Here is a 72,089-nt window from a genome sequence, read left to right on the forward strand (position 1 = left end):
CCTTGGACAAACTGTACCTCCCATGGCATGCAACCCCAAAGGCAGGTCAAGGTCCTTCGGCATTGCAAGAATCCAGCCTACAGAGGCAAACAAGAGCATAGGTGGTTCACGCTCTGCATGAAGCTTCTGCAGGGCAACACATCCCCCCCGCCTCCTTTTTTTTTTTTTTTTTTTTTTTTTTTTTTTTTTGTTTGACTGAATTACATTTTTATGGAGGAAAAAAAAGAACTTTTTTGAGCCTTCTATGTTATTTTTTCATTAGCTCTACTAATAACACTCTGTATCTTTGTAGTGTTCAAGACCTCATGAATTTAAAAAAAAAAAATCCAACCCAAAAACCTAAAGAAAACATGTTTCTAATCAGAAGGATCTTTTATGACTGTACTGTGAGATCCTTGTGGTCACAGCTTCTGCTGCAAAGCTGGAATACTTACCTCAGACATGCTTACAAATCTCTTGTACTCTCTTGTACTTATCCCTGGGCTTGGTTGTTTGCAGCTGTCACAGAAGTGTGAGCCCTCTGACTTCGACCTTGCTGATTTGAACACTTAACTGTGAAGCACTTGATACTTGACAGTAAAGCTGGGATTTGCTGGGGGGGCCACTGAGGCATCCCTCTGAGAGAGTCCCCAGACTGTCATCCATAAGCATCCACTTGAACCAGCCTGAAAGCACACTGCCTGCCAGCAGTGCCGTACGAAACGGGAGCAAGAAACACTTCTCCCCATCAGCAAATCTTTGTTCAAATACCTATTTTGGTGGTTTCCTACCGAAACTGGAGTTCAAAGAAGTTATGTATCTGTTCAAAAGGTCTTCATGTTATGTTAAAAAACCCAGTCAACAAAAAAACCCCCATAAACCCTGTGTCTGTGGCATCTGGAGATTCTCACAAGGCTCCCGGTAAAGCCAAGTCTTTTATCCTACCTGTACTGATGAGCGAAGAGGACAACCTCTGCCGTTGGGTACGTCTTCCTGGGGAGGGAGCAACCACGCTGCCCGTCTCCATCCCACGGCGCGAGGGCTGCCCTGAGGAGCTGAGCCAGAGACCCTTTGCCTCTTCAAGTGCTGGTTGCTGGAACACAGGACAAAAGGGGTTCTACAAGGTTGTACAGCTGCCAAGCAACTCCAAAGGCATTGCCCTTTAATAACCTCACCTTTTTTTATTTCCTGGATCAGTTCTCAGTATCTGTGCCTTACATTAACATTCTTCTGTGGAAAGCATTTTCTCTTTTCAGCAGTCTTTCTGATATTTCTTTCATTCCCTTCTGGTAGATTTTGTGGGAAAATTGAAGCACCTTCCAGGACGTGTTGTTTTGACAGAAGGGAAATAACCCTTTTTTATTTCCTGGTGGGAGCATCACTGTCCAAATTGGTGAGATTCTTCCATTCCCGGACATTTCCCCCCTCCTGGAAGAGAAGCCGGGTAGTCATTCTCTTGCCACATGGAAAATGAGTTTTGGTATTGGATTTTAAAGCTATAACAGGATGCATATGCCTACATGACACAAGAAAACAGTATTGCAAAATCGGCTACAGAACGTACATTCAGAAAAAATGCCCATGACAATGGGCTAGCACTTTTAATCTTGTTTTTACAATTTATAGAAGATCAGTTGTCTGCATTAATTGGCTTCTCAGAATACATAATCTTGTACAACAGTGATGGAGGGTGAAGGAAGGAGGAGGGGAACGAGCCTGTTGTGAGAGGTATGTTGAAATGAAACAGTTCACCTTCTGTTTGTGTCTCTGTCATTGGGCTCTTAATAAATGATTATCTTCTGAGAGAGGTTTCCTGAGGTGGAAGTCTTTTCCAGTTTTCCCTCCATCAGTAATTCTCTACAACAGTAAAATATTGCCCTGATTTTAGGTGGAGTGACTCTTTTTCTAAATATCTGCAAATCTTGAACCAGACACGGTGCAAATGTTGTACTTAGTAAAGCAGCAAGCCTTGCCTTTGTCTTGTGTATGTGAATGTATCTCACTTTGTACCTTTGCTTTGTCAATGAATCCACAGGTGTGAAACAATGCTTGTTCTGAATTTTTTGAATTAAGCAAGCGCTGTACAACTTGTTTCTCTTATTCAGTGACTGTGCACAGAATCTGGAGTCATATGCCAAGAGCGTAAACAAATAAAAAATGCAATTAAGATTGGAGAGTTCTCAGTTCTTAAGCAATTTAATCCTACAGGCTAGAAAACCCTTGGTATAGCAAAATTCAGGATAAAATATAGCTTTTATGGCCTTTAAATCAAAGATTCCTGACAATCTAATAATGGGCTACTGTGCTCTTGGTGACAACCATTCTGCAGTGGCAGGCGTTAGGTATTGCTTTCGTCGTTGCTCCTGGCTGGATGTGGACTGGCTTTATATACAGATCCTTCACAGGTGGTGCTGCAGAGCAGGAGAAGCAGGCATGCTGGTTAAATAAATTGAACTTCCATGCTTAGACTAAAGTTTGAAGATGTGGAGCCTTGAACGGGGTAATTGCAAGCAATAACGTTGCAAAAGTGTTGAGCTAACAGCTGATTACCACAAGGACTTTTTTCTTTGTAATATGATGTGACTTACTTAAGTTTTTGTTCTTGCTGGGACTAATTGTTGAATATTTTGATAAACATATTTACTCTTCAGAATGAAAAGGGTCCAGGTCTGCTCTTCAGGGAGATGTTTTATTAATAAGCAGCTTTTATAAACTTTCTTGTACTTTCAAGGTTTTGTAAGAAAAGGTGTAGGTATTTTAGCCTTGATCTTATAAGCTGCTTTAATACTGTTTACAGTGAAATTATTTGTGTGCTGAAAATTATACGTGTGCTTAAGTGCTCTGCTAGACTGAGGCTGCCATGACCTTGACAGGCATAAGTCTCCATTTTTCTAGCACTTTTTATGTTGTTTTTATCAGCTGCCAGAGTGAATCTTGGTGAAAATCTCTTGCTAGCACAGGTATATATTTATCCAGAGTTTCTGAGAATGTTTCTGGGTTGTTCATTTAAGAGCCTTATTTGAGGTGCTTTTCTCCATTCCAAAGGTGTAATGAGTTCCCAAGGAGTGGATTCTTAGTGTAAATTTCAGATTTGTTTTCCACATCCCCATTTCTGTGTATGTTGCTTACCTATGTATTTTCACGTGTGATTACATGCATGTGGTACCCGCGCAGTTCCTAGAACAAGCTCACCCTAATCACGCTTTGCTGTCCTCCTGCATTTGCTAAGTTTGTGCACAGTAGATGAGTCTGCGTAAGAGCAACTTTGGCAATGCAAACACCCGTGAGGCTGGTGAAAATCCAGCCTGAGTCCTCAATGATACTCTTCAAGTAGATGAAAGACCGTGCTCTTTCCAGAGCTGGTTGCTGAATTCCCTAGGAGTCTTTGAAATGTAACCATGGTCATACCCTGGTCTTTCCTGGTCCCCGTCCCCTACGGTGCTACACCATATGTGTTGTGTGGTTTCCAGGTGCAACCACCAGCGTTGAGCAACAGCTCACAAGTGGCAGGAGGTACATTGTGGTTTCTAACCTGTCCTCACGAGGGTTTTTGATTTATTAGGGCAGCACAGATGTCTACACACAAATTAAAGGTGATGTATCTCACCTAAAGATGTGACTTTGCATTTTGACAAAGTGAAGCCTCTGTCAATGGGAAGGGGCGCTTGTGGGTGGTGGAAGAGGTGATGACTGGGAATGGCAGTGTGTGCAGGTGGGGAGTAAGCAAGTCTTGCAACTGGTGTGTTTTACAGACCAACTTTGGAAAGTCTTCTAAAAATCATTTATCCCATCTACATTGTATTTCTACTTCAAACAGTTCATTTGAAGTGACGTCAGATATACATCAAGTAAATAGCTTAGTAGAACAAAACTGTCAGGCAACTATAAATTAAAGAGAGTTATGTTAGAGTTTATGGTTTCTGAAACTCTTAATACACCTTGCAGCTTTAGCATAGTGGTTGGGCTCACAGTAAGACAACACTTGACAGGATTATATTTTATTTTAAGAAGTATATATTTTAAAAAGCCCATTTGCTGCTTTCTTCCTCTTCCACTTAAGTTTTTGTCTTGGAAACAAATGATTATAGACCTTGGGCTTCCTTGTATCTGTCTGAAGTGCCCCCTCAGTTCATTTAGTTCATTTGTGGTTTTTTTTTTTTTTTTTTTTTTTTTTTTTTTCTTCCTTTCCTATCCATTTTATGTCCCATATCAGAGTGCTGGTCATCCTTTGCTACCTCACTTCATAACTGAATTCTTGAGGTCAGGTGTGAGAGGTCTGGTGGTACCACTAGGAATAGTGGGCCAGTTCCCTTTTGGTGTAGGAACAAATCAGTGCCAGTCACTTCATGGACAAAATAAAAATCGATGGTGAGTTACACCTCAGATTTATTGGCCATTGTTTAATACTACTTAATACCAAATGGGCAGTGGTGATAGTTGACATCAAACCCATGGAGCTGCTGTGGGATTTCTTGCAGGGTTGTTAGACCACACAGATGGGGCTGGGAGCTCTGGGCAGCCCGAGCTGCTCCGACATCGAGTGCACACGTCAAGTGTCACGTGCTGATTGCCATAAGAAGATGACAGCATTAATTGAGTATTCTGGCAGGTCAGACTCTTGCGAAGATGGCTACGATTCCACCTCTGCTAGAAGCTTTAGGCAGGAATAAAGATACAAACAGTACCTTGTCCTGAGTTGCAGCAGGCAACCTTACTCTGCAGGTGTCAACTGAACGTGAGCCTTCAGCAGACCTGGCAGCAGCATTAGGAGCATCTAGTCTAGAAAATGAAGCGTAGGCTTTTGTCGGTGTTCCGGGGTTGCAGCTTGCCTCCCCTGTGTAACTGCAGCGATCACAGGGACAGTGTGGTGCGGAAGGAAGGTATGGAACAACTCGGCCCTGATAATTAATTGTGCATCCTATGGTGTCTTCATAATATAAAAACATCTTCTCACACAGTCTTGGAGTCCTATGAGAAAATGCGCTTCAAGATATTTGGAATACTTCCACGCATTCATACTTCTGAATATAGATTTTTCTCCTGGTTTTATTTACTACTTTTTTCTTGTTCTTGAATCATGTTTGTGCTGGTCCTTCAATTACAAACTGTGGATGTCACTAGAACATGATTAAAAATGATAAATAAAACATATTGTAGAAAAAAATAATCAATAAAACACTGACTGGAAGTATAGTGAAGGAGAAATACTGTGCCCCTGTGCTTTGCAAGTTGTTATTGGCCAGCACTCTGGTAAAATATCTTTTCTGCTGTAATTGTCTCCTTGGGTGGTACCCATAATGGATTATCACTGGGTTCTCTGGATAATGTTTGAAATGACTTTCATTGAATTTCCCAAGGTTTAGAAATAAAAGGGCCTGAATTTCTGAGATTTTTTTGTGTCTCTTATGATGAGGTTCTGAACTGAGATGAATAATGTATGGTTTGCAATGTAGAAATCTGTCACCCTCAAGAATTTATGTAAACTTCTAATAGTGATTCCTATGCAAAATGTTTAAAGGTCAAAAATTTGTAAGAAAACATTCCTGGGCATGCAAGTGTCACTTTGCTAAAATCAAAATGGTTCCATTCACTTTTATGATTTTTTTTGTCAGGTTTTTTTTTTTTAAGTTTTACTGGTGTTAGGTGAATTGGGGTAGTTTTGTTTTGAAACAACTTTTTGTTTTGTAAATTTGGATTAATAACAAAAAAGCTATAGAAATAGACACAACAAGTTTAGATATAGATAAAACAAATATAGATACTCCAGAATTACTAAAATGAATTTTTTCTGAGCCCATCAGAAAGAAATGGGCTTAAATGGGAGAAAGGTATGTTCAGGACAGGGAGTTAAAGTGCTCCATCCTCTTCCCATCCTCCCTGGGAAGCAGGGGGAGAGAAGGGCAGAGTCTTCTTCCCGGCGATACCTTCTCTGATGATACCTCCAGGTGTGCTGGGGCTGCTGAAGCCTGAAGCAGGGGTGGCTTCCAGCCCATCGCTGTCTCCTGACAGGGAGAGATTTGGCAGTCTGTTCTCCATGGCAGGCTCCAGCTTAATTTTCCTGTGCTTTCAGCCAGTTCTGAGTTGCTGGAACATCCTGAACAGCAGCAAAACTGATTTTGGAGGGGGGCGGGGGGGAGAGAACAATGACTCTCTGTAGTTATTTCCCCCCTGATGGCAGCAGTCTGTTTCTGGGGCACTGAAGAACTTAAACTTTTCTTGCTTTCTTTCAGCCCAAGTCAACTCCCTTCCGCTGGCACGTGTGCTGGGCTGGGGTGAGAGCAGGCAGAACGGGCAAAGGTGGAGTGAAACCTGCACTGTGAGATGTGCCTGCCCTGAGCACTGTGGCGGACTCGTTTGGGTACACAATTAGCAGCTGCTGTTAGCAGTTCTGTAAATGATTACTGATAGATCTGCCAGAATAAGCCAAATCCTCTTTACCACTGCCTTTCTATTATATGTAACTCTGTTCCTCACTGCCAAGAAATGCAGACAATTTTTAGATAAATATTATTTAGATATAACAATATCCTCTACATAGAACAGCAGACATTTGGGGGTAGAGAGAAAACAGCATTTAAAAAAAAAATTGTATTCAAACAGAACAGTTTATAGCCTTCATATTCTTTTTTTAACAGGCAAAAAAAAAAAACCAAAAAAAAACCATTCACACTTCTGGGTATTTCAGCAAATCAGAATGCATTGTGGCTTGTTTACTTGCAATACTCCCCACATTTTTGCAGGGTAAATCAGCTTGGATGAAACAAGAACTATCCTTATTCTTGCCAACACCTAGAGGACATGACAGAAATTAAACTGAACTAGATCCTGCAATATGTGAAGAATTGAGAGGCATAACCTTATTTGCTTGATCCTGCTGTATAGCCCAGACCAAGGTAAGTGAAATTTTCACGCTCATGTGATTCAGGTCCAGTTTTGGAACAGACCCTGCTGTTCTCAGGCGAACAGCACTTGCCTTCTTTCCTGTGCTCCCTTCCCTGATGCGAGCACTGCTGTGAGATGCTGGTTACATGTAGCTGCGGCAGCTATTGCCTCTGCAGGAATTTGGGAGCGGAGGAGCTCTTGGTGTAGGCGAAGCTGCTGCTGCAGGGGTGGAGGTGGGTTGCTCTCCACTGAGAGACCTCCAGTGTGGTGCCAAAACCCAGATCCAGCCTCTGGGGCTGCTGAAGTTGAGCCACCCCATCCTGTGTTAGATAAAAGGTTGGGGTAATTGTGCCTTCGGGCCTGTCCCCTTCCAGCTCTGGCTGCTGGTTTCCAACATGGGCAGAGTGCAGGTCTGGCCGTTGGCTGCTGGCAGGAGGCTGACCCCAGCCATGGCATGCAGTCCCCTTATGGCCGTACTATGTGCTGTAAATTATATGTAACTAAGGTCTATTACCCAGAAAAACAGTTGCTTTCAATTTAAAAATGGGAGCGTAAGTAGGTCCCTGATCTCAGTTCAAGTTTCTAAGCAGTGCTATAATAAAAATAAGTAGACGTGCAAGAGCAGATAGTTCTTCATCTTTATTATTAGATCAGCTGGTAATGTTTGCCTATCAAGCCGGTGAGCGAGCAGTGTTGATAGTTCCCAAATACAGTAGTCCACAAGTGAATTTGTAGTCGGTAAGATAGGAATTAACAGCGTGTATGCTAGAGGCATGTCAGTGCCAACTGTATTGCTTCTACAGTCATCACATTCAATACCTTATAGAGAAAGTCCTGGGTAACATGTTAATTGTTGCATTTTTATCTTTGTGCAGCTAACGTCATTCAGAAAAATAAAATCCTGTAAGGGGAAAAAAGCCTGAGGAACAGTGCGTTAACCATAGAAATTTTACGTATGATACAGCGCATCAGATGTGAACATTCTTATTTTGTAGCTCAACATAACGATGATTATTACAGGGGTTGAAACAATCATACAGAACCTGCTCTTTTACCCCCACACATTTCCTGTGTGCCATCCAGCTGTTATTTGGAAGGAGTAGCTGAGCTCTTCTGAAGCGTTACTTTGCTGTTTGGTACAAATAAAAATGCTGCTGATGAATTAACAGTAAGGCCTTCCTCGACAGTTCATATTTGTGAGGATATGTCTTTTGAAACTCAACAGTAAATCACTATTTGTGCTTGGGGAAATGGGAGAGACAAGTTCATATACATTCCTTACGTACAGAGGGATTTATCCAGGTGCTCCTACGCTCTGCCATTACTGTAATACATGGTTTATTTCACCAGCTTGTGTATCTCACAGAGAAATGGACCTATCAATTTATGTAGGCATTTGTAGTCCTCCTTCCATTTCTGTAATAGCTACTGTATTTCAACCATTTATGTACTACACTAAAACCTTTTTTGTTCAGAAAATATTTTTGGTATAGCCTTAAAACGTAAATTGCAGCTGATATAGTTATAGAAGCATAACCTTCTCTGTAAACTTTCTCAGTCTGGAATAAAATGTTTTTTCAGTTTAGCTTAGATTTTTTGAAAAGCATCTTACGATAATTAAAAAAAAGGAAACTCTACAGTTATATCAAGTTCTGAATGCCCACCAATGAGGGTTATATTGCTTTTTAGCTATACCTAGTGTACTTCTGCGCTATAGGTATAATTGGTTGAATTTCTTACCTAGGCAGGGTCTGAACTGATGGGTCTGTGGCAGAGTAAAGCACCCCAGGCTCTTGGGGAGGTTCAGCCCTGGTGCCTGTTAGACTGGTGTGCTGGTGGGCACGTTTCTTTCCTTGAACTTTTGCATTCCAAATCTTTCCAGTACCATCCCAGCATCACTCTGAGACTTGTCTTGCTCCTGAGATGGGAACAGTTACAGAAAAGCTTCCAGAAGTAGAGCTGAAGATGTACAAAACTAAGGTCAAAGGGGTTTTGGTGGAAAAAGTAGGAGTTGAAAATGTTTGGATCCTTAAACACAGCCATGAGAGAAGAATGATCTGCCCAAACTTTGTTTGTTATCTGTCTGGACTTCACAGCCCTTAGGATGTTATCTTTTCTGCAGCTCTGAATTATGAATGGCCTTCACTTTTTCTACCTTACAATACCAAACAAAAGAACAAGAAGAATAAAGCATAAGAAAGAGTAATCCCAATGGAAATGGGTAGAATTTTAGCATGTAAAAAAAATGACAATACAGCAAGGACACTTCTGTTGTGTTCATTAAGTTATTTCTAATGAGACCAACTGCTGGTGCAGTGAGTAAATATAGGCTGGAAGGGTGTTTAAGGGACAGACTCACTGAGTGCCACCATATAGCAAACTCTCCCACGCTCACGTAGCTGCACACGCAAGTCCGCTGAAGAACTGTGGTCTATTATACTCTTTGGAGAGCTGCACTGGGAAGGATTCACCGCAGAAAAGTCAGCGTAAGCTGCTTATCCTCAAAAAAGGAGTTCTTGATGGGAATGAAATCACTGTTAGCCAGCCGCCTTTTTTCTTTAAGCTCTCCTGCCTACTGCTGAATACCACCAGGGTAAAAGATGTGCTTACGATGAAACGGAGAGCAGCAGTAAATGAAAACATTAAAACTTGTACTCACAAAGCTCAGCAAGAGCCACGGCATCTTTGTTCCCATTCGGAGTGTTTCACTAAGTGAAAAAGTGACAAACTTCTGGTTCGTTCCAGCGTTGTCCCTAATGAGCTTGCCAAATAGGCTGGAGCCATCACGAGCCAATCACTTGGATCAATTTCTGTTTGGCTGCTTTGTAAAATGCAGTGACAATAAACTCGCTGGTACAGAAACTTGAAACAATTCCCAGGGAAGCTATTTAAAGATTGTAGGCTCGATTCAGAGTGCACAGCTTTGTACTGAAGGAAGCCCTTCGACTTCCAAGGAGCGCTTGTTCTTTTCTCTGCTGTACCTCTGAAAGGGTATAGGATTTTCTCTGCCTGCAGAATTGTTGCTGCTTCACCTTTAGGCAAAACCACAGTTTCTTATATGCTCCACTAACCACAGTGGAGGATTTTGGTTGGGTTGTTTTTTTTTGTTTTATTTATTTATTTATTTTTACACAGTAAATCATAATAGTACCAGTCATTATTTTTGGTTCTTTAGCTGCTGTGAAGCTCTGCTGTTAACCCCAACTGTTCAAAAAGGATCAAAATGCCTACCTAGGCACGTACTGTCAAACCGGTTTACATTTTAGTGTTGGCTGAGAGTGATCTTGCAAGGAAAAAGAACTTGCAAAAAATGAAATATTTCAACATGGCTTTATGAGCGTACTTTAAATGTGATGTTTATATTTAAACAAATATCCAAGAAAAGGTGAGTGGAAAGTAGTGTGTCCTGCTTAAAATTGTCAACTTAAGAGCAGAGTTTGTCCATTAAAACTTGCAGTATCATTTTCAGTGGTAAGGATATTTTAAACAAAGTAACTTTCAGTACCTGAGCCATATAGTGAAGAGAAATAGTGGCTTACATAGATGTTTGTCCGTCCTGTAAGAAACCTAGGTCAGGCTACTTCTGACTTGCTTGATTTTTGGCAGAGATGAACAGTTATCTTGTCTGTAATGTGTTGTCACCTCTAAGTCTGTCGCAACTTCTGTAACACTAACACGATTGTCGAGGTTAAAACTAGAAATCCAGACAAATGCAATCGTTAGTTTTTCCTATAACTTCAAGTAGATCTTTTTTAGACCTTGTATGGGTTGATCTCAAAACTGCAGTGTACGATGAAGTCTGCTCATTGAAAAATTGTGAATGTGGTAGCAGCAGGTAGAATACACAGGTATGCCTAGGTAACAAGGTGGTTTGTTTATTTTTTTTAATGAGCATATGTAAACCTGAAGATATCTGTTTCTTAGTGATACTCCAGGAAGAAAAACTAAAGGCTGCTTTATCTTCTTTGTATCCCTGATCAGATCTGCAAGAAAGCAGTTATAACTGATACAATGAAGGGATGGTAGAGAGATGGTAGGGTTTGTGGCAGTAAATAGGTAAAATTAGGGATAAAGAAACACCATATCCAATTATTCCATTTTTGCATGTAGTGAAGTTTAAAGCATTTTGCAACTTTCTGGGCTGATGTTTTTAGCTACTGCCTTCTGAAAAGACAAAATGAACTGTAGATTTCTAATACTACTTCAGTCTGTGTGAAAGCAATGAGTTGTTAATGTTAGTACTGGGCCTGGAAATTAAGCCCAGTACGCTTGCCATCAGCCAGGAGCTGTATCCAAACAGAGTGTTATACAATAAAACCCTAGAACTGCAGGAAATGGAGGAAGGTTTGAAATGGTCACCATGGTAATAGAATGTACTCAGGATTTAATTGAAATAAAAGATGTATTAAACTCAGGGAAATTTATCAGTCCTTATACCAATATTTAACTAGAGAAATGGATTCCTTCAGAAATGTGTGTAACTCAGATCCATCTGACAACGTTCTGCTTCCCTTTCAAAGCTCAATGATCCAAAGGCTTCCAAAAATTGTATTTGAGATGATAGCATTTTTTTCCTGTGAATCTAACTCTGATTTTTGCTTTGGAATTAGAGGAGGTTCACAAGGCCATGCAATTTTAAGCAAAACAAGTATTAATTGTCTGCTTGTGAATATTTCATATGAAGATACATGGAGTTAATTTTTAAAAGTGGTACCATGCAAGTGGTGCCCTAAAAGCTACTGGGAAGAGTTCCTGCCCACTGACCATTACGAGGATTTTGGCTACTGTGCTTAAGAGTAAGTAGAGCTGCTTTACCGGTTCATTCTAAGTTTTAATATGATAATGAAAAAATGTTTAGAATTCTATAATATTCTGTTATGATGTCTTAACTCCACTTGTATTGTTAACAAAAATCAAAGTCCACATTTTTATGCCAGCAAAGTTTTCACAGGTAACAATTTACTGTACAGCATATGGAATTTTTTTTTTAAATAATTCACTGCAATTCTGATTGAGAAGAAATCATCAGTGGAATTTCTTTACAGGGGATGGTATTTCAGTCTTCACAAATGCCATGGTGTTTTCAACCAGTCTTGATCTTCTTGGCATCTAAGAAGAGTTGGTCCTAGGAAGAGGTGCTCTGCATGTTGCTGATTATATTCTTAACATAAGATTTTAGTGATGCAACTTCAGTAAGTAGTTCTTACATATTACAACTTTGATATTGTTTTAATACTGATTGTATTATTCTGGAAGTGGATATATATGACACCTTGCCACATTGAACAAGTTTTATGGCCCTTCCTGAAATGTCAGTATCTCTTCTCCAAGTACCTCTTTATCTTCTCTTCATACATTTTTAAATCAAAAGGAGCTATTGTGATAATGTTGTCAGATCTTGTGCATGATAGAGGGTGCTGCCAGATTTGATCAACTTGGTTTTTTTCCTGGTGCTGTAGTACATGACTCAACTTGGTGAGTATGTCTTATTTTTTTGAATTTTTGCTCATGATATGTTATCAGGGCTACTTCTGTCCTATGTTTAGCTGGGAGGACTGCTCAGGTGTTTGGTATCTACTGCTTATTTGATGCAAAGGGCACTGACCTTCCAAAGCATTGACCTGGTTGCTTAACTTGGTTCTAAGAAAAGACCCATTGACATCTATGTCTAAAGTTAAGTTTATACTTAAGTGTGTGGAGTCAAAGATAGGCAATCAAATAGGTCATAAATGGTGAACAATTACTCAAGAAATAATCATGGTTAAACAAGAAAATCATGGTTGAAAAAAAAAGTCTGCACGGAACTGGTCATTTTAATCTTAGTCTAAGAGAGAAAACAGTTCTTTTTTTGTTCTGTCTCTCACAAAACAAATGCCCATTTTATTTTTCCACTTTGTGCAAAAATAAATGTTCTTCACTGGCTTGACAAAATGAAATTATAATTCAATTTCTCTTAGACTTTATATATGCTGTACTATAAGTATAAAACTAGGAGCTACTTGGTTTACATTTATCACTCTCACATTGTCTGTTGGTTTCTGGGATTATTTTACCGGAGTGTGTTATTCAGAACTGTTCCAATCAGTTCCTGATTTTACTGTCAGTCTTTGAATGGAGTATATTTGAATTTAAAAAAAAAGAAAAAAAAAAAAAAAAAAAAGGAGAAGGGGAGAAGGAAGAAAATAGATTCAAAAATAGATTCCTGCAGAGTGTACAATCAGAAGTAATTCTAGTTTTGCAGAAATACAGCAAAACAGAAGCTCTGCATGTTCCAATATTTCCCTTGTCTTAGAAGATCACTCTCTAGTGGTAGTTGTCAAATAAATTTTTAAAAGTATAGTGAGCCCACAGCAATTCTACATCCAATTTTGTTTTTTCTTCATCACAATTTACTGTTTGTTTTCTCCCATATTTTTACTCTCGCTTGCAAGGCTTGGTGGAGTAATTTTCTCTTTAGCAATAGTGGAATTGTCTATGATGTGGTGCATGTCAAAGGAAAATGAAAGCTATAGGGAAAGTTTTGATCTCAAGAGTTAGCTTTGCTCACTGGGATTACCTCCTGGCGTGTACCTCTTGTGTAGAGGAGATATAGATCTAATATACCCTGAGAGCCTTTCAGGGAGGGGGTTTTGGGAAGATGAGTGGAACTGGAGAAGCTCTGAGCCTTTGTTTTGAACCGTTGCTCTCAGATTTCGTTGTATTAATTCACTATATTATTTATCAATAATGTGATTTTCCACTGGAAGATGGATGGAAGATGCTTACTACGTAGTTGTGGATCATGAGTCTTCTTGCAGAGCTGGCTCTTCTGGTAATCTGTTCCATTTGCTGCAAAATCTTGGGAGTCAGTATTTCTTCCCCTCCAAAGCAATGCTGATGCAAAAGTGAGATTTCAGTGAGGACTATCCCAGAATACCTTTATGCTTAGCTAAGGTGAACATTTTTGTGGAGGCAGATTACAGTCTTTATCCTCGCTGACTGGTCTTGTTATGCCCTCTGAAATCTTTCCAAGCCACAACATTTCTTTTGTATAATTGATGGAGAGCAGTCTGCAGGGTTGTAGTAGCTGGAGAGAGCAAGCTGTATGAGTGCCATCTCTCCAAGAGGGAGACTCTGGTGCTCAGTAAGCAGTGGGCTTAACTGCGTGGGGTCTCAGCATGGTGGTGCCTGTCAGAACCAAGCTAGTGCTCAGGAGTGTCAATTAAGGGCTGAACAAATATGACTTCTTCCCCTGGCCCACCATCAGAGAAAGAAACACTGGGGCTAGTCTTTGAATTCCGTGCACTTTATTATTTACCTTAAGAAGAGTGAAAGGAAAAGGGATGTTGGACCTTTCTGGGAGTTCTGCAGGTATTTGAACAGCTGTGAGACTGTACCACTGTGCAGCTGATATCATCTGCCAAAGTTTCTTGGTTACTCATGGAATACTGTATCATCACACTAACAAAGGTCTAGTTCCACCACTCTCATATATAGGTATGAACAGATGCATCTACCTACAGTAATGAAGGTAGTTGTAAAATATACCTTACAGAAGAAAGCATATTAGAAGGGATGTGGCCAAATTTTAAATTTAGAAACAAGAGCAGCTTCCTAGTTTCTCCTGGTAATAGTTTTTGTTTGATTTCAATTCATGTATATTGCTAGGAGACTTCAACCAGTGTCCATAAAAAGATTGACTGAATGTGTCTTGGGTTGTTTTATAGCTACTGCTTAACTGTCTCTCAGACTTCTTAATGGGCTTCAATAGACAATTTCCAGAACTGGAACTGTCATCTCTGTATAAAATGACAGTTGCAATAAACTGCTGAGCAGCTGGGGACTTCTTTGCTTTCCTTTGGGGACAGAGAACATAAGAAAATGATGGGGTTGTGACCAGATGCAGGGGCACACCATACCTGTGTAGCTATAACCTATAGATTTTTACTTTCCATAGTAGAAGAGCGAGAAGCTGCTAGATTTACTGTTAGTGAGGAATCCCTAGAGCTGTCTGGTGGCAGGGTGACTTCTGTCTTGCACCTCCCTGGGAAAATATAGAAAGAAGTTCACTGCTGAAGCCATTCTTTCCTTCCTCTGACCCAATTCCAGTACTGTGTGCAGTATTACATATCAATGTCTACTTACCTAATGTGGCTTTTCTGCTTATGGGAAGACACCAGGCTTTCCTCTGCGTTGGGACTTTGCTTATTTTTTATTGTTTTGTTTTGATTTTTTTTTGTTTTCTCTCCACACTGTCTTGTCAATCTAGAGGGGAAATAAAAGGTAAGTTGGGTGGCAGTGGGAAGTCTGCAAACTCACCGTATTCCTTGGCTTTTGGGTTTTTGTTTGTTTGGTTTTGTTTTTTAAATGTGAGAGATGAGTAAGTTGAGTGGTGTAGTAGAAGAGAGAAGTTGGCTCTGTGGTAAGTAGCTGTAGATCATGGGTGTCCCAGGACCTGGTAGTGGTGAGGGGCCAGCAGTCCAAAGACCCACCTTATTTTTCCTTGCTTTTCCCTAATTGCTGCCCACATGCCATCACTTAGTTAATTTAAAAGAACGGGTGGGTTCTCTATGCATGTAGTTTGCTCTGTTGTCTGGCACAATTAATATCAGATTCTGTGATTTTGCTCTTCTGTCTGCACATGGATCTGCTTGCCAAAGACTATGTCTTGTTGTTTTTTTCATGAGTGGCCTAATAGGAGGTGTTTGAGAAATGGAAGTTGGATTTTGTCTAATTTGGCTCAGTGCTCAAAAACTTAGCAAATAACAAGCAAGTTTCACCCCATTTCTCCTTTGCTTGCTCATTAGTAGACTTGTAATTCCCATTCGTGCATGTAGGCAGTGAGACTCCTAAATAAGCCGTTTACTGACTTTAGGTCTGAATATGATGCACATTACTTTCTTCACACTGAGTATGGTAGGAAAATTTGGTTTGTCAGAGTATAATACCAATGGAATATTGCTTTTTCTGCCATTAAGCTGTGACATACGGTGATTAATAAACCATGCCCTCTTTATATGCATTCCTGTGAAACATATCTTTACTATATGTTTAGTCTTTTATTTTCTATTTAGTTTCAAATGCATCATACTAACTTCTCATAATAACCTTCTCGTAAGAATAATTCTTTGTCTTAATTACTGATGTTCAGCACTGTAGTTAAAGCCTATGTTTACAGGAAACCAAGTAGAAAAGTTGCATGGCTTTCCAGGTTTTGCTGTGACTGTAAGCTAATTACTATATGCTTGGGTACTGGTTTTGGCTACACTCTCTAAATCTGGAGTAATGCTGCTGATCTTCAGGGAGTTACTGCAGACTTTCGTCTCTGTAACACAGAACAGCAATTGTTCCAAAGTTCCAATGGAAGTGAAAAGGTAACAAAGTTCTTTCCCACAGAGGGAAACAAAAAAATACCTGCAACACAAAATATCTTGCAGAAATGATTCAAGGTACTGATTTAAAACCAGCGAAAACTCCAATAATCTTCAGACAAATGTACGTGAGAGAAAGTAAATGTAATGTAATTATGAAATATATTTGCTCTGTCAGGCTGCCTCCTTTCTGAGGTTCTAATTGATGTACTTGACCTATGAATTCTGCTTGGTAGGATAATGGAAACCAGTACTGGTTGGCATGAGTGAAACTTTGAAGATACCTTTCTTGACATGACTCAAAGACACGTACATGAAGTTGCTAATTAAAATTTAAGAGAAATCATTGAGAATTCCCAGCACAGCTAGAGACCAGGAGGAAAGTCTGACCACAATTAAGCTAGGATGCCAAAAGAGCTGAAGCTAGAAGAGAGAACCTGTTTCCTAAGCATGGACGGGTTTTTTCTGGTATAAATTCTGGACTGAATTTAAAATGTAATATTTAAACCAGGATAGCCCTGGTGAGGATAAATTTATTGTGGGAGGAGATATAGATTGAACTAAAAGTTATTGCTTTGATCAAGTTCTCCACATAGTCATCTCCAGCAAACTTATTTTAAAAGGCATGTAGGCACCCAGTATAATTTCCAGAAGTGTTTAATCATATCAACAGGAGGTTAAGTGCCTAGGCACTTTTCAAAATACCACTGTGAGCTTTATGAAACATTTAAAGTGACTGGAGCATGGATAGCTGTGGTTTATGATTGTTAATGTTGGATCTTCATATTACAGGAGCTTTTGGCACTACTAATTTGAGTGTAATCATATATGAACAGAGTCATATTCTTGTTGTTGTACCCAGAGTATTCAAGTTAGATTTATGCCTGTGTCATTACGGGCATTTCCTCTTGCAACCTTATTTCATATTCCCTTTGTCCACTGCTAGTCAGTGAAACATGCCATTCATATTAAATGATTTAGTCACTTAATCACCCTTGAGCATTGAGCTGTCTATAACTTTTTCTTATAATAAAGATTTAATGTCATTCTTGGAGGTTGTAACAGATACCTGCATTTTGGCCTTGCTTCAGCTTAGTAAAACCGCTAACACATTTTTCTCTTTTGATAGTACTTTTTTTAAAAAGAAAGGCAAGCAAAAAATAAAAATAAAAATCTCTTATCTGAGTTGTCTTAACAATTATTTTACTTGCTGTTGAATATTTCAATAAAAAGAGGTTTTTGTACTGGAGTCAAAGAGTACTTTGAAGACATTGGTCTCCTTTTAAGACATAAAACTAAGTAAAGCAAGACTTAATGATCAAACACATATGTGGCAGATTCTGATCCTTTCTAACCAGTGAAAAGGCGAAGTAACTTCATTTCCATTTCTCCAGATTTGCCCTGGAGTCTTGAGCTGCTGCAGATTTGCAGATCTCTTACTGGGATCAGAATCTTGCCCAGCACTGGAATAAGAGTATTGTGCAAGTAAAAGGCTCCCAGGTAATCACTCAGACCTAGGGCACACTTTTCATGGGTGTATAGCCTGTGAGAATCGCCTTAATTCATCTCTGTCTGTGAATAAGATTTGGATGGCAGAATTGCTCAGCTAACCTAAAATTGAGTTAACTTGACAGCCAGAGAGTAGCATTGTTATTGGCTGAATACCATTAATTTTGATGTGACATATTTCTTGCTAATGGGAACATTTATATTATCTGTATTTTCAAAAAGCAGGAGGAAAGAGAAAAGATCTACCACAACAGTATCAATATTTCAAGGGGAGGCAATGCAGTAGGGAACACTCTGGCTTCTCTAACATTGCTTTTATTGATTGTTATAGGTCTAAAAAAAAACATTTTCACTTTTCTTCTCCACCCCTTTTCCCTTCAGAGACTGCAAATGTGTGTGAAGAGGAGAATTAACATAAAGAGGAAAAAAAAATGAAAAAGCAACTGCAGTTCCATGAGGAATCCTGAAATATTAGCTGTGTTTGGCCCCAAAGCAAGGACTATATAATATAAAGACCTCAGCAGGAAAGTAGAGCTCAGAGCAGACTTAAGGACAGTAATAACTGATGAACATTTACACAGGAATTATTTGCATTTGTAATAGGTCCGGGTTTGCTGTAGTTCTTGTGTGCTGGGAAAAACTAGACTAGTTCCTGGGGGGTGACACTGGATGCTATAAGGATGAATATAACTGAATTTCAGCCCTATAGCTACAGAGAAAATGTGGTTTCATTAAAGACCAAAGCAGGATCTTTCCTGCAGGGGCTGGAGCCAGTGATGCTGGAGAAGAGTGCTGATGTATAGCTCCATTGCACCATCAGAGAAGAGTGTCCTTCGTGCTCTTTGGGAGCTGTCCTTTGTGCTGTTTGTGCTGCCTTTCCCCAGAAAACCTGAGAGCATTCTGCACCAAAGGACTCTTCTATTAACTTGCGCAATAGGTTTGTTCTCTGCTCTTTTCTCCTGTAAATGGGAGTGGGAGATGACCTGTGAAACACGTGAAGAAGCTTGTGAGTCACAGCAAGGAAAATGAGAATAGAATTAGCGTTTTGGGCTGGAAAGTTAAAAGGAGCAGCTGAGTGAAGTTGTACGTCATGCTCTCCATCCTGTGATACTGTCTTTAAGTAGAAGGGGAAGGAAACTTAATACTGAAAGAAAGCAAATGTACTGGAAAAAAAAAAAATGTTGTGCTAGGACGTATTACTACAAGTAGCATGTCTGTGGTGGTCATTGCTGGCAGTGGTGAGTCAGTTCTGCAGGCTGGATAGAGGTTTTCTATAGGACTAGATAATGCGTTGTCTGTTATGTGTCTGATTTTCAAAGAATTGGTGCACCTGTCCCCAGATCAACTGAATCTGATTTCACAGCTCTGGATTGGCTGTTCTTTAGATCAGGCAATAATAAAGCAGGAAACTTTAAGTAAGGAGAATAATATAGTAGTCAAGAAGCAAAATGAAGGAGCAAGTTTCCACACTCTGTAGAGGTGTGAGAAGGTACAACAGCTCTTTTCTCCGCTTCCTTCAAAGAGGAGTTGTTGTATTTTGTTGACTGAAGGTTATGGACAAAAAGATAGGTTTAAAAGAAACCTACAAATCCTAAAAGGCAAGGAGACTAATTTTTTTATATCTATTTATAAAATTCCTGGTAACTGATTTCTGGATTGATTACAGATTTTGTAATGGTATTAGAAAAGAAATGAACAGGCTTTCTCCACCCAGTATAGTTTAATTTTGAAAGCAATGGTAAACTTCCAAATTTCGGCTGATTTTAAAGGCACAACTTCCTTGAAATAAGCCAGGGGAAAATTGTTAACATGATACAGCCAATCCCATATGAAATACCTTGTTTCAGTCTGATTTTGCAAAATTGAAGGGAATAATTCAGTCCTACAGGTGAGTTTGGTCAGATCTCAGTAATGTTTCAGCATGTTATTTCCACCTCAGGTTTTGAGATTTGCAATTACTTTTTGACAATAGGGGAAAGACACGGTTATTGCAACGTAACACCCCATCACCCCCATGCACCTTTTGCATCACTTGGGCACAGCAAGGAATGCTGAGCTTCAGCTTGCAATCTCCTAGGAGCAGCATGGAAGCCTTCTGTGCAATAGGAATGAGAATCATTTTCAGGACTATGTGAAGTCAAAACACTTCATGTCGTGCTGGTTGAGAGGATTGTTATTTTATGAGGGGAAAACCCATTTCTCAGCAGAATTAAGATTAATCTATGACACCAGAAAAGACACAATGAAGTTCTCTGTTGTTCTTTGCTTCCAGGCAAAGTGATTTTCTAATAAACATCAGTAGAAGAAAAAGCTGTAGAACAAAAGCCCTTCGGGTGAGTCTCCACAGATGTCAGGAGAATCAACATCTTCAGGCAGATCTAGAAAATCTTGGTGAAGCCCCCAGCCTCCACAGTAGGTCAGACCCCAAATGCTGTCAACCTTTGCCCCTGCTGCCTCTGTTCAGAACCTGCCTGGAGCTAAGGATCTTTAAATGCTTTATCAGATTGCATTCTGCGTATAAGACATTGTATGTCTTTAAGCCCATTTATAAGAAAGCAAAAAGGCTGAAGTATACATTAATGACCTTAAGTAGTTCAGGCACAGTTTTATTTAAAATGTCCAGGCATCAGTGCAGAAGCACCATCACTTTCCTGACATGAACACCTGATTATTCTCTGACCTTTGGCATAGCCTGCGTTCCTGTGGTATGCAAACATTTTTACATACAACTATTTAGAAAGATTTTCATAATGTACCGCACTGGATGACCAAGAGAAAACACTGGGTAGGTTCTCATGGAAGACAAACTGCCAAATATGTGCAAAGCAACCCAGTCTACACCTTGGTGGGAGTGTGCTTTGGAGAGCTTTTACTGTGCTTACAATAACAGCTCTCTGGTTCTTGGAGTGTGGAACTGCACTTTTCCTTGCTGACCCTTGGCTCTTCCAGAAGTTAATCTGTCTGTATTTTGAAGCCTGAACTTAGGCACTCCAGTTTTGCTTTCAGATGCCCAAATCCAGTGTTTCAAGTTTGTGCCAAAAGCAGAGTCTTCCAGACTTGTCTTGAAAAGTCATAGGCTTGGCAATGAGACAGTGAATTTTAGCAAAACTGGAATGTTTCCTTTTGGAATCTTTTGTTTTCCGTAATTTTCAAGTCTAATCCTCAATGTTAGCCATGTCTGTTATTACTGGACATGTGTGTCTAAAACTCTACTCGGGTAGAGGGAGGGTTGGCAAGGCTGAGCCTAGCAGCTGGTACTTGACTGACAGATGCCTTGTGCTCTTCAGAACTCTTTCACTCATGATGGATCATGCACATTAAATGACAGCGCTCACGATACCTGTCGTCAAAGATTATTTTGTGTTGTGAAAGCTTTCTAAGGATTATAATTTGAGCTTTGATTTTTTTTTTTTTTTTTTTTCCTAGTGATAGTTTATCAACCTCGTTTTCATTAAATAATATGATTCTGTAAAGTGCCTGGGAATATTATTTTTAAGAGACTGTAGGTTAATTGAAAACTTCAAAAAGGAAATATTAAACCAGTTATTAAATTAAAGTTGATTATTAATCCCAGAGAGATAATTACCAAGGTTTGGGGCAATTTATCTTCTGTTTGAAATAGATTTTCACTTGATCAAGTTGTATTTGTCACTTAGATCCATGGTTGTTGCTGCAAAGAACTTTATTATCCTGCAAAGTACAAAATGCTTCTCTGAAGTTGACCATAAATATATGGGCAACAGGTTAGCTGAATTCTGTGTAAAGGCATGCCATCGTTTGGGAATAATCTGTCCTTACTCAAAGGCAAAGTTCCTTTGAGTACGTAGTATTTGTACCACAGCAACAATAAAGAACACTTTATATATGTAACAACAAAACTAAAATGTAGTTTCATTTTGGAAAACCATGGGTTATATTGAACATTATATGCACATATAGTAGTGTAATCAAATGCTTATAGCGGTACTTAAAACCAACAATAGCAAAAGACAGTGTAAGTAAGTGATGTATGCTCTTAGGCAGCATTAATATTCTGTGTACAAGTAATGTAATGGTTGCAGACATTTTAACCCGTCAGACTATAAACTGAGAATCTTAGTAACGGGTACATGAAATGTATATTAATGTATTACTCTGGATTTTGTGTCGGTCATACTGTGGCATGCTAAATACAAAGGATTTGTGAATGTTATGAATGTTTGTGCTTAAACGTGGTTTCAAATCATCTGTGAAATAGTTTTTTTGGACATTTGAGTCATAAATTTGAATTTAATTATTCTGCAAATGAAAGTGATAGTGATGAACTTTAATGTTAAGCAGTTACAGGAGGGTTGGACTCTGTGGATACCTGGTGGTGTGCAGCACCTGTGAGACTTTCTATTCTGCATCAGCTCATGTTGTTTTGGATGAGCACTACAGAGGACATCGAGGGTATTTTCACCCTAATATTTTTCTGGCAAGGTGAAAATACATCCATATTTTCCTTAAAGATGAGGTGTTCAGTGCATGCAGTGCAGAGAGGATGAATGCTCCCTGCTTCCTTTCTTGAAAGAATCAGCTTGACAGAAGAATCCTGCTTCTTGTGCTCAGTCACTTTTCATCTTGGAATTCAAAAAGCATTATTTATAACCCCCCCTTTTGGAAATTCACAAAAAAAAATGCTTAATTTTCTTTTCTGCTTAATTTTTTTCAACGTACCTACAGAAACAGTTAGGATGCTCGGTGTCCATCGTGTCCTGTGCCCCCCTCCCCAAAACCCAAGAATGGAAACATTTCCTCCAGGAGCTGTAACAAATGCTGTTCGTTAACTCATATTGAGTAAATCCACAGCAGGCTTCTCTTCGTTGATAGTCTGTATGAGAAAGTGCTGCAGATCTCCTCTCTGTTCAGGTAGTGGAGATATGGTGTACCAAGAAGGCTTAGATAGACAGATTAGAGAAAAAATGCAAAAGAAAAATTTAACAAAAAGGTAGAGTGCTATTTGTAAGAATTCTGGCGTAACTATATCTCTCATGTTGGCAGAGAGTAGCATTTCTGGCAGCAGGATAAAGAGGGAATTGCTTGTGGGGCTGGTTATGGGCACAGTGTGAAATGTGTGCATGGCCCCCAAAAGTGCCATGGCAGCCATGCCCTGAATTGCGGGGAGATGGGCTACAGAGAAGCATATGGTATTTAACTTCTTAATGTATTTCTAAATTAAAACAAAACAAAACAAAAACCCAATAAAAAACCCCAAACCTCTCCTAAAAATAGAGCTTACCGTACATTCAAGGGCATATGACGCTCAAGGCAATGTATACTTGCCTTCTTTGTGTGTATATATTGTAGTAAACTCATCTTTGTTTTCAAGTGATGGGGATGCTGAACCCCTTTTGCATGGTTTAACATGCATGGATTAAGCGACCTTTCAAAGGTCGCTTCAAGAGACCAGTTTAACGGACCTGAATATCAGACAGGGCTTTGCATTTACTGCTACGTTGCTTCAATAGTCAAAGGTAATGCTGGTACTCGGCAGTCCCATGAACAGCAAGCAGGCAGTAACTTATTAAACCTGCGCTCGTCTGTGGGAGGGAGGTAAATATTTATTGTCTCATTTCACAGTTAAGGCAACATGAGATAAGACAACATAATGATAAATGATGAACAAAACCTGCTGTGGTACCTGGCCAAAAGTGAGGCCAAACAAAGAAACGAGCAAAGCTCCCACTGAGTCTGAACAGTGCAGGATCAGATCTCTGTAAAGAGCTTGTTCTCCTAACTAGGTATTGTTTAGATGTTTTAAGTCCTTTTTGCATGTGTCACAAAGAAGATTTGTACAACACAGTAACCGTTATTTTTTGTAAATTACAGGCTTTGGAAACCCAGTTTTTTTCCTTTGCTACTTTTTCTTCTTTCCGCTTTAGAAAGAATTTTAAATCTTGGATCTTCGCCAGATGCGAGTACACATGATATAGTTTGAAGCAATCCTTAGAGGAGTAATTTTTATCCCCTGTAAGAGCGGCACAGGTCTGGGCACAACAGGAGGCTGTTTCTATTTTATGTGCGAACAAACCTGACGCACGCAGCGGGGGAGCAGCCGTGAGATTGCTCGGAGGGAGCTCTCAGGTTGCAGGTTTTTCCTCTCCGGGATGGCAATTGTATTATTGTTAATAAACCCTCCTTGCAAATCTACTCTGAAAGAAGGCCAGAGTTTCATTCATCAGCGCTTACTGCTTAAGGCAGCGCTGCTTTCTCTTAGTCTCCCCACAGATGCTTTGTGCTTTCCTGGGGATAGCATATTGAGCAGAAATTGCTTCCAATCTTCTGTAGGACCGAGATGCGGGAATGGGTTTGTGCTTTGGCTGCTTTCACACTGCCAGCTTATGAAAAATAACAAAGCAAGCAGCCAAGTTGGGGAAACAAACAGGATATTATATAGTTTATTCATATGTGCTGCCTTCCATTCCATTTGTCACCATTTCATCCCACCTGCTGCTGAAAAAGATTCTGTTGCTGAGAGATGCCTTGAAGGCGTTGTTGGCATGCTCATACTACAAGTGAATATCAATATCTGCTTTGAATAGCCTAAATGTATTTTAAACAAGACATTTCCAAATTATTGCAGTGTAGCTGTGTATGGCGCTCTGCGGAACACCAATTAAGAGTCTGTCAGCATTTTCAATATGGTCCATTGTGAAAATTTATTCTGAGTAGAAATTTGGCATGTAATGACCAAGACTAGAAATTCTCTTGTTCCCTTTCCCCCCTCTTTCACTTTTTCTCTTCCTCTTCTGTCTTGGAAAACAATATCTGATGCTATAACTGCTAAATAATTCAGACAAACAATTGCTCTCCATGAGAGGATGGAGTAAGGCTAAGGAATGGCTGGTCCAAGGATGCTCAAAGGCTCTTTAATGGCTCTTTGTCACAGTCCAGTGAGACAGAATGGAGAGGAGGTATTTGAGTATAAAAAGTTTCTTATGAAGTAGATACATAACACTTGGAGGAGTGGAAGCATCTGCAGCTGAAGTAGAGCACCAGAGGTGATGTATGTTTTCTCCTATAATTATCAGACTTCCATGCTTTTCATGGGATAGACTGCGATGGAAGATGTAACTTGGTGAAATGTAGTTTGATTTTGGCCATCAGTCCCGCCAAGCGTGGTGCTCACCTGGACAGCAGCCACGGAGCGCAGTGCTAAGCTGTGCAGCGGCCATCTTATGGTGTGTGTCCCCTAATGGAAATTACTTTGCTACTTACTGCTGTGTTTTTGTCTGGGGTCTACACTAAGCTTAGCTTGTGATCTGTTATAAAAGAGTAAAGAAAAACTTGCTGATCTCGCTTTGAGAACTTTTGCTTAAAGGTGCCCATCAGATGCTCTCCTGAGGTTGTCTGGCTGGAGAGGTTAGATGCTGATACCAACTTTTTTTGGACAGTTAAAGGGACCGTGGGCTCCAATCTGTTTTTTTCATTCTTTCTAATACTGAGGACCTCATGTTACAAAGACTTTGCTGCCTTCAAATTCATGCTTTGCTAACTTCATTAGCCACCTTTGCTGGCAATTGGCAAATTGCAGTCCACCAGTTATCGCAAAACGTTGCTTCTGGATTTGTCAAGGTTCTCATCACTAGCGAGTACCTATAAAACAGCTGCAAACGAGAGGAGCTGGCAGAGCGCGTTGTAATGGAGGATGACATCTGTAATACTGGCAGATGAAGACTGGCACAGAAGAGCTGTGCTGAGCTACTGGACAGCATCCAGAGGAAGCGAGTTTTGAGATATCATCTCTAAAATTCAGTCAGTGTACCACAAGGAAAAAGGAAATCCTGAAGAGTGTTGGCCTGCAGCAAGGTAGGATAAACATATTTAAAATAAATGAAGTACTTTACTCCAACAGCAGCAAAATGGAAAGGTGTTAGAGTCAGATAGAGCGAGTGCAGGTGCAATGGAGCTTGTACAGCGGGATATTTTAATGGCCTACAATATATCTGCAGTAAATGTTTTATCTGTGTTATTATAGTAATGCTGCTAAGTTTATTATGCACCTCAAAACAAAGTTGGGCTCCAAAATCTGCAGTGCAGAGTCTCTGATTTCGTCCATATTCAAAATTAATTCAATTGCATAATGATAGTCATGCTTTTAGAGGTCGTACATCTTTGTGGTTGTGAGAATAACTGTGTAAAAGAGAATGCAATTTGCACGAAATGAGAAACTTATGTTGAAAAATACAGTCCCCCTTTCTTTACACGCCAAATTCTTGTTTTGTTTGCTTGCAATCATGTGCACATTGTACTTAATAAATACTGTAATCAGTAGAGGACTAGGGCTTGTGATGTCTGGTTTCAGCACTTCTCTCATGATTTTAAATGATAGTTGGCATTCCTTAGGCAAAATTTTAATGGCTGTGGAGGGGTGTTGTATTTGTTTCTTTGCAGGTATTCTTTAACATATCTGAAATATCTCCTACTTTTTGTTCTAGCTCCTTACGTACAGTCTTTGTGCTTGCACTCCTTTGGAGACTTGAGATATGCAAAGCATGTAGCAACAGTCTCTGTGCCTGGATAATTTGGATTTCTGCTTCTGTGATTTACGCTTGTTGACTTCAAATGCTTGCCCCACCAAAAAGCTGCATCATAAAGCTATTAATGTCAGGCAGCTCTTCTTTTATATGGCTCTCCAATCGCATAAAGGAATGCAGAGTGCTGCAAAAGCAAAATGCCCAAAAGAAATCACTCTGTGCTCACTGGTGTGACCAAGGACTGTGTGATCCTATGAAATGGACTCTGCAGAATTGGTTGCTGGTGACCACATACATACTGTCTGGATGGTCGTTAGCCTGGTCTCAGATTGGCTCTGTGAATTGTAAAATAATTCCTTTGTGTTTTTCTTTCTGACATCGCTTGTATCGTGTTTTAGCACGTGAAGTTAATGGATCAAAACTCTCCTGCCTGTGATGGCTGAAGATCCAGTTTAACTTTTACTCCCTTGAAGCAATTTCAAGGGTTTTAAAAATGCATTTTAATAAAAGGGGGCTATTAATCTCTTGGCTGTTTTTCTCTGAGATTTGTCATGCTGAAAGCTGGCATGGCACCGTATGTGTATTGTTCACTTGGGGACAATTTCCATCCCATGTTTCTGGGAGGACGAATGTAGATGTCTCATTTGAACAGGGCAGGTACTCTGATGATACAACTTATAGCTGAACTGCTTCAGGGATTGGGCTGGTCTCAGGGGCACAATTCTTTCTATAGCTCTTTTACTCTGCATTTCTACTATTATGAAACCAAAAATCTTTATAACGTAATTTTTAGTCATTTCTCTGTGGGGAAAATGTACAACAGCAGGTAGTCACAGAAATAAGTTAAATGCCATGGATTTTGCAGAGAAGACACTGAGATTTTAATGCTGTTCATGGTTATTATTTTTATGATTTAGATTTCAGACTGAATAAAGGAAAATTGTGGAGGAGGGTATTTCTTTCACTTAATGTAAGGATGCATAAGCTTTCTCTCTCTAAGGATGTGGTAAACATCTAGAAGAATTTATTGTATCTAATGATTTGAAAATTATTTTATGCACCTAAAAGGGCAAAGGAAAAAGAAATTGGAGACAAAGGCAATAAAGCATTTACTTCTAGAAATCTTTGTGTAGTGTATCTACATGCACATGTTTCAGTGACCTCAAGGTAGAAGAACTTATTCGTGTCCTTAATCCAATGTAACTTTCTGCCTCTGAATTTGGCAATATTACAAAATCCAAAATGTCACGTCATCAGAAAACGCATCCAGTGCATTTGTCACAAATATTGTTTTAGTCATGCTTGTTTTGCTTTCCTTTTCTTTTTTTTTTTTTTTTTTCCCCTCCCCACCCCCGGTCACTGAAGGAAAGTTTTTGTTCCTTACAGTATTTGTTCAGGGCAATGTTAAATGTGCAATATGTAAGTGCAGAGGGTGTAATTAGAAGTAATAGAATGGAAGAACAAATCAACTTCAGACTCTTCTCGCTGTGAGGGCTATTAGAAAAGGAGCGAGTCTCAGCTGTTGTGCTCCTTTCTCTTGACTGCACACAGCGCTGAAGCCAGAGGTGCTAAATCGTGTCCTTGTGCCTTGGAAGGCAGGGTTGAGGAATGGCGTGGCAGAAAGATGGACCTAATAGTCTCATAGATCTCTAATTTCTGTCTCTTGGAGGAGTCGGCTATTAGCCTCTCACTGTAAAAATCTTGTCATCATCACTTCTCTGCTGACAGTCCTGATGTTGGTGCGGAGGTCCTGTGAGGTGGTGTTAGTCTTGCTGAATCCTGCGAGGGGTGAGCAAGCCATAAATCTCCGCGGAAACATACTAAATTTAAAAGTCACTTAGCTCCAGCTGGGAAAAAGCACAGCATAATTATGTAGGATCAAATGCAAGACGTCACTGGAAAACAGCAGGGAAGAAGAGTGTCTGACCTCTCGTGACTTGATATTCATCACGGACTGACTGTGGGTCTACTTTAATTTCTCATCGTTAGGAGGTTTGGCCTTTGTAGGGAAGTACTGCTTAGGATCAAATGGTGTTTGCTGTGTCTAAAAGTGGTATAGGCTTAACACAGCGTGGAGTTTGTACTGCAGTAACTTTTAGTTTGAAACTTCTCACCCATTCAGCTCCTGTGCAAGCAAGGGCATCTCCTGCTGGCTCCCGGTGTGGTGCTTACCAGCCGAGTTCTCGAACGAAAACTGAGCATGAAATACTGTAATCTAGTTATACATCACCCGGAGCGCCCTTAACAACATCCCCCGGGGGAAAAACCACATCTCATTTCTGCTTTTGAGTCTCTTCTGTCAGTTAGTAGAAAACTGAAGTCAGTGGTTTTACCTGCCGTAAATCCGAGAGCATCAGCATGAGTTTCTGCCGCCAGCACGGTGTCCCTGAGCGGAGCCAGGAGCGCGCGTGTGTGTGGAGGTGAATCCTGATCCGCGTGTTCGTCTGATCCTCTTCCTCAGCAAAGGTGTGACCTGTGGTGGTCCCTACATGATGTGTAGACAATTCTGCCGGCAACCCACCCCAACCCGCCATCAATTTTAGATAAATCCCAGGAAATCAACTGGATGGTTGTAACGTGCAGCAGCCAACAGGGACAGGTTCCAGCTGGGGATCCCGAGAGCAAACAACAGCTTGGCTTTCCAGTAGCCTTTCTGGCCAGCAGGTCAGGTGCCAGCATCTGCGCCGCTTTCGTTTTCATCAACTTCTGTTAAAAACTCTCTAGTTTAGATAGATCTTGGGGAGAAGCTATTTGTACACGAGTAATCTGGAAGCAGAAGTTTCCAGTTCTCATGCCTGGAAGATGATGCCAGGAATGCCCCAAAGTGAGCTCATTAAATTCCAGTGTTACTGATGGGCTCTCAGTGGCTTGTGTTTTATAAACAGCTGGTGGTTCCCAAAAGCAGTTGGAAGACTTGGTGTGAAGTTGGAAGACTTGGCTTTGTGGATATTTAGATCAGGCTGCTGTACTTTTGTTGCAATCCAGTGCTTTTGCTTTCTCTTGGATTCTTCATTCTTTCCTTTTATGACTTTATGTTTTAGAATTTGTAGCTGACATCCTTCTGTGCCTCTAGCTTATACAAGCTGCATATATCACCCCTATGTCATTTTGTAGGTACAGTTCACCACAAATAAAACACTTTTTTTCTTGATACCATGTTTGAAAACATAGTCTAAAGCGGAAAAAGTAATAATGTGTTTCATTTGCATTTTGAATATTTGTGAAAGTGCTTGTCATCTCAGAACACAATGTCACACCAGAAACAGCACGCATGTCTTAGAGATGAACAGAAAAAACCCCTCAGTACTGTGTCCTATGAAGAGGAAGGATTTGCAAAAGCTCAGCACAGAGTTTAAGTGCAGTTAGTCCAAGGAGAAGAGGAAACAGTTGCTTCAACGTAATTCCATCATTCATTGTGCTGAATGCTTCGTTATAAGAGGATGCCCAACATCCCTGGGAAAGTAATGGTATTATCAGCTTAAAGGAACTATAAGAATAATAGATTATCTTACATTTATGTAATGCTTTTCATTTGAAAATGCCTTGCAGACATCGATTTCTTTTCACACGACATCTGGAATGTAGATAATTGTTATTGGATCTATAAAACAGCAGAGGACGAAAAAGGGAAATGTTGAGCTTTACTTAATCGAGAATGTGCATATAATATTTAGTATTCTGCTACCTGATGTGGATTTGGGTAAGGCACAGCCTGAGGGTAGTGAACTTGTGGGGCAGTACGTTGGGGCCAAATTTCTAATACCAGCAAGGTGGGAGGAAGAAGCTACAGAGCTGTCACCAGCTGTGAAGAAGCCATCAGGGAGATGATGGAGGTAGGGCAGGGATCTGCCCCGCTGACCTGAAAGGTGCGGGAAGTTTTGAAACAAAAAGCAACGTGAGGGAAAGGGCAAAGATTTCCTGAACGATGATAGCAATCCAAATGGGCAGGGATGTGCCCAGGCCGTGGAGGGGGATGCCATCAAAGCCAGCGGCACGGCAGAGGCGAATGCTGGTGGGAGGAGGCGGGTAACTGCGCCCAGCGCCCCGAGCCCCTGCCTGGGTCAGCTGCAACTCAGTCAGCCTGAAGCTGTGGAAATCCAGAATTCAAAACTTTAGGTTTTTAGTACTGGTCAGTGCCAGTAAAAAGAAAAAACAGTTGGATTTGTGCAGTCCTGAGGCAAGTTTGTCCACTTCAGCAGTGTTCCCGTTAAAGACGTGAACTCTCTGTCATTTCTGTACCCTTTCCAGTCCCGGTGCCTCTCAGGACAGTGCTGCATAATTAGCTCCTGTAATCCTATCAAACTGTCAGAGATCTCAAATAATTTGAGATCTCAAGTATGGAAGATTAAGCCTACAGTTAGGTTAAACCATTCACTTGGATGCCAAAATTAAGCATGTGCTTCAAGTGACTTCCTAAATTGTTCTGCTGAAGTCCAGTGTTGCAAGGTAGATCCTACATTATGCACTAAAAGAAATGACCGAGTGCAGTGATTATGGTCTGAAGCAGGCAGAAAAAGATGTAGTGGATACTGAGCAACCCTGAATATAGATGTGCAAGAAATTTCCATCCTTATCATCCATAAATGCTCGTAATGGCTAATGCTCTGGCAGAAAATGCTGAAGGAAAAGGGTAGTAGATGTACTGCATGTAAATGTAGATGTATGGTGTGCTGCTATGAAATATAGCCTGTGGCCAAATGAAGAGGCATGTCTGTATTTATAACTTGTTGTTTGCTATTAATCAATTGTAATTTCCTTGGGAAAAAAAAAGTGCATGTTGTTGCTCACACAGAGGAAGCAGTGCAGTAGGAGGTATACATCTATACTGTATGCTTTTGTGACTTGAATTTCTTTGGAAACCAGAAGCTTATCCTATTCCCGAGTATCTTGTGGGTGGGTCATCCACTGTTTTCAGAAATTTGTCTAGCTTAGTTAACTGATTTTTCTGAATCAAACCATGTACAGAAGATTTAGTGCATATGAGAATCAGACTGTGGCAGGGCAGGGAGAATGAGTCAGCTCCAACCTAAGCTGCCAAAACAAGCTGCTGCTTACAGGACATTCCAGAGATACGGCTGGATGGGATTTTGAGCTCTCCACTTGTTCTCCCTCTGCAGCCCCTTCAGGGCTTTGCTGGGGTTGTGGAGACTGATCCCACTTTGGGAGAGGAGAGGGTCCAATGCAACCCATGCTCGCTCCCAGGAAACTCTACATACTTGCAGTTTTCTCTTTTAATATTTTCATGACTGTTAATGATAAGGCCACAGCAGTGATAGTTTATAAATTATCATTGCTTGACATATGAATTAACTACCCTTGGGTGGAGAAATTCAGGCTACTAAAAGCTTTCTTTCTGCCTTCTTTACTTCTGGAAAGAACAATTTTATTTGGAGCCATGTTAGAATGAGCCTGAAAAAAAGTACTTTCAGTTGGAACCTATCATGGCAAAGAAATGTGTTAGTTTATAAGCCCTGATTGTATAATAACAGCTCCTTTTAAATAATACTTTATATGTTTGTACAAGGAACTATGTGGTATGTTATTCCACATGAACCGTGTTCAAAACTATTAGGAGATTTTTAAGGTTAGTCCGTGGGTACTACTAATGCAATTTCCATTAGCCTTTCCCTGAGTGGGGAGTGCAGCTCTGTTGTCCCTGCACCTGGGCAGAAGTTGGTAGGTTTACTCCTGTGGTCTGGATCAGTCTATTGCTGTGAGAAGGGATTGACTTGGGCTATTTCTCCCTATGTACCAATCTAAGTAAAAATAGGAAAAAAAATATTTCTTTTCAAAGAAGCAAACAAAAATATTTGGGTTTTGTTTGCTTGGGTTTTTTTGCTTGGGTTGTGTGTTTTAGAAAATTATTTCTCAGAGCTATTGATGTCCAAGATCGGGTTTTTTGATATAGCGGAAGACTGAAGAATAGTAACGATACAATGTCATTGTTTCAAAAGTGCCCAAATGTCTGTGAAATCGGATGGAACTTTGTCCCACTGGTGCCCAAGTCATTTTGAAAAAGGGGATGTAACTATTGCAGCAGTTCTTAAAATTTTATGTATAGTCTTACAGTAGGCATGTTTCATTTAGAATTCAAAAGGCAAACACTCCGTTTTCACTTACCAGTGTAGTACTTGCATGTGTAACTATAAATTCAGTTTGACCTAGTGTATGAGTTTCAAAACTGTTGGACCTCTCTATTTAAAATACGCTGACTGATTTTCACAGATCACTGGGAAGCTTCCGCTCTGGTGTTGTGTCAAACCATATTTTAAAGGAACAAATCAAGAAATCCTCAGCAGTGCCTTGCATGAAATACTAATTTGAAGGGCTAAAGCCTTATACCATGATATTCTATAATCCTGTCTCAATGCATTTCCTTGACTAAATAGTCCTCCAGAAGGCTTGTCACTGTTCTGGTTTATAGTGCTCTATAATTGCAAAAGTGTAATCAATAAAATGTCTTAAGCGGTTCCTGAGTGGAGAAAAGGATTCATGGGTGAGGTGTCTAGTACACAGATACATTTTAAGCAATTTACATAGTGAAGAGGAGGAACATTTTCATGAAGTTAAATTCTAAGATGTTACTGATGAATGACTTTCCTATTTCACTAGCTGGCTTCCAGTTAGTCACTTGGGAATTTCCATATTATGAGAAAGACACTTTTGTGATACAGTTGTATTTGTGTCTATTTGTGTAGATTTATATATGAATATTATCTCACTGCATGACTGTCCCTCTGCCCTGCGCAGAGGTGAGGGAAGGGACCGTATATACTCGACATACATGTGCGAGTAGTGAAGAATATTCCTGCCCCAGCATGTGCTCTCACTGTGTGTTTTGGGACTAGAAAACAAGAATGACTTCACACCGAGCTCGTTCTGCTGAGGTTCCAAACTGCTATTGTTATTTCTGTCTCGCTGAGACCCAGCCTGAGGATTCTTGTGGTTTCCATCGTACATGACTGCTGCTGATGCTGGACTGGGTCCCTGGCAGGCACAAATGGCACAAAGAGTACGTACATCCAGTGATAGGTGTTGCTTTTAATTGGTAAACGCTCCACACATTTATTGGTAGGTATTGAATGACAGATATTGCTCTAGGAATCCTAATGTAATTTTTTGGTAAAGTTAAAATGATCTACTTCTAAGAGAAGGGTTTTCTTTCACTGGTAATAGACCTTACTTTGTGCTGCTTTCCTCATAACTCTTGCAAAATGCTTATTGATTTTAGTGGGAGTTTTGCTGAAATGTGGGCTAAGCAGGGAATGTTGCGTGAAGCCCTTTGCTGTCTTTGTCATGGAGTTTAGTCGTAACACAAAGTACCTGAAGCTGTTGTGACTCATCCCATCCTGAGAAAAGAACGACTGGGATGGTGTTTGTCCATCCAAGAAAAACATTGAAAGTATTTCAATAAATAGTCTACAACTTCAAAAGGATGTTTAAAGAAGAGTTGATGACTTTTCCTTGTTTAAGCATGAAAGAGGAGTGGACTCTTTGTTGTCTTTCTTTAGGTTTGTGATTACCATGTGCTAAATTGAGTATTGGCTCCAGTGAAAAACAGGAATATTTCTGAGCTAGCCGCATGTGTGTCTTCTAGGGAAGTAATTATATTTTAAAAAGCTCATTATCCCTGACAATAATACCGCAATTAGCAACCATTAATAAATATTGCATTTTATTTATGTAATGCAGTCCTTCTCTATTGGCAGAAATAAGTTTTCAAAAAAGCTATTTATTATTGCTGTATGGTAGTTCAGTATTGTTAAGTAAAATTTGCTCAGTTATCCATAGTGTGGAATTCGGGACTCATTAGTATGTAATAGGTTGCCAACCCACGTCTCTAACGGACACTGCGTGCTATTTACCTTTCAACACTGGTAGAATTTAAAAGTCCATTTGGAGCATGGCTTGCACGGTTTTTAAGGCTGCTACCTTGCCTGTAGCCAAGGTCAGGCTTGAAGGCCATTCAGCTCGTTCAGATCTTGGCTAGTTTTGGGGAAAAAAGGGGTTCCTGGAGCTAGTGCAGAGCAACCCAGAGCAGGCAGACCTCAGCTTTTTTTTGATGTTTGCGAACCTTTGTATCTCACACAATGTTTATACAGCTTTGCAAGCGCATGCTGTACATTTTAACCCGTTTAGAGTGTCTGACCGTTTCCTTCAGTTGATAGCCAGAGTTTCCAGGAATACTGCCCTTTGCCAATGCCCTGATAATCTGAATGTGAACGAGCGTTTGTTTTCAAAGCCAATATTTAGACACAGAGCTTCTTTTTTGTATGACTCCCCCGCCCCAAGGCCTGTAATGGCTTTGTTTGTACCAGAACTCAGGCCAAACCCTTTGTCCTTGTCCTTCGCTATTGCTCGCTGCTGCTAATCCTCACCTCCGAAACCCCTGCACCGTGCTGCAAGGTGTAGGTGTTTGCAATAAACAAACTCAGCAAGCAGAAGCGTTGTGTTTGCAAGACATTTCCTTGTTTATTTAACTTCTGCAGGACATTAAATAATTCTGCGGTTCTTCACTGTCAGAAATCTGTCACGTATCTGTATGATTTAAAAGTGTGAGTCTAGCCTTCCGCTGTGAGTTACTTGTGTTGAACTTGTGAAATGACGGCTTCAAATGATGAGATGCTCTCGTAGGTAACAGATCAGGGGCTGTCACTTTTCTAAAAAAAAACCCCTAAAAAAATCCAGGTTATGAATTTTGTTCATTTTACCTGCATGGCATCCTTACTTCTTGTAACAGCGTCTGCAGTCGTGTAGCGAGTTCTCAGGCAGTCAAGCAAACAGCTGATTTTTCTTCGGCTGCCATTCATCAGATGATACGGCAACTCCAAATTTTGGAGGGCTGCATCTCCTCCACATGCCTGCGTTACACCCCAGGTGTTTTTTAGGCCCTGCACGATGTGGCAGGGCAGAGCAGGGCTCACGGCTGGCTGTGCCTGCTGACACCCGGCATCTCGCTGCTCCGAAGAAACAGTGAAGGGCAGTTAATTATTGATGTCAAAGCCTTGTTTGTGCCAACAGAGCTATGTCCGTGCCTGCTGATTTTTGCATGAGATCCCTTGTTTCTTGTCAGGACGAGTACTTCTGTGGGAAAGGCAGGAGCTGAAGGGAAGCACGTGTGGCTGGAGGAGTGTGAGCAGGGCGGAGGAGCCGGAGACAGTGAGTATAGCTCTGCCTTTAGGCTTTCTCTTTTTCAAGATAAAGGAACCCAGCGAAAAAGAAACTGTGACATTCACCTTTGAGGCTATGAGAGTAGTACGAGGTGATGCTATTTTAAAATGGCTTTCATGCTGGTCTATAAAAATAAATAAACAAACCCTGCAATCTGAGCCTCTAACAGTGTGGCAAAATAAATTGTTTTCCAGCTCTGATTTATCTGTAGCTGACTTCTGTGTTAATAATGTTTCACCTCCCTGCTTCTCCTCTCTTCAGCTGCACAGTTCAAGGCAGCTGTGCACTGGAACTCCATTTATGAGATTGTACGTGCTAAAAAATGTGCATTTCCAGCACACGCAGTTGTGTATTTCTGAATGGGATTTAGGAAAGGTGATGTCAGGCAGGTATCATCATTCATCCAAAAAAGCAGTTAGTTCCAAAATGGCTTCCTGTCAGTCTTTATTTCTCATGAGTTAAGATTGAAATAGTTTGTTGTCAAGATTAATTAGTTTACATGGTTCTTATGAAGACTAATACAGATTCCCTTTTCCTAACATTTGCTCTCTGTGATAGCTATACATTAATTTTAATGACCATAATGAGCGTGAGCTGCAAAAGAAGGGTTCTGTGATCGTGCAGTGTGAACTGGAGATGTGATGAGCATTCAAGGTGCTCTTAAATTTTGTCCATTTTAGGTGATGTTTTCCATGTGTTGTTTGCTACTAAGGTTGAACTCATGTTTAACTTGCATGATACTAAGTTACAAGTGTTTAATGCATTTTACCTAAACTTTTAAACTTTAATTCAATTTATTTCTTGAACCTCATTAGATAAGATTTTCATGGTGTATTAATTATGTAATGCTCTTCTAAGTGTCTAAATACCTAAATTCAGCACTTTTAAAAATCCTATTAAAAAACACATTTAGTTTCTCCTGTTCCATAGATAAAACCATTTATCCAAGCCTTCATTTTTCTCACCACTAAGACTTTGTAAAGTAGAATTTAAATATTTTCTTTAGTTTTCTATTTTTTGAGTTGCCTGGTAGGAGGATGCAAATGTGGCACATATAAAAGCTCTTTCATTTTAATTCAATTGCTAAATACATTCACTACAGTATAGTTATTAGCTGTTTGGCTTTTATTACCTTCTTTAACAAGCAACTTTTACCAATGAGTCAGAGAATATATAATAATAGTAGAAACTATATCAGTGCCTGTCTCCTGGGTGTGCTTCCAGATCCATGCAAGACACTGTCATTGAGCTGATTGAGAGATTTTAAGGACCATAAAAGGAGATGTCAGAAAAAGCTGCTTTTTTTTTTTTTTTTTTTTTTTTTTTTTTTTTTTTTTAAGATAAAAAACTTCCTGCATGTCTTCTGAAAGTGAGCGCTGAAGAGTTTGCTGTCTCTTTACAGAATAAAAATGCTGCCAGCTTCACTTAGCACTCCCTGGCTGGCAGAAGCAGGTCTTAAATGTCCTCTGCACCCAGCTGGACAATACAGGGGCTATAAGTACTTGCTACTTAGGTCCGCTGACATCAAACATGAACAAAATTATGTCTCCATCAAATGTTTGTTGGAAAATAAGTAGATGATGCGCTCAAAAGTAATTACAAGATATGCTTTTTCCCCCCCCATCAAAGCCTGAGCTTCATTTCAGCCACTGTCTGACAGCAAGAAATGATTGCACTTATACAGCATCATAGTCAGCTGAGACTGTTTTTCACAAACCAGTACACAGATCCCCATCTCCCTGTGGTACTCCTGTATTTACTATATTCATAAATGAAGATACATATTTATTCTTTTAAAGTTACAGAATAGTACAATTTGAATGGAGAAACGTGCTCTCTATTGGCTTTGAGTTGACTGCGTTAGTCTTCATTTTTCAAGGAAAAAAAAAAGCATGAATTTTGTGCCTTTCCTAAAGCATTTCCTTATATGATGATTTCACAGCTGAGTATATACGTTAGTGGACCATCCTCCTCCCAAGATGTGGTAGCAGGAAGGAATAATTGCTAATCGACAGTAAATTTGAGTAAGTACCCAGTGATAAATAGCCCTTTACTGGACTGTATCGGGTCTCTTCACAACCTCCTTGGCAAAACAGTATTGCAGTTTGGGGGAGTAAGTGGTGCTTGGGGGTTAGCTGGGGTTGCTTTTCTGGTAATAATGTATACCTTTCCTGTTTGCTGTTCCCACCTTCCCTTATTAAGGTAGATCAACATATGATACAGTGAATCCCAATAATAATTCGTAGTTGTATAGTGGTTTTACTTTTCTGCCCTGAACCTGTGCAGTTGTCAAGCACATGGCATATCACTGATGGCATTTGTGAGGTGTCATTGGTAATAAGTGAAGGCACAGCAACTCCATGGTTATAGCAATGTGGCTGCTTCTGGTCAGTTGTCCAAGATAAAATACTATTCTTTGATCCCATAAGAAAGTCTCTGAAGAATAAAATGTCCTTTGTATTGTTTCACACGGTGTTGGAATTCAAAAATTTGATTTTTGAACAGTTTAGAAGGGGTTATTCCAAAGGTTGCTGAGTTCACACAGCGTTTTTCATTGGTTTCAACAGGTTATGGATCCTCTTAAATCGAACCACAATGACATACACAACCTTGAAAGGTTTCTGTAAATTATAGCATTGTAGGGAGGAAACACTCTTACTGTGGGGTTTTAGATCTGATTTATTTACCTTCTCAGGAGACTCAGGTAAGTAGAATGACTTTCATCTGCTGAGTCAAACAAGAAATACCCCAAACTTTGAATTGTTCTGCTCTTTGGCTACTTCTGATAATCACAGCACGTATTTTGAACTTGTCTAGGGCTCATACCTCTTGTCTGATAAACTTTATCTGTTGTGAAATGATGATTTGGGACAGATTTCATTCTATTGAAAGTTTTGGGCTGAGTCCACTTGTGAGCCACTGCTCTATGTAGCACGGCTACGGTCATACTTCTGATGAGCTTCATAATGCTGAATTTGATCACGGGTGTGATGTCCTCTCCTGGCTTCAGCAGTAGTGATGGAGCAAGTGTCTCTCCTCTTGTCTTCAGCTGCCTCCTCTGACCTTCTGCGCGGACTCTGCACCCGGCCAGCTCCAGACATCGCACCAGCAGCTATCGGCATTTTGAAGTGGGGGCTGACTCCTTGTGGGCTGCAGAATTGGCTTTTATCCTGCTGCGCTGGTTCTTTTAAACAGCATTGGCTACTGTCCTTAATGGCCCATCGGGGGCCTTTCTGTGTTGACGCGTAGTCTGGAACAATTAGTTTGTCCCTAGCAGGGAATCGCTGCTGAGAGAAGCCAGCATCATCATGTCAGGTTTCCAGGAAGAAGCTTTCAGAAGCTGTGATTGCTGTTAAAGTCGCTGCCTCTGGCTCCTCTCCAGGTTGGCTTGGCTTAGGCCCTTGACCTCTGGCTTAGCTTTCTTGGTTGTAAAAGGGAAGGAGTAATACCTGGCTTACTTGACTTCTGTGTCATGATCTGGGCTTTATTATTTGGTAGTCTAATAGAAAACATTGTCAGACTGATGAATTTTGCAACACATTACAAGAAATAAGCCTCCTGCTGAAGTTTTTTATACTTTTTATTGAAATGTGATGAGAAATAACAACTGTGCCTCTTGTCATACTATTTTATATGTAGATAAAATTCTTAATTTTCATATGAAATCCATCAGCTTGCAAATGATAATAAAGAATAGTCTAGGTCTTTGTTCCTGCCCTGGATAAAATCTGAGGTGAGCTTTGGCTGGGAAGAAGGAAACATTTTTCTCTACCTACTGAACCCCTAGTTAACACATGCTACAAAACCAGCAAAATGGGATTTACCCTTTTTGGAGATGGCCACATGGCCCTTACCTGGCCCTTGGTGACCTTTCCTGTGCTGCATACAACAACAGTTCTTTTGCCTTCTATACCCGATACTTCATCTAAACCATCTTGGTTTTCATTTTGATGGTTCTGTGTCCCTTTAGGAAAAAAGTATCAAAAGTATGGTGAATAATTTAGTTCCAAATATTTTATGGAATATAAAATATGTTTCTATAATGCAGACCTATTTTAGAACACTTATTAACATTTTATGTAGTGTACAATGTAAGAAAGTAATGGTCTGATTATTTATGTGGCAAGACGTCCCTAAAAATTTTCATATCCATGCTGACTATTTTAATAACATACTAAAAAATGCTATAATCTTCTCATGCTAATGCTTTTCTTGGCAACAGTCCTCAATTATATTGATACTACAGTTTACTTTAACATCTTCATGAAATCTATTTTTTTTAAGATTTTAAGCACGTAATTTTAATGCAATTAAAAGACAACATAAAAAATCATATACAATTTTTTTAACACCCACTCTCTCAACAATGAGCACTGTAGTAACATAACTGCAAATGACAAGGACATGCCGTAGATATTGCTGCATATGCTAATACCGCGAAGAAGCATAGTTATCCAATGAGATGAATAAATTCAGGATCAGGCCCATTTTAAGCATGTATTGTGTTCAGGGCATTTTCACTAGAGGCAATATCAGATAATATAAAAGGTAGCCTTTTCACCAACCTGGGCTGCTGGTCACATTATATTGTGAAAAGATCACGTGAACTTTTAAAAAGTCTTTCTCAAGCATTTTCAACAATTTGGAAGTTATGTTATGATGAACATCTTTCTCCAGGCAGCAATGGGCATTTTTGTGTATTTTATTCATAGCTGGATAAGCACCTTCCATCTGTCCAGAGGAGATAGGTACAGATGGTTTGTTTGAAAGTCTGAGCATATTAGTCATGAGAAAAGCCACCTGTTAAACTGTGGAAATATGTTTCAGGTTGCCCTTAAAAATGCAGAAAGTTAGTTTTTGTGGAGGTGAATTTGTTTGACAGTAAGCAAATGAATAAATAAATGAAATAATACCAGTATAACCCTTCCTGAAATTTAGTAGGTACTGATAGATGACAATGAAATGATTTTGAAATGTTTTGAAAAAGATTCCTTTAAGCTCCAGCTTTAAACAGTAAAATGAGGAAAACTTTCTTTATTGTGGGGGAAAAAAAGGAAACAGCTATTAAGTAGTGTTGTCAAATTAAATAGATGCTAGATTAGTTTTCAGTAATCAACCTGTAAATCTAAGCCAAAAGATGAGCTATGATGTTGTTTTCATTAATGTGTATCAGTGAAAACTGAAGCAGTTTTATATTACTGATAAAGGCAAAGTAAATCAGACACCTACACCTAAATTAGCTATGAAAGGTATCTCCTTTTGCACTGTCAGAATGAGTTGCCTATGAATACAGCAATGTTATTGATTGGCCTTGCCCCTTTTGCCTTTGGTTTCACCCTACTTGTAAGCAGGATTTGGCAGGACGTACATTTAGTTTAGGAAGGACGTAGACCTAAAATGAGGAAAAAAGAGGTAACGGAGAACTGTTACCGCCCAGCTGACCGCAGTGGAGCACCTGGCGGACATGTGTCACTTCTCTAATCTGCAAGAACAGGAGTAAAAATCCTGCCACAAGGCTGGTGTCACTGGGAGGGGATGGCCAGGGCTAATTACCAACGGGAGTAAGGGGCAAGAGAATCCCAGACCATACTGCAGATGTAGTGCTGGGTACGGACTCTCACTCGAGTTCTCCTGCCCTGGTCATCCGTACAGAGCAGCGAGCTAGCGCGGGGTACAAGGGAGCTGTAATTCTGGTGGAAAACGACTTTCCCACCTGAGCACAGTCAGGGCCATCGGTTTTATCTGTCACTGTCAGGAAATCTGGTGATGGGACTGACAAATGGATACGGGAGGGGGAAACAGTTTTCTTTGCTTCTCTCATGCCCCCCACGTGGTTTTAGAAATGTCTCTTAGAAATAGGATGGCAGCACAAATTATCCACGTGTCTGAAAGGGGCTCACCACCAATCTTAATGACATTGTAATCTCCGAGGCGGGAAGCCTGCCTTTGGTGGGAGCGAGCATGCTGCACAGTGCGAGGGGATGCTCGTCCCTGCCTGGAGCCCTGGACAAGGAGCAGAAGCAAGAATAACAGCCAGACTCCTCTTTTGTAGCCCTCAACTGCAGCTTTTTTCATGCTTTCTTTTGCCTAGATGTGTTACATTAAATGCTGATTGGTGCCGTGCACCAATTAGAAAGCAAAGAGCAGAAGTCTAGTTCCTGCAAAAACTAATTTTGCGCATGGATAATTACCATCATACTGGATTTACTCTCCTTAGAGCAATTAGTCAGCCTGCATAGAAAAAATAAAAATCAAAGACCGTCTCGCAATTTCTATGCCCGTATATAAGCAAGTCGAATTAACTGCAGACAGGAGTTTTAGTGTCTGATTCAAATAACTTTTAAAATTTAATGAACTTGCATCTGTGCCACCCATGTGCTTAAGCACTTGTCCCTTACACCAATTATTTTTGTCTTCAAAGTCCCATCAGAAACACATCATCATGCAGGAGTGGTATTTCTGCACAACCTCAATCTTAAGCAATCTTTGTTTAACTGCTGATCTTAGGGAGACTTACCCACACTTCTGGAGATGACGCTGTTTAATACTGAACTAGTTAGGATTGCAGAGTGCATCTTTTTTTCTCTTTAGGCTGTTATGTTGTGTGTAGTTCTATCATACTTTATACTGGGTTTTTGGATGAAAGTCTGATCCTGACATAATGTCAGACTGTGCTTATTGTAAACAAATGCATAACTTCACTTATAGTGATAAGAGTGTGTAACTGAGTTCCTAATACTGGTCATCATCAAAAAGAAGTGCCAATTCAAGAAGTATTTAAATGAGAAAGGTAGAAGGAGAAATATTGAATTTAATCTGGTTTAAAAATGTTAAAGGCAGGAAAGGGAGTTAGTATGAAATATTGGTTGGTCTAAATACGATAGATCTTATTCTTAGGATAAACAGCTAATTCTCTGAATGGGGGGCACGAAACTAGTCATAGCTATCTTAGCATGAACTATAGTAGCTGTACAAGAACTAAATAAGAACCCATTTCCATGCTTATAAATTTAGTAAATTTTGCAAGGTTTTGCTTCATGTGGAAATACGTGAACATCTCTGTGTGACTTACACATGCACTCAATAAAGTAGCCATAGTGACCATGGCAGCAAAGAGAGGATTTCTGCAGGATGCACTGTGTTCGGCGTTCTTTAAGATAGATCTTTGTGTAGTGATTCAAGGTTCTACTGGTGTTAGAGTAATGAAACTACAGTCCTGTGAGTTGTCAATTACTTCAAATGTATCTATGGGGGAAAATTTGAAGTTATAACATTATGGGAAGTGATTTTCTTTTGCTTTTCCTAGTAACGTTCAAATGAAATCTGAAACTCCACAGATTATGTAGAACACCTTAGGAAAGGCCCATGTAAATTTTGGCAGCTGTAAGTGTAGACACCTTGGGTAACTTGGAACAGTCTATGTGCAAATTTAATACAATTTTAGAAAAGTATCATGTTGGTATCATGTTGGCTATCATTTTGTGAACTTCACCTAAGGGTTTTCCCTCCATTTCAAATACAACATTCTGATTTCTGTAGCTTTACAATAAATTAGCACAGATTCAATCAGATTAACTTCACAGCCATTCAGTGATCCTGGTAGTTTTTGCAGTGGTTTTAATATAATTCTTTTACACTGGAATCTGGCAGTATAAATTTCTCTTGTCAATTAGCGTCCAATTGGCTGCTTTACTTACTAGTAAATTGATGGTATTTTTCCCCTTTATTTCAACCGTGATGTTGACCATAAAGAAAAGCCCAAATCAATGCTTTGAAACTACTCTGAAGTGCTCAGTGTATATTTGGTGCATTTGTTCAGCAGGAGACCCCTTTTTGTGGGCTTTTATTAGATGTCCTAATAACTAATAAGTGTTTTGCCAGAAGAATTCACGTAAACACCAGCAGCAGAAAATGAGCTTGGTGGGGCGATGTATGATCTCTGGTGAAACACTGGAAAGCTTTAAATGTTTAAAAGTGTGCATCAGTTTAAAAACAATGGTTATGAGTTAATTAGATAACATTACCTTTGCCTCACTTAAGTTCCAGAATAAGTCCTAAATAGCAAAACTGTAGATTTCAAACAAATGTGAGCTCACATCTCCAACAGGTAACGTCCAATCCTGGTATGTATTCTCTGGCTTCATAGAAATGTCATATTTTTCATCTGTATTTTGTTTTTATTGGAACCCGTACAGTTTCAGTTTGGTAGCTCCATAAGGGGGCTTGATTGATTTTTATGCTAATCCTAAATGAAAGACAGCTGTTGTACCCACCGGCTTCAATAAAGCTAATCCAACACATAAAAGTCTTGTAAACAGCCAGATAATTACCTTGCGATTTAGAAGGGATTTCATCTTGTAAGGTGCTTATAGCCCTGAATTTTTCTTTTTTTTTAGGTTAACGAACACCTTCGGACCGGTGTTAGTGGGGATATGCCCCGCTGTCGACGCCGCTGCAGCGAGGGGTGGAATGGGGGTCCTGCCCCATTTCACGTTGCTGATGAAGGAAGGAGTTACGCGCCGCCTGAGCGATGTGACGGGACGGCTTCTGTAACCCGGGCTCTTCCAAAGGAGGAGTTTCCCGACGGGATCGGAGGCAAGTATCCCATCGCTTTAGGTTCACAGCTGCCGGCTGGCATTGCCAACGAAGGACTGCGTTTCTGTACAGATTGTGGCGTTCCCCCTCTGCCCAGCTTTCCCCTTTGGCATTACGGCTGAGACGGTCGGCAGGGCATGGCCCGGGGGATGGCCGCGGCTCAGCCCGGCCAACGCCGAGCGAGCGAGCCCGTAACGGGGGGAGGTATTTATAGTGGCGCTCTAAATTTGATTTGTTCGCATGAACATTGTATAGAACGGTGGTGGTTCTTTTATTAAATGCTCGTAGCCTTAGGGGACAGTTTATACAACATTATTGCACCTTATAGTAATAAGTCGATCCTAATCACTTTCAAATGACGAATAGCAGGGGTTTTTGCATATCCAGAAAAAAACATTATGCTGTTCATCCACCAACTAATTATCACTATTTATATCTTTACAAGACGTGCCGGTGTATATCCGCACACGGTCCTTTTCACTCCATCTAAATAAGTATGGATTCATGTGAGCACATATTAACTGCCAAACACAATGCTGAACGCAGAATTAGTTTCTTCATTTAATACATGCAACAGAATTAAATTAAACCTCAACATAAGCAGAGCAGACTTTAGTTATTAATCCTCCCATAAGCAACTATAATTATTTTTGCCAGCACTAATTTCATTTGCATATGTATTGTTAAATTGCAAATCACAGTGAACCAAGAAGAGTTTTTGTATGTTTAGCTGAATTAAGCAGTGCTGCTTAAGCACATTGACTATGGTAGCTAAAGTGCTAATTTAAAGGGGGGAAAATAGCAGCAATGCACTTACATAAAAAGGCAAATGAATAACTTTGAGTGTTTTCTGATCTCTCCGTTGTTTGCAAGAAGTTTCCCAGGAGAGATTCTTGTCCTACACATGTCATGAACTACTGATTTCGACAGTAAAGATCACAAGGTGGCCTGGCTGAATGAACACAGCTCAGTATGTGTGTTTAAAACCAGGAAAAATAATCACAAAGCATTTGTGATTTCACCCCTCTCCCCGAAGTTCAGCAATACCAATGAACGTTTCAGACAGTTTTCTGGAGAGGACCAAGGAGTTAAGTTAACATTAGTCTGCATGAACACAGATTTGGGGATTCTTATTGCAGAAATAGCTTATAATAACGCCACTTGTTTTACAAATGCGAGTAGCTGGAATCAATAAGGAGATACTGAATTTGAAAATCTGCAGAGTAAACGAAACAGTTCAGTTTTGTTCATTTGCTGTGCTCTTGTTTGGCGAAAGCCTGTGGTTCAGCATGCCCATGGAGGTTCACTTGCTGCCATCAGGTCTCAGGATTCAAACAGCACGTGGAAACCACCCTGGCAAAAATGCCCCCCAGAAGCGGCTCATTAGTGTTGCTTGTCAGGGTGTTATTGTACGTGCCTTTTACAGGGGCTTCAAAAGGCTGTGATGGAATGATTTCTCTCCAAATCTGTTTTGTATTATTAGAACTAAAAAATAATTGTCAGAATTGTTAAAGGCTTCCCTGAAGCACGATCTGTTCTTTTGTAAACTTCAGGTGTGGTATCTGTAAGAGGTATAAATGAACAGCACGTACGTTTGCTCAGCTGAGCCACATTTTACCTGTTGTTCAATTTATTTGTTAGCTTCTGCTCAAGTACCTTCTAGTGAAGAAAAGGTGGAAGAAGCTTCAGTGCAGAATGGCAGGAAAATATTCTTGGTTAGTTTTCAGCAATGCAGTAATTACTTTTGTGGCATTTCAAAGGTGGCATTTCTTTTGTTAGGGGAAGGCCAGGTGTTGAGTAAGACTGTGAAACAGGGTTCATTTCTGCACCAGATGAATAATGTTACCAGTTTACTTTGACACCAGGTAGCGTGTTATTTCTAGATGTAACTTGTAAGTACCAGTGTTGGAAACTCATTGCAACTCATTTTGGATACTTAAGTGGCCCTTGTGATTTCACCAAAAAAAGACGTGGTATAAAGTTACAAATATAGAGGGCAGTTTGCGGGCTAGCTTAAAACCAGAACTCCAAACAGGCTAATTTAATTTTCATTTCACAGAGTTTTATTAAAAGAAGAAGTGGCTGCAGAAAGGGTTTTCCAATTTTAATGGAAATTAGTAGTGTATTTTTTTCTGTGAAGATATAATTAAGTTCTTGGTTTATCAAAGTAGTGACCTGACTTCTCAAGTTTTTTCCTGAGAGCTTTATTTTTAAAGCATTGAAGAATTTAACAGACTTTCAATTACTGTTCTTCAGAATACGCACTTTGGAAGGTTCAGAGCTGGAATTTATGACACCAATTCAATCCTGGTAGTTTTTGATCATAGAATAAAATAAAATTAATTCATCATAATATTTGTTAGACGTGCCTTGGGCTGTACAAGACTTTAGGAGTGCTGGTTTTATTTTTCATTTGCTCTTCAGTTGCAGACGGAAAATAAGTTTTATAGGACTTTGCCTCATATCATGTGTGCTTGGTGTTCTGCCCTGATATAGAACACATGACCGTTGGACAATAGACATGAGCAAAATTTTCATTTGGGCTAGTGGATGGGACACAGGCTTCTATTACAATTTTTTAGAAAACTCCATTCTGTGTCTCTTTGCTTTCTATTGCAAATTATTGTTATGGACTTGACTGACACAGTGTGTCTCTTTTTTTTTTTTTTTTTTCATTCTTTTTTTTTTGTTGGCAATAATTATTGTAAGCCAAAAAATGAAGTATGGATGTAGGTAAACTCAGATGGTTCTTCCTTTCCCTCTTTTTTCACGACTTAGTTTAGGATGTTAAAATTGTCACTACCAGGTGCATGTTTACAGGCTGTTGGATGGGACAACACAGGCTTTGAGTTTTCCTTATGTTGTGGTAGGAGAAGCAATTTTCATAATTTTGGGGGGGGGGTTGCCTAGAGAATTACAGTGTGACGGATGATAAAGGAACATTCAAGAAGAAGGTGGGTTGACTGGTGTCTGTTTACCTTTGCCTAGCAGCAGTGCAGGCTGGACTGTACCACAAATAGTTGGGTATTGTTTCATTTCCACTGCTCTGCTTAGAAGAAAGAGAAACTTCTCCTTTTCTCCTTCACTCCGCCTGCATCCTTTTCTGTTCAGACACGCATATGTATGAGCACACTTTCCTGGCAGTGAGGTATTTGTGATGGAGAGCTGCCTGGGATCATTTGAGGAGTACTTGCCATACGCAAGCAAAAGTAACAGTCTCTCCAGAAGTGTGAGAACTGGGGTTTTTCCTCCCTTTCAATGGACCTCTGAGACTCATATGGATGCTTCTTCACTTTCTCCTGATGATCCTTATTTTGACAATCAATTTTAGCACTTAGCTCAGTTTGCTTAGCTCAATGACTACCTAGGGTAGCTCTGAGGATAAAAAATCGTCCTGTGCTGAAAAGAAGATATGACTTGGGTTTACTGTTGCAACACTGCTCCCAAAACCTCTGCAAAGCACCCATTTAGCACTGTGACACTGAGACACTTTGACCTTAAAAAATTATGAAAATATGCATGTTAATAAGGGAGAAGTTGCCAAGAAATGGGGAGGAGAACTAGGAAGCAGCAGTATCTCAAAGCCACAGCTGGGAGTTTCACACAGCTTTTTTCTTGCTCAATAGGCAGGGTGAAATAAATTGGTTTTATTAATGGAAATCTCTTTCTTCAATAAGAAAGCTCAGAGGGCAGAGGACAAAAAAGGAATGGTCAACATAATTTCTTAATGCATAGCATTTTAAACTCATTCATTTTTACAAAGAACAAAATGAAGTAACATTTAGTGCTGCTGAAATAGAGTCAAGTTGGAAATAAGTTTTGTCCTCAAAGAGCTTGGTTTGTTTAGTCGCAAATGATCCACCTGTTTTGTGTTTAAATTTGAGCTCTTCTTCAGCACTGTATAACTTTCTATGTGAAATATTGAACTCTTTTCTAGGTTATTTCTGAGCAAAATCCACTTTTTCAGTTTCTTTAGTTAGCTTTCCTTAAGTTACTGAAAATATTTATGTGGTTTTTCTTTCCTTCTTCCTCAAAAAAAAAAATAATGTTGCAAGTGAGAAAAGAACACAATTTAATTTTTAATGCAAAGGGTATAAAGTGCACCCTTGTCATATTTGCACTTTCTGTAAAGTACTGTATATCAGATTGACCTTGGGCTAGAATAGAAAATGCAGAGCAATTATTAACAACATGGGCATCAATGTAAACTTTCATAAAGAAATAGAAAAGAAGGAAAATAAAGAACTTGGCTTAGTAGGGCTTTATAACTAGATATTTCAGAACGATGCTCTGTAGCTCTACAGGTAAAAAGTCAGAACAGACATCTCATTCATGATTTTTCTATAAAGCATGGAAAATGTGTGAAATTACATATGTCAGGTGTCACCTGTGTGTGTGTGTATGTGTGTACATGTACCATCTGTTTTAGGGTGTGAGACCTGGAATTTGCCCTTTTGATAGCATTTTACTCTGAAAATATCTGGAAGGCATTGCTAGCTTTTTCATCCCTATACGTAGGGACTACAAATACATGAAAAAAGAAGTCACAAAAAAAGCAGAGTTCATTTAAACTTGAATATGCGATTGACTTCTAGTTTGCTTTGTTGTGTGATGAGCAGTGAAATGTAAAAACGAGCATAGAGATGATGCAAGAAAGTTTCCAAAACTCCCTATTCTTTTCAAGAAGTATCAAAGTGGAGGTAATTTGCATGGGGGTGGGAAAGGCCCCCTTACCCTGGGAGGAAACATTTTAACGAAGGACCAGCAAAGAGCTGCTGGAGGTGCTGGTATTAGGAAGGTAGGAGCAGATTTGATGGGTCAGACTGAAGCCGTGCACCTCCTTGGCCCAGTGGCCAGCACTTGTCCTGGGCAGTGGGGAAGCACCCGGCACTGCTTTCAAGTGTACTCTCTCCGGCTGCAGACATTTGGTTCTGAATTCGTGTGGGCTGAGGATTTCAGGCTTCTTTTTAGTTTCTAATAGTGATTTCCCCTAGCTCCGTCAGCAGCTCTGCTGCAGCCTGCTCAGGAGGAGAAGGGTAAAGGATTGCCATTAAAAATATATTGGATTGCAAGAAGGTATGAGAGTTGTCATGGGGACACGGAGGTTTATGAAAAACTGCAGCTATGAGCAGAATCTCCTTAGACTCCATCGCTCCCGAGGCACTGGGCTGATGATGGTATCTATCAGGCCTTTAAGGGATTAAGGAGCAGGAATGGGCAGTAGCTGTCCTTGCTCTGCTTCCTCACATCTCAAATTAGCTGTGCTGTGCACATCACAACTTTTCTGTTATTTTTTTTGGTGGATAAGTACAATAGTGTGCTCACCTCCTCTAGCATTAACTCTGTGAGAAAGGAAACAAATGGGCCAGGAATTGGGTCAGGTGCACCAGGGCAACTTTGAATTTTCTGACTTCCCCCCCCGCCCCACTTTCTGTGCCAAGAAGAAATAATATAAATGAAAACTAAGACTTGCAGGTACCTGGAAGATGGGGTTGACCTAGATATTCCAGAGTAACCATAACTGGGATATTTTACATGTAAGTTAACAAAAATATGGCAATACAGAAATCTAGCCTAATTGGCAATCTAGCTGGTGATACAGGAAGCTTGCAGAGGGACTCAGGTTTAGGTGGCACAAAGTGAAACCCCACTACAGATACAGTGCGGCAGAGAGATTTGTCGAATTCAGCATAGCTGAACTTAATTTCTGTGTGGTTTCTGCCTAAAAAAAAATAAATCTACTTTTTGCTCCAACTATCTCCTTCCGTCTCCACAGCGGGAGAACTACAAGAGGAGGAGTAACCCTTAGGGCCATCTCTTTCCAATACTAGAAATACTCACGTCCCTTCATTGAAACGAACAGAAAGAAACTGGTAGACCTCCTGGTCCAGGGATTTGCAGAGATCCCTGGAGATTGGGGCTGTTCCTCCTGAAAATTCCCCTCCCACAGGACTTCTGGTGTTCCCAGCCCAACTCCTTTCTCTCCCAGTATATCCTGGACGTTCTCCAATGGCCTGTTTCCTCTAGTCATTGTTCCCAATTTGATTTATCTTCAACTCTGTGGGCACAGTAGTTCAGTACAAATATCCAATAATTCTTCCTTTTACCTGCAGAATCAGCAGATGGGAACGGCTCAGCCCTGGCGCGAGGAGAGCAGCATCTGGAATCTTCCTCTGGGTAGACCAGGAGTGTAAGTATGATCCCAGCAAGGATGGCAAGCCGTTGCTAAATAAGCTCATCTACTACTTCACGGTAGGGTTTGCAGTAGTGTTTGAAATAATCGTCGTTGGTATTTGTTTCAGTGTCAGTATGGTGGTAGGTAACTTTGAGTGCTTTGTTTTAGCTCTGGCAAGGCACATATGAATGTAATTTTTCACTGGTCATTTTCTGCTCGAATTGTGTTACCTGAATTCCCTTGTATGCTCTGGGATGACAATACTGCTGTCGGTATCTCCAGGATGTGTGTTTGAGCAATATTCTTCTAAGAATCTCAAACAAGAAATGAAGTAATACAATAATGCTGAGGTTAAACCTCTGTTTCTTCTCACTATCCACTGCTACTGTAATTAAGGTAATGGAGCAAGAATCCATTAGTAGAAACATTTGTATTTATGTATCAGTCCAGTTCTACCCTGCTGGTTCAAAGTCCACCATGGGGTGACTTTGGATTTGCTTTCAGCAGAAACTGATGTGCTAACGCACCGGGAAGCGTGCAAAGCTCAACGCTAATGATCGGCGTGAGGCTGCCTGCCTTGGTCGGGCACATCGTACTGGGAGCGCGGAGCAGATGCCCCAGGTGATGCATGTGGCCAAGGGTTCGGCTAATCACCAGCACATGTTCCCTCTGGAAAAAACAGGTGGTACCGAAGCCTACCTTTGCCGGATACTTTCTTTTGGGAACGGCCCTGGAGGCAAAATGTGCATCTGCTGGACGGGTCTGTCTGCACCAGCACCTTGCTGTCCTCCCCAGAACCAGCTCGTTTCTCCAGGGATTTGCCGCTGCAGCCTGCTCTGCACCGATAGCTTTCACTGCCGACTCCGCAGTCTGTTCTGACTTTCTGCCTTCTCTAGAACTTTCCCACCGGTTCCCACAGTGTCAGAAATCAGTGGAGCCCTAACTAAAACTTTTGAAAGCTAAAGTGATAGCGAGTGCCTCTCCCACCCCAGAATGAGTTGCTTTTGAAGTTTAACTGGACTTCTGCTGCTCTTCTAAGAGGCCTTGTTTTTATGTGTGAATCACAATATACTGTAGGAATGAGTTGTTATTTTGTGTTGTTTACTACACCGGTACTCCACAACATTAAATGGACAGCTTTTCTGTCACCTTTATCAACCATTTTTAGAATTGAACTTGCTTATGCATGTCGCCTGATGTGCAAATAAAAAAGGACAAAATTCTGCTACTTTGAGCTGAATACAGAAATGATTCATTTTTCATCTGGGAACTGCAGCACCAACTGCTTTGTCTAGAGAACTCAGCTGTCTTACTAAGGCTGGTTGTACTGGATGTCAGGTAGCTCTTCTGTGTTATTTCTAGGTGCAAGAATAATACTTGTTAATTTTTTGCTGTTACAAAACCAGGTACCAAATAAGACTGCATGCCCAATTTTGAACACGCTCCTTTATTCCTCTCCCCTGTTCAAGACAATATGTGCTCCTTAAATCCGGCACACTGCCTTTCCAGCCAGTAAATCCACAGCCGATTGCCTCCGCTGGAGTGTTTCAGCTCATCTCGTCTTTGCTGTGAGCTGCCGCACGGCTCTGTGCTGGCCTGGCAGCGTGCAGCGAGCCCACCGGTGAGCCTGCAGCATCACCTTCTTTCCTGGGGAGTCTCAGAGAAGGACGTTTTTACCCTTTTCACTTTTGCAAGGAATAGTAATTTTTCATCTTTGCTTTATGCAGCAGGAAATTTTGTAAGACTGAAGGTGTCCTCAGCCTCATTGCAGAAACTAGCTGTCCCAGTCTGTAGTACACCAGTTGAATAAAGTGCACATTTCACGTGCTGCTGTTCCGGTGACTATAATCCTTTCTTTCTGGATTTCCAATCAAGATGATGTGGTTTAGGTGCATTTATTTCTTGTTGGGTATAATACTGAAATATGAGATAAATGTATTGAATGTGTATAGTCTTTGAATATCTGGTCAATGAGTTGCATGATCTGTGCGTGAATCTGTTTTGAAGTATTGGTAAATAATGCAAATTTCAGTGGAACAAAGGGAGGTACGTGCAGTTTTATTTCTACTATGTAGTTGCAGTATACTTTTTTTCTCTGAAGCTGAGACACCACCTCAGGACCATCTCCTGCAGATGTCACTTCAGCATATGCCTAAACCCATAGTCTTCTCTGGAAATAATACACATCTTTTCAGTTAAGAATATATTTAAGCATATCTTCAAGTGTATCCTTTGAATCAGGGCCTTGAAGATTAGCACTTTTAAAGGGGAAAACCACTGGTACTTGTTCTAGGAGAGAAGCATTAAAAATAGGAGTGTAGGTTGGATATCAAAGAGTTGTGCCATTTGTAAACCACAAAGTTACATACTTGTAACTGCTCTGTGGACAGTGGAAAGCCAAATAGTCTCTTTGAAGAGGTTTCAATAATAACTTTATCCAGTTAATTTGCTCAAAGCAAAAGGTTTAACGTCTAGAGAAGCCCTGTTACTTAATTAAAAACCTCCCTTCTATATTTCTGCCCATAAAGTGAATTTAAAATTAAAATAGAAAGAACCTTATTCTTGTTCCAGAGCTCTAAATGGTTTCTAGAGCTTCTGCCTTTGAAGTATCATGACACTGGGGAACCAATTAAAACACAATTAACCGATCTGTTTGAATGATTCAAATACGGACTTGGTGAGGGATGCAAATAAGCTTGGATGAGAGCAGCTGGTGATTTCAAGGAAAGAGGAAGGTTGGGCAAATGAAAAGAATATTGTGTATTAAGTTCTTATTTCATTCCAGGTGCTTAAATATTTATAATTATTGGTTGTTGGCACTTAGATAAGTTTACCCTGTGTATTCAGCTGCCCCATATTGCAGGCTGTTTCCAAGCAAACATTCAATAACCCTACTAGTTTTGTCTGCACGAATGTTCGACTGTAAAACCGATGTGCAGTTGCACATTTAATACCCCAAAGCTATTTGCTGACTGGAGAATTGTTTTCAGGTTGCTCTGAGGAAGTCTCAGAGCTCTCTGCTCTTTTCTTCATGCAAAAATTTTTTCCCAGGAAAGTCAATATATATCCTGAACTGCCTGTGAGTAACTCTGTGATAAGCACTGCTGGTAAGCAGGCACATTAAGAAGCACCCCATTGCCCACAATGAAATTAATAGCAAACTTTCACTGACAGAATAGCCAGGCATTCATCCCAAGAATCAACAGATACAAGTTAAAGCATTTTGCTTCTGCCTTTGTTTATTTTGGCAAGGCATTTATTTAAAAAGTTTTCTGTTAACGTTTAAAATCTCAGTTACACCCATATTTACATACGAAAACAAAATGCAACTGAGGACAAGAATAAAGATTATCACAAAGAAAAAGAGTTGTTTTCAAAAATTCATCCAACCCTACCTTTTTATGGCAGATGAAGGAAAGCAAAAAACCCCCCAACCACCCCCAACCCCCCAAACCCACTTTGTTGTATATGAGCTGATTTTTACTCCTCAGGACCTTTGGCAGACCAAGTAAAAAGATGCACTGAAATTAACTCTGTTGCGTTGAGTTTTTTGCTGTTCCTAAGGTGAAGTAAGAGCCTGCACCACTGAGCCTCTTCGCAAAGAGCCCGCGCACGTCGCAGCAGACGGCGGCTGGTGCATGAAGCACCATCCTCACCATCTGAAGAGGGAACAAGAAGACTCTCACTGTTAATAAACTGTTCTTTTGAAACCTCTCTACCATAGCTACAGTGCAAAAATGATCTTAAAGTACTCAGAAACTCCAGAGACCTATCTCAGCTGAAACGTGTGGCGAACAAGAGCTCCGGTTCTCTTGACAGTAAGATGTAGTTGCTCGATCCCACCACTTTTAATGATCTCACAATGAAAGAAAAGTTATTTTTAAAAAAGAAAATCCTTTTCTCTAGCGGAAAATTTTCTCCCAAGGTCTCATTCATGGTTTGAATAAATAGTGCCTCTAGACCAGAGCTCATGTGTATGTACCTGCTGGGTGAGGGAAGAGGGGAGTGGTTTTGAACTGGAAATCAACTGGGCTTTGATATCAACTCTATATTCTCTGTTGCCTTCCATTTAATTTCAGTACATGCTGTTACCTAATGGCCAGATTTGGAAGTTCACTGGAAGTAGAAAAATACATCTGAAACTAACCAATATTAAAGGTAATACTGTGTTAAAGGTAATAGTGAACAGAGACGCCATGCAGTACGCACCCAGGGGTAGGCTGGCCAGGAAAAGGAGATCCCTGACCCAGGGACTGAGTCAATGTTAAAGAGGTTGAAAATGAACAACTAACATGAGTCAAATGTTTTCTGTTTTTATTCTTCAATGACAGATGTATTTGTGTATGTTTAATTTTGGACTTTATGTAAAAATTACATAAGGATTTCTGATTTTTGCAGGAGGCAGCTTTTGAAGCAAAAATAGCTCCAGTACTTTTATGCCATTTTAATTAACATTGTTTATTCCTCTAAAAACTGCAAAAGCCTATGAAGTATCTGTCATCAATGCTAAACTACCTCTCATTTTCTTAAATAGAGTTGTAAATGACAGAGAGAACCTGTCTTTTGTCGGTAGGACAATGTAACCCAACAGGAATTGGAATTTAACTGACGTATAGATTACGCCTACACCCAGCTCATACCTAACACAGTATTTTTTCTCCATCTGCCTCTGATGAAGGGAAAGGCCAAGTGGGTGCTGGCTTGCTTTTGTTGCTGTTTAGCTCAACTGAGAGCAGACTCTGGTTCTTCCAGGTTAAATATTCATCTATCACAGCAGACAAAATGAATTTTCTTTTTTAACATTAGAGTGTCATATAGCATAGAAAATTAGAATTTTATTAGAAATAGAATATCATTTGTCTGGTGCTGTAGACATGAGAGCACGACCCGGACAGGAATTTCAGCATCCCCTGGTGGAAACCCTTTCCTGGGTGTCCATATTCAGTTGTGCATGTATGGTGTCCTGGCTACACCTGAGCGCGCTGGCTTCCATCTCCTTGGGTGGCATGCTGCCTGTTCAGCATAAATTGTTTGTAGTTTTAGCCCCAAATATGGGATTTCTAAGGGCCGGGATGGCACCGCTGTGTGCCTGTGCCCCTTGCCCTGTGCAGAACTGCAGGGCCGGGGCCAGGGCTGGATTCTGGCACAACCTAAATATGAGGATGGAGAGAGCAAATCTGATGAGGGGCTTGTAAATGTTTCACTGCAATACTGCTCTGCTGATGGTCAACTTTCCGTTTCTGGTTATGCTGCACAGGGAAAGTGCACAGTCGTTTTGTGGTAGCAGTAAAGGAAATAAGCAAAACTCTTTATTTCTAAACAGAGGAAATAAAATCTGAAAATCCTGGAAATGCTCTGTACACTCAAAAAATCAAGGGTACTGTTTTTATATTTTTCTTATGATTGCTGCAGTTTAAGATGCAATAATTTCACAAGTCTAAATTGATGATGAGTAGATTAAGGGATTTCCTACCACCTGTTGAGCTATTAGAAACAGCAGATGTTAGGTAATTCTGGAAATATAATTCTAGATTGGAATTTATAATTCTTCATTTATTTGCATATTTCTGAGAAGTGAAATAAATGTGATTCCTAATGATCTAAGTCATTATAGAGGAAAATAATGCTATTAAAAATCTGGTGCCCCGAGACTATATCTTCTTAATTGTAAATATAAAATAAATTCTCTGATGAGAACGGAGTAGTGTACAGTAATTACAGTGGCCCAAGAGAACATCTTACTGTGAAGTCCCAAGCTATAAACCAGCCCCAACCTTTTTTTTTATACCACAAAAACTCTTATACTTCATTCAAGAACAGAAAAGCACAATACCCCAAGGTAGTCTAATTTCATATCCCAGAAAACAGAAATCTTTTTTTTTTCCTTTGTATGCAAATTGCACTTTTATTACAGCAAAAAGAAGTGTGTAATTTTTATTTTTCTTTTAGCTCATTGGAAAAACAGTTGACGTAATCGGACAATTGATGCAATTGCATTTGCAATTGGACTAATTGCACATGCAAATAAGTGGTTATTCTCACACATAAAACTTCTGTGAGCAGTTACAATGTATTTCTGTGTTGCTTAGGCACGTAACTGTACGTGCATTTTTGCACCTAGGGGTTTTTTTTTTCACCATCCTACCTACTTACTTACCTACTTACTTATTTTGTAACACCGCTGTTACCTAAATATGAAGTATTCTTTACACAGCAAGCAATAAAAATAATGGGTTCACCATAATACTCAGGGCTGTGAATACATTATTTCTAAACTGTGGCGCATTTTACTTTATGAGGAGTGAAATAAACACTTACTAAAGATAAAACCTCATTTAAGCTCCAGTCGCTTTGCAGCAATCAACAATGTACAGAATGTTTTGCCAGTTCCTGAGGCCGTGTAAGGGGAACATGGCAAGCAATTTTTACTACATTTTAAAAAACCTGTTGTTGCTAATGATAAAACTTCAGGTGTAACGACTTTTCTTTCACTCTCTATCTTTTCAGTTTTCTTGGCATCAAGAGATATGGTCTGTGGCCAGGTAAAATCCTCGTTCACGTATATGAGGCAACATACACCACAATATTTTGCAGCCAAAAAGTTTTGCAGTTCTGTTTTCAGGCTGCTGGAATTCAGGATGGAGCTGTGCATGCTTAGGTAATTTCTTGTGGTTAAGTAATACCTCTTTTACTTGTTTTCTTTTCCTGTTTTTTACCCCACTGACTGTAGTGGAGGGCGTTAGCAGTGCATTTCAATGGTGTCAGGATTTCAAGGGAACTGGTAGAGCCAGACGAAGAAAAAATGGGCTGAGTACATTTAATTTATTACTTTTATTGACTTCTGCTACTCTAGAACAGGAGTCTTCACAAGTTCCGTATCAGCTAATAAAGGACACTCTTTGAATTTATGAGGCAAATAAGAACTCAGATCGGAATATCATTGTTAGTAAAATCCCGTGGCACTATAGAAATAAAATAAAAATGCTAGCCTCTGAGCTATGCAGTGACACCCCTACCTAATATCTGAAAGGGCCAGGCAGCTTGCCTATTTATGTGCTGAATGAGAGCTCTCCTGTTCGAACAGAAACATACAGGTTTATGTGACAGAATTACAGGAAGGCAGAAAGTGCACAAGGCAGAGTGGGGCCGTGTGCTTGTCTAATTATTTCATTATCATTGATTAAGGGATAAATTGGATAAATATTTTTTCTTATTCTGTTACATGAGATGCTTTTGGATAAATCACTAACTAAATGTCAGAACTAAAGCCTTTGCTGAAGACAGTTTTCACCTTTCTTAGTGCTGTTGACTGCTGGAAAAGCTGCCTGAAGATGATGGTGTGTATATCCAGTCCTCCGCTGTGACTGTTGTACAGTCTTAAAAGTAAGCTTGTGAGTTCTTACAAGATAATTCATGCTTTCAAAGCAGTTTGGGCATGTTTTAATAGATATTTGGTTTGATTATCATTATGTTTTTATTAAAAGCATATGAAAATTTAAGAAATCAGGCATGCAAAAGGGGAGGCAGGATTTCGCTGAGTGCATTGGGTAGCAGCGGTGGAGTGCTGGCTGACTGAAGCAGGTGAACTGTCCATCTCCAAAACTTGTTTTCTCTTTCTCCTTAACTATTCTCACTACTCAAAAGAAAGGAGTTGCAGAGTTTAATCTCTTCAAAACCAATGCATGTTATGTGATGACCTGACATTACACACTCATGCCATTTCATAGCAGGAACTGGAGGGAAGGGAGTCTTATGAATATAGACTATATAATATATATACACCTTGGCAAATTTTTGTGAAATCTTCATTTATAATTTAATGACATCTCATCTGTAATAAGAAATTAACATCTCTGTTTTTAATGGTGATTATTTTACTCAGAAATTTGTGCATTTTTTTCATCTTCAGCTATACTAGTTCACCTTTTTCTCTGCAAAGATGTCACCAAGATTTATTCCATCCTTCAAACACTATCTTGTCATCCTAGCTGCAAATCTAGTAGAGGAGTCACTTTCCACTCTGGGGGCTAAATTTGGCTATTGATCCCAGGGGTTTCTTTTCAAGTTCTCCATCATTAATGTATGAAGTGTTTAAAATAAAGTAAGATAAATAGAAAAAGGCACACATCCCGCCCTGCAACAGCGGTGCTTTCCTTTGACCACAAACAGTAAAGTGTGAAAATACCAATTTTCTTATATATGGAGAAGGGGCTGGTGGGTATAGAAGTCAAGCCCTTCTAAAAGGCTTATTAGGATAAAAGAATTTAAAGCACCCCTTGGGCCAGAAGAAGACTAACTTAAAATCTATAGGCCAGATTCTCAGCAGCATGGATCAATATAGGTCCATTGAAGTGTACAGGGTATGCTTATTTATATAATCTGATAAACATCTGGTCCTATATGTATTTAAAGTGTTTAAACCAGAGGGTTCCCTAGTAAGATCAAAAATACCTTATTTGCAACAACATTCTGGGCAAAAAAAAGAGCCACGAAAAAATACTTTCCCATGCACGTATTTATGGCACAAGAAATTAATCTTTCAGAGCAAGCCGTCATTTTTATTCTGGTGATGCTGTGCTCACTCTGTATCCTGATTAGCTCTGTGATCGACCCAGGGAAGATGTGAACCTACTTTTTTTTTCTCACCTGTGAAGCCAGTTCCTATAGCTCTACATGTTCCTGGTTCGAACTCCATCTTCCTAATCATTATCTGAAAATTGTAGTGACTCTTTTGGGACAACAGTGAAGAAGGGGAAATTTGATTCTCAAAGACTGTACTTCCTCATAAGTTCCTCTCTATATAGGGTGGTATCTGTATTGAAAAACTTTATGGATTCTTGCTTTGAAAATGTATTAGTGCCTAGACACTGCCAGAGACTGAATTATTTAGACTTTTGGCTTGATGCAATCTGGCAATTCTTGTTACAGAGCAACGCTCTGCAAAGAGCAGAGATGCGCGGAGCCCCAGACACCGATATTTGCTCTGCTCAGATACAGAGATGTATGCTCTGAAGGGCAAATAAGCCTGGAAGTGACTTCTTTCAGGTGGACAACTGCAGTTTTGGGCTTCAGCAATGCTCTGGAGATATCTGGACAAAGGAAGGAAGGGTTGTGGCACTTCCACATCCCATTTGGAAGTGACAAATTGGTTTCTGCTGGAGATCAGGGAGGGTGCTGAACCTGGGCACTCAGCTTTGCTCTAAATACAGCGTAATTCCAGTATTACTTTGTGTATATGAGCTCTAGATTGATACTAGGCAACACCAGCCACAGCGTCCACTACCGAAATCATTGCAGCCTCATTGAGTCCTCTTGACTTCAGCCAGCGGGGGTGGACAACCAGGTGGTCAGGAGGCCACAGCTCCAGCTGCAGAGCATCGCAGGAGAGCATCGCTGCAGAGCATCGCAGGAGAGCATCGCTGCAGAGCATCGCAGGAGAGCATCGCTGCAGAGCATCGCTGCCTGGCCCACCTCCCTCCTCCACAGCACGTCCACTGCAGAGCATCGCTGCCCGGCCCACCTCCCTCCTCCACAGCACGTCCAGCTGAGGATCCAGCACGGTGAGCCTGGGGCAGAGATTTCCTCCTCTGAGCTCTGTTTTCATATCATGCCTGTGTCGCCCTTCCTGCATTTCAAATCCATGCTCGTGCAGTAGCTGGTATTGTTGAGCCATGCAAACAGCAAAATAAACACTTGGCTAAGTCAGAATTTTTTAATGGAAGTGGAATCCACAGAGTTGCACGTTCTTCAGTGAGTCAGCGCTGGACTGACACATCTCTATGTCAGGCAAAGGGAATGTGTGCGTTAGAGGGTGAACTGGTAGAATGGTCAGGACATTGCTTTGATATTCCATGCAAAGCACGTAATCTGTCTCTATTTGTCCTTTGAAAATGTGTCCGCAAGAAGAATGAAGTTTAAGAATAGCATTATTTGAAAGTTCTTACTCTGTTTAACCTTCGTGTGCAGGTACTACAGTGTTTTGTTGAACAAACTCTCACATTAGATTGAAACTTGATCTTTAGATAACATTTGTAACTTGACAGGAAGAACCTCTGGCTTGATCGATTCCACTGAGAGATGAAGAATCACCTTTATTTATCAAATAAAGGTACATGTACGTTTTTAGGGCTAGTTCTTCAGCTGACCTAATCCGATGTGACCACAGGATTATCAGCAGAGCTGCTCCGGTGTTCAATAGTGTCGGATCTTGTGGAGAAATTCTGAGGAAAGGAAAGGCTTCACACTTCCCTCATTTCACCTTCTCTCATTTTCTTTAGTTTTATTCTTAGTTCCAGTAGAAATCCAGGGAAAAAAAAGTGTCTTCCTTTGGTTTGTGTTTATTCCCACAAGGCTGCAGAGTAAGAGCTTTTACTACTCCCCCAGTGCTTGTCCACTAAACTGAAACCCCAGTGCTGCTCGTGCAGATTCAGGGCACCCTCCATACCCTGCTGGGCAGGTGAGCATATACTTTCTGTTTCGCGTCTACAGCTACACGAGTCAAGTAGGCGTAATATGATGTTTGCGTAGTAAACCGTATTATTTTCTTCAGTATTACTACTTTCATCTTCCTGGCTTCTGAAAAAAATTCCTACAATGCTTGGTAAGAGCTGCAGGGGTGAGTTAATGGTGCATGGGATATTTATTATGCAGCAAGTGGATGGCCACTCATGCAATATAATCTTGTGGTTATGTCATCTCATAGCACGTTCTGCCTCATATTGAGTTTACAGCTGATTTTCTCTGTGCAACTTCACGGTAAAACACCTTTAGAAATGGTCACAGCTCCTACAGATGGGGCTGGAGTCGCACCCAGCAGCGCTCCTCAGACACGACCTCCTCGGTGCCTGCGTGGTGCTGGTAGCTGTCCTGACAAACTGCTCCAAATGCTTCCAAAGAAGAATTTATGCAGCCGTGAAATAGCTTGCTTTTTGTAGCTTGTTGATGGCTTTAACCCACAGTTTTATTTAGGCAATGCTACCACTAGACATTTCTTGCAACTTTGTCAGTGTAGAGAGGATGATTTGCTGTCCTGTTTCCTGTTGCCTTGTATAGGTCTAATGCTTTTTTTGGTAACGTGTGTTTAATCGGTATGATGGAATAGGGGTAATAAGATATCAGCTTGCTGAAATCCACCATTTAACTTGTATGTCCAGACATCTAGAAGCCAGCCCGTTGTATGTACACCTTTTAAAGAAAAGTGGGAAAGATTTTTGTACTTCTTTTTTTCTGAAAAACTGAATTAGTTACAAGTATCTGTAGTGTTCAGAACTTGGCCTAAGAACTTATGCATACCTTATTCAAGACAGTCTTCTGTTATTCAGTGGAATTAAACTTCTGTAGAAGCGGTTTTCTTATAAAATATTCTGTTCAAAATGTGCTTTCAAATTTGAAGCAAGTAAAAAAATACTGTGGTGTGGTAACTGCTCAGTGTTTCTCTCCTCTGTATTTTCGTTCTTCTGCTTACTGCTAAAGTCAGAAGCGAATGAGAACACAGAACAATTTTTAAAAAAATGATTTCACATTTCTGAAAAGTCCATTCTGCATTTCTGCTCTGGTCTGGGCTTATCCTAATCAGACTCTTTCTGTCATTTGGAGCTAAGTGATCTACGTCACTAGTCAGAAAACCACTTATTTCTACGTGCAACTTTAAGCTGAGTGTTTTAATTGAAGTAATAGGGTCTCTCCTCACATTCGAGATGTGAACAGCATCGTGAGGTTTTGTGCTTGCTGAAGGCGTGTGGCAGAACAGATGTCATCTGCGTACCTGGTAGCATTCCGACAGGGATCCAGTGGCGGGGGAGCCCATCCAGCATCGTGGGCTGTTGGGCTGCGTATTCCCTTCTAGCACTGCGTTGAGCCTGGGGCTGGGCGGCTCTTCCTGATGCCATGAACTTTACTGGCTTCCGTAAGGATACCCGTAACATAATTTGTGCTAATTGCATAATTACTGCTAAAAAGGTGTGTGAGAAAAAAAGATCTTCACCATGAGAAGATGTAGATAAGCATTATGGATGTTGAAGTTTTAAGGTGGCAAGACAAGAAAATGTAAGTCACTGACAATCCTTTAAAGTATGAAGAGGCAAAGTTGGTAGTTTTAGCCACAGTGCAGCAGAATTTAAATTATGCAGTTCCAAATACACAGAAATGTTTCTAACTCAAATGGACAAAATACATGTTTTGCAGTAAGTACAGATTTTTAGAGAGGAAGGTAATTACAGCCCGAAGCCCTTCATGGTATGGAGCTATTTCTGTGCCATTATTCCTCGTGTGGTACCACAGCTCCTTGGCTGACCTGGAGCACTGTCTCCTTTCAGAGACTGAGCTGATGCCTCAGTAAGATGTATTTACAAAAACCAGAACTGATCCTTGTATTAAAACAAATCCCCCATATGGTGGCAGCCTTTTGAAAGATATGGGAAAAAAACCACCTTCCATTTAATGTTTGTTTTAATACAGTCAGAAGGAAACACATATAATGTGGGATGGCTCCTCTTACTTTGAAGGGGAAAAATGGTCATTTGTAATGCACTTACAGAGGAACCTGTAAGGGAACAATGTTTCCTGATGCTAACAAGATTATTTCAATTCTAGAACTTATTTCTATGGAGGACTATTTTTAGTCATTTCATCACTTCTCAAATGCTTAAAACTGTCATCCTCTTAGATTAATAAATATAGACCCCCACTTCAATTACCAGTGTTGTCATCAATGTTACATGGTGACTGTTGGAGGACTTCGTTCCTCTTCTATGAGACGTTTCTGCTTATATCCAGCAAACTCTAAAATTAAGTGTTCAGCAGAGTCCTCCTTGTTTCCAGAAGCTTTTCAAGAGCAATGAGCACTGTGCTGGCAGCTCCTCTCCTTTCTGCTGGTACTGGAAGGGGAGCTGTGGAAAGGGTAAATGAATTGGTGCTCTGAGAGGAACAGAGAAAATCTATTTGCCAAAGATTTAAGTTCTGTAAATCAGGGCCATGAACTGTAAAGCACACCAGGGAAATCGGGGCTAATTCCTTTAACTGCCCATTAGACTTTGCTCATTCCTACTTAAAGTATCTGTTAGCTGAGGAAAAGCTGTTTTCTGGGGAAGCTCTGACATCACTAAATGTTTTGGCTGTTTCTAGATGGCCAGTTAGGCTACGCCACTCGGATGGAGAAAAGGTTTCAATTTTCTTTGAAGTGACTCAGTGCAAGGAAGACTTTATTTTCTCTTTTCCCTTTGTTTAATGGGTGATGCTCACCATCGTGACTCGGCTCAGACAGGCAGAGACGTTGGAAGGCAGGAAGAGACCCCAACACCCCCCACAGACTGACAGACACTGTTTGACTTGGAGCTGTCGCAGGGAAGGGCAGCCTTTCTGTATCATGGCATCCAAGCAAAAAAGTAGATTTTTTTGAAAGCAGATTTAGAAGTACGGTGGTTAGGCAGTCTTTTGTCTTTCTTATTGCTCGGTGTAAGACTGCTGTACTGCCCTGATATGACCAGTTTCTGCGATGTTTTGTCCCCAAGTAATAATAAAAAAGAAGAGAGAGAGAAACGTACCGGTGATAAACACATTTGAGAAGCACTGATGGTATCTGCGGTATCGGCTCCTGTTTTCACGCCCTCTTGTCCTGCAGCTTAACCACCAGCCTTGCACCCTCGTTCCTGCAGGAGGTAGGAGCTGTTGTCCCAACAGGAGCTGTGAAGGCGCAGGAGGACAGGGATGCTTCTCTTTCGGACTCCCCGCCCGTTTAATGTTTCCTCTCTTGGACCCCTCAGCCCCTCGCTCTGCCGAGCACAAGGGACCCTCCGTGTCCGTGGTAAGGGGCGTGTTTTCTTTGCGAGCTCTCCGCGCTTTGCTCATGCAAATGAAATCGCTCTGTTCTGACTAACGGCTCTGCGAGTTACAGCCTGCTTATTGTTTTAGAAATAAAGATATTAGTATGCAAATGACTCTGGAAGGTGTTTCTTCTCATTAGAGAATGGAGATCATTTGATAAAAGATGCAGTGTGCTTCATCTGTAAAAAGGCTTAGCTAATTTGTCTTGTCTCAACAGCACTCTAACAACAAGACCGATCGGATAATGCAGTAAAGAAAGCACAGGAGACAAATGGTTTATGACACTCAGGTTACCTTTACTGTGCAAGGTGGGCGTGAAATTTTTTATGGTGAGACAAAAAAGATGATGGGCAATTAACTACAAACTCATGCAGCAGGTTTATCATATGCTCAGCTCATCCATCTGTGTCTCAGTCTCCAGTGGACTCATGAGTTTCATCAAGAAAACCATTTTCAAACCAGCAGACCAAAACAGATCGTTTTCAACTCCAAGCTCCATCAAGGCTCTGCAGTAGTTTTACCTTGTGTTTACAATTTACAGATGCAACGTATACATGTAGCAGAAAAGAGTGGTCCAAATGTTTTTTCCCCTTGCAGGGTACGTGTTTTAAAACATTTCTTATTCAGGGAACAGTTCTGCAAATACTTGTATGCACGTGAATAACGTTATTCAGATTAATTCCATTAAATCCTTTGGGGTGATATGGTAAATGCGGTATGTAACTGTATTTAAATTCCAACTTCTGTCGTGTGATGACTCTGATAGAGCAGGTTCAGGGAATTAGGAGAGGCAGGATGAGCTGCTGGGTAAAGCACTGAATCGGTGTGCAAAATATTGCTACTCAGCTTGTGCTCCTGCTGCGGACTATCTGTGTGACCTTGGGTGAATCACTTGCTCTAGTTGTAACTTAGTTTCGACCTGAAAGGTCAGGATAGCTGTCATTGTTTTTCTGATCTGTTTGTGTCAAAACAGTTAATATTTAACTATTGCCCTTCACAATATTATGCTAATGAATATCTTATTTAAGACATTTAAGTACTAATCTTGTATAAATAATATTTTCCTTAACTAATTACTTTGTAGTCTTGCCAGATTGGGTAAAAAAAGAAATAGATTTTCAAAATCAAGGATAATTATTTTTATCCTATGAATCTTCAATTCCTTTTTCTCTTTTTAATCTCAAAATCTAACTGCTTCACAAAATGCATACACTTCTTCCCAAGAGATCACACTGGGGAGGGAATCAATAAAGTCGGAGCCATGGGACCAATCAGTTAAACTGTCAGAAAGCCCTGAGATGATGTCTCTATTTTTCTTCCTGAAAATAAGGGAGGGTGCTAAACCTAGGTCACATAGGAATAATTCTGATAAGTTTTACAGAAAAGGAAGCAATATAGGTAGGGTAGTGCTATTCTCGGGTCTGCCATGGGGCTCGCTGGTGCTGGTGGCCAAACACCTGATGACCCTGCTATGAAAATTATGTATTTCCAGCTGTTCTCTTCCATGCCATGCTCTTGTTTGCTTATAGGAAGATGTGTATTACTTGAACGAAACAGAGAGTCCTGATTTTTCATTAATTTGTCAAATATCTGCAAATTTTTGTTGCTTTAGAATACTGCTATCTAGTAATGTAACACTACGCAACCTTATCAGACTTAAGCGAGTGAAAGGCTTCCTTTAAATTCACTCCCTTGCCACTGAACACCGCTGAAGAAACGTGAACTACTTGAAGAAAGATATAGGCCTCGTGGTCTTTCCCGACAGTCAATAAATCGGAGTTTTGTCAGACCAAAGAGATGCCATAAAGAGAGCAGACTAAAAGAGATTAGTTCTGCCAAGTGGCCTGAAGAGAGAATTTACGGCTTCCCTCTGCCTGCCCGGAGGATGCACAGGCTCCAGAGGTCAGTGAAAATCCTTCTGCTCCTTCCGCAGGGCTTTACATCACAGCCAAAATGAAATCTACTGTACTGGAGGGAAGCGGGAAGAAGGGATGGAGAGGTGCTGGGTTTTCTTTTTCCATCTGCGTCACGTTTGCAACAAGCGCACTTTTGATTCCTGTCACAAATGATTCCCTTCACTCTGGGTGGTGGTTGTTATTGCTATCAAAGTTGTGTAATTGAATTCAAAGGCATAATAGAAACCTGAAAAAAATTGTAATAACAACACAGCAGTGGTGCTGTTGTGCAGTGGTGCATGTTCACATTGGTGGGTCTTCAAAAAGACGTGAAATGTGCACAAGTAGTGGTGATTGACTCCTCAAAGCACACGTGGGATGCCCAGGAGACCGAGGGGTGGGATGTGAAGAGAGAGGAGGTGGAGAGCTGACCACAAACAAGCATCAGAAGTTCAGATATCAGTCATAAACTGAGTTTAGTTTACAGCATCCAAATTCAGAGCTGCAGGTGGCTGTTATTGTGGTACCCTTGAACATCTGGATACCTTAAAAAAAAAAAAAGACTTGGAAAATTCGAATTCACTTTTGGACGGGTCTGAAAATGTGACAAGTGCAGGCATCATCACTGGATTTATGTTGGCTGATAAAAACTTCATAAGCTTGGTCTTCATGGCGCAAAGCTTCCCTTGACTTCAAACAGGAGTGTAGCCTGAGAATACCATGAGCATAGTTAGGTAGCCCCTGCCAAAAGAACACCTGGCTGGGAAAGAAGAATGAAAGAGAGTCACGTATTCTGAAGTAATGAGGGAAAGGGAGAGCTTTTACTGGGGAAGCTAAGAGGGACAGAAGGGTATCACAAACATGCAGTAGTGAAAATGCACTTAGACCTAAAAGAGCAGAGTTGCTTTAACCCTTTTGCCCGGAGCAGATAGTGAAGAGCCCTTACAGAGCCATTTCACAGCTCATATGAGGACATAATGTGTCTTTACTGCCTACACTGCCCCACAGAAAGACAGCAAAACATTGTAGTTTGATGGCCAGGTTTTAAGCATGCCTTATATTATGCACAAAAAAACCTGAGACGTATGTCTGCATTTATAAATAGTGGAGTAAATGTATCTATTTTATAATTTAACCTTTATTTTGCATAGGTAAAATTACTTCCAGCCCATTTTTTTCCCTAGTTTTCAACCGCAATTTTCTAATTTCCAATACAAATGTAGATATTTTATAATTCTTTATAACGTGATACTGCAAATACGTTGGAGTAATGAGGTTTCTTTGTAATCTGGAAGACGCCACTGTGGTTATGGTATTATGATCGTAGCAAGCTATAGAGAGAAATCTTGTTGTAAAAAGACAATATATGCATGTGGTTGACTGTCCTTTCCTTTTTCACTGTTTCCCTCAAATTTTTTTTTTAAAATCCTTTGGAAGATCCTTTTTACATTATTTAACAAAGAGATAGAAGGTGAGGACACAGAAGTGTAAATGCTTGGTGTTAATAAAATGGATATAGAAGTCAGAATCTAAATAGAAATATCAGTATCTAACACATTTTAAAAAGGCACAGTTTATTTCTAAAGTTATTTTGAAATAGTTTGAGATACAATAGAAATAGTTAGAAAATATGAAAGGAAGACTATCATATCCTTGAAAATGATTCGATAATGTGCCTTTCCCTGTGGTTTTATTTGCCTATGGAAGAACTATTCTAGAGAGAGTAAGTTCATCTGAAGGACATTTTCTTACTCCCAGACACTGAGTATTCTGGCCTCATTTGATTCACTGAAGAAAATTAAATGCAAAATAAGTAGGGAGAGAAGAGCTGTAATGGTAAGATATACAACATATTTGTTTTATGTACATCATGCAATGCTTTTCAGAGCTTTCAAATGGTCCGCTAAAATTTATCTTAATGTTAAAGTCAATGTGTTTTCATTCATAAACAATAATAACATGCAAAACCACTGATACAAAATAAGATATAGAAGGCTAATTCCATCTATGAAAGTCTGTCTACAAACATAAATCCTGTAATTTAGATCGCAAAATCAGTGATGCTGGGGTTATATTTTATTTGTACATCACACTGCACATGACAACTGCTATCCAAGCCTGGTGTTCCTGAGCATCGCTGCAATAAAATTGGTAAGATTGATTTTTACCATGAGTAAAAGGAACGGCCATGTGCCCATTAACACCAGTATTGAGGAACTGGGCCCAGTGTCACAGGAGCTGTTTGACAGGGTTTGCTGAAGCTGCCTTGCGCTACTTCAAAGGATTGTTCTTTGTTCAAAATGCAAAATAAGTACTCATCCCATTCTCAAGTGATCAAGTGAATATATTTTAAAGTAATTAATTGCTGGTTAATTGCCATGCAGGTTACTATATGGTATAATAAAATTCCTGGAAATTTTAGTTGCTGTAAGAAGCTAATGAATTTTTTTTGTGTATTTGCGTTAAGACTGAACAATCCTAAGGTAGCTGCCCACCCAGCTTATGCCTAGTGTACGAATCTCAAAGAAGTGCTCATAAATTTTTTTAAAAGCATGAGCTGGCACCGTTTCAGTGAAAGAATTGAATCAAATGAAAATCCTGAAATAAGTTTTCGGGAGGCTTAATTAAAATAACTGCTGATACGAAGTGCTAAGGGATAAGACCTGTACAAAATAAAAAAAAATTAGAAGCCTGTAAACCAAACTTTTCCTTTGAAGCAGTCGCCTCTGAAAAATGAAGCTTATCCACCAAATTTCTGTTAGAATTTTAAACCATTTTGCCGTGACTGGCACTGTATATATTTTGGCTAGGGAAAATATTTTACTGCGATCCTAAGTTCTTTGTCGGCTTCTGTGTGCCACACATGGAACACAACAATTATATGCCTGCTCTAAAACAGATTGCGGGATTGACTAGGTCTCCGGGAGTAAGATTGCTTTCAATAAATGAGGGATCAAACCACTCTGTCTAAGCCTGTTTGAGATGCCATCGGTTACATCAGTCGAAATGGTCACACCGCTTGTAGTTTTCCTGTATCTATTTCAACTATTTACATCCTGCCTTCGGTATAGCGTAGGTACTAGTGGGTGCTCAGAGGGCACATTTAATGATGCTCAAAGTGTATACTCCTGTCCCTAAGGAAAATTATCCTACAATAGTCAATATTAAATGGTTTACGCCATGCTGCAGGAACTCCGGTGTCTTTTTGGTCTGGCATCTAACTACAGCTGTGATGACTTACTCTCACTGCGGCAGACACCGTTGCCAACACGGCACAATTAGTTGAAGCTGGCAGACCTGTGTGCTGATCATACCGTCTGCATTGCTTCAACCTGCCGGCCATTGGCTTTTCCATTTGGTAACTCCAACTCTGAAAATAGGGCACTGAATAATTTGGCGATGTTAGTCATCCTGTAAAAACTCAAAAAAGCCTGCTCCGTGATGTGGTAGAAAAACCCAATTTGCAAAACTTCTCCTGAAGCCAGGTACTGCATCGCAGGGAGTTAACGGCTGAGCAGGTTCTGGACCAAGGACACCATGCTCCACGCCGCAAGCTCTCCAAGAGTGCACAGCGAAGTGTGAGTCCCGGCACCCGCACTGGTAAAACTGAGTTATTCCTCTAGTGATGGAGCGTTGGCCAGATGGGGGACCTGTGGTCTGCCTGGTGGAGGTCTGGAAAAGAGAGTGAGATGTTTTAATGCCAATTTGGGTTGTTTTCCAAATATGAGCTGTGTTTATATATATACTTGGAGATTTTAAAAGCCTAAATTAGTATTCAAAGAACTATTGGCAGTTTTGAGGCCAGATTTTGCTCTTATTTGCCTTTGTGCAAAACAGGAATGTATAAGTAGAAACTGGCACTGTACAGAGGACAGATTTTAGCTTGTTTAAACTGAGTTTCTAGAATTGCTTTGCTCTTCTTCAGGCTGTGTGAGCTTCCAAATTGGTGCTTCATTCGGGGGAGTAATGCATCCTCTGGGCACTGCACTTTGAAGAACATCACCGGCTCGGCTCGAGGCTATTTCCACGGTGAAATCATGACTCCACTCTGACTGAAGCCCAGTCCTGCATTACTTTCATCGATCTAGCATTTTATACCAGCTACCCTCATTTGTGCCCCTTCGGATAGATTCAAGGTATTTGTGTGTATCCTGCCAGCTTTTCAAGCAATTGCTGACCATACAGCAGCATCCCTTTGATGAACTGATGCAAAGCAGCTTGCAGTGCTGGCAGCCAGACGGATGTGCTGCAGTTTCTATCGGTTTCTCTGCCGATATTCTGACGTGGTTTTGTTCATTCTGTATCTGGTCTTGGAAGCAACAGAGAGCCTTTACAAGCAAAACTAAATCTCTGAAGTAGAAAGGAAACGGTGGAAGTTTACAGCACAGGAAATCAAAAAGTTGCGGGTTGCTGAGTTTCTTGCCACCTCTGTTGTGTCTTTACCTTTTGTACTTCCCTGCAAGTGTAAAAGGGACGGAGCAGAGGTTTGTAGGCTTTCCTTGCTGAGGGGCTGGCTTTGGAAAAGATGGGTGCATGCTTGACTGGCTGCAGGGAGGTTATAACTTGCAGGTAGTTGCACAGATTCTGAATTGTTTCAGAAAATGTTTATGCTGTGAAAGCCAAATCCAACAAACTAAAAGCCTGTGGGACGCAGAATGAATTTAGAGAGATCCACAGCTGTATGCTCTCAGCTGCCATGGGCAGCGTCACTGCTCTCCATACTGCTTGCAGGGAACTACAAGAAATGGTTTGCTTCTCAGTTTCCTGGTCATAAATTAGAAATGTCTTTCCTTTATAAGGTGATTTCTCTTGTTCATAAGAAAGGTGTTAAATTTTAAGTTCATTATCATTAATATTCATCTAAACTGGCTTTAAAAATGCACATATTGTGACCCAGAAAGCTTGCATTCAGGTCTGACTGCTTTCCATTAATGCTCAGTCTGACACTTAAATGTAAGATTTTAAGTTTTCTCTTAGGAAGAAAACCCAGCCTTTAGCTTTCTGTAAGCTGGTGTATAACAACAGCAATTTCAGCCTTTCAGTCTGCTTGCGTGTAAAGGACGGTCTAGTAAAGAGCAAAGTCTTTTAATGAAGTGGAGGCATTTTCCTCATTAAACTGTGCAATAATTAACTTGAGTGTTCATCCCCTTTGTAACACAATGCTCATGGGTAAGTGCCTTTTGGTTCTTTTCCACAGCACACCTGACCCTTCCCTCCTGCACCCAGAGCAGTGGCAGAGCTATGGGAGGAACAGCATGTGTCTGGTCAGCTTGTGTTGTACTTCTGGTGTTTGGTATGGCTCTTGTGTCCACCTGAATAGGTTTATGTTCATGCAAAACAAAAAATAAATAAAAAGGAAAGGTGAAGGAAAAAAATAAAAAGAGAGAAAATGATTCATTCAGTGAAAATATTTCAAAATTAACTCTGTTTTGGATATTTTCCCTTCTTGGAATACAACTTTGAAGAAAATATTGACTTGGTTTTCCTGCTGAATTTAACAAGTATTTAACAAATTGAAGTAATTTTCCATACTGTAATCTGTTACGAATACTCTTAAATTAACTCTTAGTAAGCGTTGGCTATGTATACCATTTAGAAATTTTAGGACATAAGATTCTTCTTATTATTTTGATTTTCCCTTCTCACTCTTGAGCTTTTAGAAGATGACAGAAATTTGGCCAGACTACAGTTAACAGGAGCAAAAGGGAAAGCCATTCTGTTTGATGTTCATGACAAAAAGCCTGGGAAGAAGGACAAAACTATCAAAAATCAATACTTCAAAATCTGTTTTTTCACAAAAGATTTAAAAACAACCTCCTCCCTGCCTCTTCCTTTGAGTTTTTGCTGAAAGGCTTTGTTTTAATAGAGGCCATTATCAAAAAAAGGGGACAGGAGAAGGCTGAGAAAAAAAAAAAAATTATTTTCATAGTTCAGTTATTCTCCAGAGGAGTAATATGTGGGAATGCTGTCTTCAAAGGCCAGGGGAGGAAGGCAGTAGAAATAGAAACATTTGTTTGCCCCTGTAGAGGCTACTGACTCCTGTTGGCTGAAACATTGTCATGTTTCGTTTAAATTTATGTATTTCTTTGGAACTCTGGGATTGCAGACAAATGTTTAACTCCCTGACTTGGCACATGAGGGGCAGTAGCTAGGGCTCTGCCTCTAATTTGTGATTTTTAATTAAAAGGCATGAAGAGAGGAATATTTCCGCCCT

At 40.2% G+C, this 72,089-nt stretch overlaps 1 long non-coding RNA gene across 1 annotated transcript; it reads left to right on the forward strand.

The window, feature by feature from the left end:
• Nucleotides 1–35,242: 35,242 nt before the first annotated feature.
• Nucleotides 35,243–43,978, forward strand: LOC126049715 (uncharacterized). The gene is made up of 4 exons (XR_007509295.1): nt 35,243–35,377; nt 37,332–37,413; nt 37,957–38,093; nt 43,786–43,978. It is a non-coding gene; the product is annotated as an uncharacterized LOC126049715 (long non-coding RNA).
• The last annotated feature ends 28,111 nt before the right edge of the window (nt 43,979–72,089 follow it).

This window comes from Accipiter gentilis, chromosome 23 (genome assembly GCF_929443795.1).
Source record: "Accipiter gentilis chromosome 23, bAccGen1.1, whole genome shotgun sequence".
Classification (NCBI taxonomy): domain Eukaryota; kingdom Metazoa; phylum Chordata; class Aves; order Accipitriformes; family Accipitridae; genus Astur; species Astur gentilis.